General features: G+C 38.9%; 1 protein-coding gene and 1 non-coding gene across 2 annotated transcripts; both read right to left on the bottom strand.

Moving 5' to 3' along the window:
- Positions 1–1,855: 1,855 nt before the first annotated feature.
- Positions 1,856–2,656, bottom strand: LOC130949586 (uncharacterized). The gene has a single exon (XM_057878262.1). It carries the CDS (start codon positions 2,654–2,656, stop codon positions 1,856–1,858), a length of 801 nt encoding a protein of 266 aa, XP_057734245.1.
- Positions 2,657–40,949: 38,293 nt separating this feature from the next.
- LOC130952873 (small nucleolar RNA R71) lies at positions 40,950–41,053 on the bottom strand. The gene has a single exon (XR_009075049.1). It is a non-coding gene; the product is annotated as a small nucleolar RNA R71 (small nucleolar RNA).
- Positions 41,054–72,089: the final 31,036 nt, after the last annotated feature.

Here is a 72,089-nt window from a genome sequence, read left to right as displayed (position 1 = left end):
CTGTTCTTTTTATCTTATTTGATCTTCAGTTGCTTGGGGACAAGCAACAATTTAAGTTTGGTGTTGTGATGAGCGGATAATTTGTACACTTTTTGGCATTGTTTTTAGTATGTTTTTAGTATGATCTAGTTAGTTTTTAGTATATTTTTATTAGTTTTTAGTTAAAATTCACTTTTCTGGACTTTACTATGAGTTTGTGTGTTTTTCTGTGATTTCAGGTATTTTCTGGCTGAAATTGAGGGATCTGAGGAAAAATCTGATCCAGAGACTCAAAAGGACTGCAGATGCTGTTGGATTCTGACCTCCCTGCACTCGAAGTAGATTTTCTGGAGCTACAGATGCCCAATTGGCGCGCTCTTAACGGCGTTGGAAAGTAGACATCCTGGGCTTTCCAACAATATATGATAGTCCATACTTTGCCCAAGATTTAATGGCCCAAACCGGCGTTCAAAGTCACCCTCAGGAATTCCAGCGTTAAACGCCGGAACTGGCACTTAAATGGGAGTTAAACGCCCAAACTTGCATAAAAGCTGGCGTTTAACTCCAAGGAGAGTCTCTACACGAAAATACTTCATTTGCTCAGCCCAAGCACACACCAAGTGGGCCCGGAAGTGGATTTTTATGTCATTTACCCATCTTTGTACACCTTAGGCTACTAGTTTTCTATAAGTAGGACCTTTTACTATTGTATTTTGAGAGATCTTTCAATCGGAGATCTTTTGATCATGTTTTTATGATTGAACCCTCTTTGGGAGGCTGGCCATTCGGCCATGCCTAGACTTTGTTCTTATGTATTTTCAACGGTGGAGTTTCTACACACCATAGATTAAGGTGTGGAGCTCTGCTGTACCTCGAGTATTAATGCAATTACTATTGTTCTTCTATTCAATTCCACTTGTTCTTTGTCCAAGATATCACTTGTTCTTCAACTTGATGAAGGTGATGATCCGTGACGCTCATCATCATTCTCACTCATGAACAAAGTGACTGACAACCACTCTTGTTCTACAAGCAATCAAAGCTCTAGTGAATATCTCTTGGATTCTTTAACCGGAGTCTTCGTGGTATAGGCAAGAACTGATGGCGACATTCAAGAGAATCCGGAAGGTTTAACCTTGTCTGTGGTATTCTGAGTAGGATTCAATGATTGAATGACTGTGACGTGCTTCAAACTCCTAGCAGGCGGGGCGTTAGTGACAGACGCAAAAGGATCAATAGATTTTATTCCGGCCTGACCGAGAACCGACAGCTGAATTCCGCTATGCTGTGACAGAGCATATGCAATCGTTTTCATTGAGAGTATGGGAGGTAGCCATTGACAACGGTGAAACCCTACACGAGCTTGCCATGGAAAGGAGTAAGAAGGATTGGATGAAGACTGTAGGAAAGCAGAGAGACGGAAGGGAAGGCATCTTCATGCGCTTATCTGAAGCTCTCACCAATGATATACATAAGTATCTCTATCTTTATCTTTATGCTTTATTCGTTTATCACTATACCCATTTGAGTCTGCCTGACTGAGATTTACAAGGTGACCATAGCTTGCTTCATAGCAACAATCTCCGTGGGATCGACCCTTACTCACGTAAGGTATTACTTGGACGACCCAGTGCACTTGCTGGTTAGTTGTGCGAAGTTGTGTAATGCCATGGTATTGAGCACCAAGTCTTTGGAGCCATTACCGGGGATTATTTGAATATGGACAAAGTAGTGATCACAATTTCGTGCACCAACTACCTCTTTCATGGCTGGATTTAATCTCCTTTTGGGGTTGAATGGAAGGTTTAGAATCATCTTCCAGTAGTATCTTGTGCATGCATATGGCTGAACTAATCCCCTTCAAGTCAGCCAGAGTTCACCCAATGGCATCCTTATGCTTTTGCAACACTTGGAGTAATTCCTTCTCTTGTTCTTGGCTGAGAGTTGAGTTTATGATTACTGGAAAGCTTCTGTTTTCTCCCAGGTATGCATATTTGAGGGTCGGTGGCAATTCCTTCAGTTCAAGTTTGGGTGCTTCTTTCTCTTCATTCTTTCCTTCTAGTGTCCCCTGGTCATGAACCTCGGCTGTTGCTACCTCTTTGCTCAATGTTGATTCATCTTCTTCTGTTAGCTCCTCAATTTTTTCCTCCTCCAGAGTTTCTTGTAATATAGCTTCCATTGAATCCAACCTCACACACTCTCCTAATGAGTCTTGCGGGTAACTCATGGCCTTGAACACATTGAATATCATATTCTTATCATGCAATCTAAGAGTAAGTTCACCCTTCTGGACATCAATAATGGCTCTGGCAGTGGCTAAGAATGGCCTTCCCAAAATGATGGATGCCTTAGCTTCCTCCTCCATGTCTAGCACTACAAAGTCTGCTGGAAAAATAAAGCCTCCCACCTTTACCAACAAATCCTCCACTATTCCCTGAGGAAATTTGAATGATCGGTCTGCCAATTGTAGAGCCATCCTTGTCGGTTTGGTTTCCTCAATCTTCATTCTTTTTATCATTACTGAAGACATCAGATTTATGCTGGCTCCTAGATCGCACAAGGCCTTCTCCACTGTGATCTCCCCTATGATACAAGGGATTTGAAAGCTCCCTGGATCCTTCAATTTTTGGGGTAACTTATGCTGAATGGTGGCACTACATTCTTCGGTTAACACCATGGTCTCGTTGTTTCTCCAGCTTCTTTTTTTAGTCATCAACTCCTTCAAGAACTTAGCATAAAGCGACATTTGCTCTATTGCTTCTGCAAAGGGTATGTTGATTTGTTACCTTTAGAAGATTTCCAGGAATCTTGAAAATTGGCTATCATCTCCCTTCTTCTTCAATTGCTAAGGATATGGGGCTTTTGGAGGATATGACCTCAGCACCTCTTCTTCTCGATGTGTATTAGGAGGGATGACTTGATCTTCTTTTTGTTCTATTTCCCTTTTGTCTGAATTCTCCGCTGATGGTATCTTGGAAGTCTCCTTCAATTCCTTCCCACTTCTGAGGGTGATAGCTTGGCATTCCTCCCTTGGGTTTGGATTAATGTTACGGCAATTGGTTTGGCTAGGGATTTGCTTGAACAGGTAGCCGATTTGTGCCTCGAGTTTCTTGATGGCCGCATCTTGATTTTGCATATTAGATCTCACTTCTCCTTGGAATGCCTTGCTATTTTTGACTTCCTTGCATAGAGCTTCAAGTAAGGTTTCAATTCTAGAAAGTCTATCTTTAGGGTATGATGGTGGGTTTGGGTTATAAGATTGAGGGTGATCATGCTGGTTTTGGTATGGGTGTTGAGGAGTGTGGTTAGGTGGTTGTTGATATGATCTTTGTGATGAGTATTGGTGGCTAGCATGGTTGTTGGGATTGTGATTTTGACGTCTCTGATCTTGGCCTTGGTCTTGTTGGTTTCCCCACCCAAAGTTGGGGTGGTTCTTCCATCATGGTGGTGGACGAAATTGTGATTTATACTTTCACACAACTCGAATAATATTCCTCGGTAATGGCTCCAAAAAATTGGTACACAATACTATGGTCTAAAATTAACTTCACAGTCTCGCTCAACTAACCAGCAAGTGCACTGGGTCGTTCAAGTAATACCTTACGTGAGTAAGGGTCGATCCCACGGAGATTGTTGGTATGAAGCAAGCTATGGTCATCTTGTAGATCTCAGTTTGTGAGTGGAATCATAGGGTCAAATGGAATTAAATTGGATAAATAAAATAAATAAAACGGATAGAAGTACTTATGTAATTCAATGGTGGGAATTTCAGATAGGTGTATGGAGATGCTGTGCTCCTCTTGAATCTCTACTTTCCTCATTGCTTTCATCCGATCCTTCTTACTCCTTTCCATGGCAAGCTGTTTGTAGGGCATCACCGTTGTCAATGGCTACATCCCATCCTCTCAGTGAAAATGGTCCTCTGCGGCTGTCACTCGCATGGCTAATCATCTGTCGGTTCTCAATCAGGTTGGAATAGAATCCCTTGATTCTTTTGCGCTTGTCATCACGCCCAGCCTTCAGGAGTTTGAAGCTCGTCACAGTCATTCAATCCCAGAATCCTACTCGGAATACCATAGACAAGGTTTAGACTTTCCGGATCCTCATGAATGCCGCCATCTATCTAACTTATACCACGAAGATTCTGTTAGAGAATCTAAGAGATATGCGCCCGGCCTAGAGTAGAATGGAAGTGGTTGTCAATCACGCGCGTTCATATTTGAGAATAATGATGAGTGTCACGGATCATCACATTCATCAAAGTTAAGTGTAGCGTATATCTTGGAATAAGAATAAAAGAGAATTGAATAAAAAGTAATAGTAATTGTATTGAAACTTGAGGTACAGCAGAGCTCCACACCCTTAATCTATGGTGTGCAGAAACTCCACCGTTAAAAATACATAAGTGAAAGGTTCAGGCATGGCCGAGAGGCCAGCCCCCAAGGTCTAAGGACTAGGCGTCCAGAGATGTCAAATACATTAGTTAAATGTTCTATTTATAATAAACTAGCTCCTAGGGTTTACATGAGTAAGTAATTGATGCATAAATCCACTTCCGGGGCCCACTTGGTGTATGTTTGGGCTGAGCTTGATCAATCCACGAGCTGAGGCTTCTCTTGGAGTTGAACTCCGAGTTATGACGTGTTTTGGGCGTTCAACTCCGGATCATGACGTTTTTCTGGCGTTTAACTCCAGACAGCAGCATGAACTTGGCGTTCAACGCCAAGTTACGTCGTCAATTTCCGAATGAAGTATGGACTATTATATATTGCTTGAAAGCTCTGGATGTCTACTTTCCAACGCCATTGATAGCGCGCCAATTGGAGTTCGGCAGCTTCAGAAAATCCATTTCGAGTGCAGGGAGGTCAGATTCCAACAGTATCAGCAGTCCTTTTGTCAGCCTTTTTCAGAGTTTTGCTCAAGTCCCTTAATTTCAGCCAGAAATTACCTGAAATCACAGAAAAACACACAAACTCATAGTAAAGTCCAGAAATGTGAATTTAACATAAAAACTAATGAAAACATCCCTAAAAGTAGCTTGATCATACTAAAAACTACCTAAAAACAATGCCAAAAAGCGTATAAATTATCCGCTCATCACAACACCAAACTTAAATTGTTACTTGTCCCCAAGCAACTGAAAATCAAATAGGATAAAAGAAGAGAATATACTATAAATTCCAGAATATCAATGAATATTAATTATAATTAGATGAGCGGGACTTGTAGCTTTTTGCTTCTGAACAGTTTTGGCATCTCACTTTTTCCTTTGAAGTTTAGAATGATTGGCTTCTCTAGGAACTTTAGAATTTCGGATAGTGTTATTGACTTTCCTAGTTAAGCATGTTGATTCTTGAACACAGCTACTAATGAGTCTTGGCCGTGGCCCTAAGCACTTTGTTTTCCAGTATTACCACTGGATACATAAATGCCACAGACACATAACTGGGTGAACCTTTTCAGATTGTGACTTAGCTTTGCTAAAGTCCCCAGTTAGAGGTGTCCAGAGCTCTTAAGCACACTCTTTTTGCCTTGGATCACGACTTTAACCACTCATTCTCAAGCTTTTCACTTGGACCTTCATGACACAAGCACATGGTTAGGGACAGCTTGATTTAGCCGCTTAGGCCTGAATTTTATTTCCTTGGGCCCTCCTATCCATTGATGCTCAAAGCCTTGGATCCTTTTTACCCTTGCCTTTTGGTTTTAAGGGCTATTGGCTTTTTCTACTGCTCCTTTTTTTTCTATATACTCTTTTTTTTTTTTCGAATGCTTCTTCTTTTTCACTGCTTTTTCTTGCTTCAAGAATCAATTTCATGATTTTTCAGATCCTCAATAACATTTCTCTTTGTTCATCATTCTTTCAAGAGCCAACAATTTTAACATTCATAAACAACAAGATCAAAAGACATATGCACTGTTCAAGCAATCATTCAGAAAACAAAAAGTATTGTCACCACATCAATATAATTAAACTAAATTCAGGAGCTATTTTCGAAATTTATGTACTTCTTGTTCTTTTGAATTAAAACATTTTTCTTTTAAGAGAAGTGAAGGATTAATGGAATTTATTCATAGCTTTAAGGCATGGTTACATACTAATGATCATGAAATAAAGACACAAAACATAGATAAACACAGCATTAAAAACCGAAAAGCAGAAAGAAATAAGAACAAGGAATGAATCCACCTGAGTGAGGGTGGCGCCTTCTTGAAGAACCAATGGTGCTCTTTGAGCTCCTCTATGTCTCTTCCTTGCTTCTTTTGAATGATTCCTAGTAATTTTGGTGTTCCTCCCCTTAGTTGTTTCCAATATTTGTGTGGAGGACAACTTATTCCCGGAGGTATCTCAGGAATCTCTTGATTTGCAGCCACATGTTCTACCACTGAGCTATGACGGCTTATATTAGTCTTTCCATCTCCCATGACTTGGAGGTGGAAGCTTTTTGTCTTTCTTTTTCTCTTCTTTTTTTTTTTTTGAGGTTTCTCTGAATTGTTGATTTTTAGTTTCTCTTGACTTCCTCTTCAGAGTCCTTTCAGGTTCAGGATCTGTTCCAATAAGAATGTTCTTGTCCTTGCTCCTGTTTATATAGGGAAGAAGAGAACAAGAAAAGAAAGAGGAATCCTCTATGTCACAGTAAAGAGGTTCCTTATTGTTAGTAGAAGAAGAAAGGAATAAAAGTGGAGAATCCAATCACAATGGTGAGGATAGAGGCAGTGATTGGAGATGAAGAGAGGTGAAGAGAAGTGTTAGTAAATAAATAAAATAAATAGAAAGAGATGAGGGGGAGAGAAATTCGAAAATAATTTTGAAAAATGGGTTAATAATTTTCGAAAATTAAAACTAAAATTTGAAACAATTAATTAATTAAAAAGAATTTTTGAAAAAGAGGGAGGTATTTTCGAAAATTAGAGAGGGAAAAGTAGTTAGGTGGTTTTGAAAAAGATAAGAAACAAACAAAAAATTAATTAGTTAGTTGAAAAAGATATTAAAATCAAATTTGAAAAGATAAGAGGATAAGAAGTTAGAAAAGATATTTTAAAATTTTTTTGAAAAAGATAAAATTTAAAAAAAATATGATATAAAAGATATGATTTAAAAAGATATGGTTTTGAAAAGATAAGATTGAAATTAGTTTTGAAAAAGATTTGAATTTTAAAATCACAATTAATGACTTGACTCACAAGAAATCACAAGATATGATTCTAGAACTTAAAATTTGAATCTTTCTTAACAAGAAAGTAACAAACTTGAAATTTTTGAATCAAAACATTAATTTTTGATGCAATTTTCGAAAATATGATGTAAAGATAAGAAAAAGATTTTGAAAATATTTTGAAAAAGATTTTTGAAATTTTCGAAAATGATGAAAAAATGGAAAAGATATGATTTTTGAAAAAGATTTTAAAAAGATAAGATATATTTTTTTGATTTTTGAAATTTTTTTTTTTGATGAGAGAGAAAAACACTAAAAATACTCAATGCATGAAAATTTTGTATCAAAACACATGATGCATGCAAGAACACTATGAATGTCAAGATGAACACCAAGAACACTTTGAAGATCATGATGAACATCAAGAACATATTTTTGAAAAATTTTCGAGAAAAGAAAACATGCAAGACACCAAACTTAGAAATTTTTCATGTTTAAACTCTATGAATGCAAGAATGCATATGAAAAACACCATACAACACAAAACAAGAAAATATGAAGATCAAACAAGAAAGTTCATCAAGAACAACTTGAAGATCATGATGAACACTATGAATGCATGAATTTTTCGAAAATTTTATGCAAGAAAAAGATGAGCATGCAATTGACACCAAACTTATGACTTGACACAAGACTCAAACAAGAAACACAAAATATTTTTGATTTTTATGATTTTTCTAATTTTTTTTTGTATTTTATTTGATTTTTTCGAAAAACATATAAGAAAAGGAAAATAAGAAATTCAAAATTTTTTTAATATGAATTCCAGGAATCATGCAATGTTAGTCTAAAGCTCCGGTCCAGGAATTAGACATGGCTTAATAGCCAGCCAAGCTTTCAATGAAAGCTCCAGTCCAAAACACTAGACATGGCCAATGGCCAGCCAAGCTTTAGCATACAGCTAATAATCATATTAACTTGCCTCTATAAAGATGGTTTTGAAGCCTCAGTCCAAAAGAATTTAGACATGGCTTTACAGCCAGCCAGGCTTCAACATGCTTCATGAAACTCTAGAATGCATATTAAAAAATTTTTGAATAATTTTCGAAAATAGGGAGAAGATTTTGAAAAGATTTTCGAAATTTTTTTTTTAATAAAATAAAAATTACCTAATCTGAGCAACAAGATGAACCGTCAGTTGTCTATACTCGAACAATCCCCGGCAACGGCGCCAAAAACTTGGTGCACGAAATTGTGATTTATACTTTCACACAACTCGAATAATATTCCTCGGTAATGGCTCCAAAAACTTGGTACACAATACCATGGTCTAAAATTAACTTCACAGTCTCGCTCAACTAACCAGCAAGTGCACTGGGTCGTCCAAGTAATACCTTACGTGAGTAAAGATCGATCCCACGGAGATTGTTGGTGCAAGCTATGGTCATCTTGTAGATCTCAGTTAGTGAGTGGAATCATAGGGTCAAATGGAATTAAATTGGATAAATAAAATAAATAAAACGGATAGAAGTACTTATGTAATTCAATGGTGGGAATTTCAGATAGGTGTATGGAGATGCTGTGCTCCTCTTGAATCTCTACTTTCCTCATTGCTTTCATCCGATCCTTCTTACTCCTTTCCATGGCAAGCTGTTTGTAGGGCATCACCGTTGTCAATGGCTACATCCCATCCTCTCAGTGAAAATGGTCCTCTGCGGCTGTCACTCGCATGGCTAATCATCTGTCGGTTCTCAATCAGGTTGGAATAGAATCCCTTCATTCTTTTGCGCTTGTCATCACGCCCAGCCTTCAGGAGTTTGAAGCTCGTCACAGTCATTCAATCCCAGAATCCTACTCAGAATACCATAGACAAGGTTTAGACTTTCTGGATCCTCATGAATGCCGCCATCTATCTAACTTATACCACGAAGATTCTGTTGGAGAATCTAAGAGATATGCGCCCGGCCTAGAGTAGAACGGAAGTGGTTGTCAATCACGCGCGTTCATAGGTGAGAATGATGATGAGTGTCACGGATCATCACATTCATCAAAGTTAAGTGTAGCGTATATCTTGGAATAAGAATAAAAGAGAATTGAATAAAAAGTAATAGTAATTGTATTGAAACTTGAGGTACAGCAGAGCTCCACACCCTTAATCTATGGTGTGCAGAAACTCCACCGTTGAAAATACATAAGTGAAAGGTTCAGGCATGGCCGAGAGGCCAGCCCCCAAGGTCTAAGGACTAGGCGTCCAGAGATGTCAAATACATTAGTTAAATGTTCTATTTATAATAAACTAGCTCCTAGGGTTTACATGAGTAAGTAATTGATGCATAAATCCACTTCCGGGGCCCACTTGGTGTATATTTGGGCTGAGCTTGATCAATCCACGAGCTGAGGCTTCTCTTGGAGTTGAACTCCGAGTTATGACGTGTTTTGGGCGTTCAACTCCGGATCATGACGTTTTTCTGGCGTTTAACTCCAGACAGCAGCATGAACTTGGCGTTCAACGCCAAGTTACGTCGTCAATTTCCGAATGAAGTATGGACTATTATATATTGATGGAAAGCTCTGGATGTCTACTTTCCAACGCCGTTAAGAGCGCGCCAATTGGAGTTCTGTAGCTCCAGAAAATCCATTTCGAGTGCAGGGAGGTCAGATTCCAACAGCATCAGCAGTCCTTTTGTCAGCCTTTTTCAGAGTTTTGCTCAAGTCCCTTAATTTCAGCCAAAAATTACCTGAAATCACAGAAAAACACACAAACTCATAGTAAAGTCCAGAAATGTGAATTTAACATAAAAACTAATGAAAACATCCCTAAAAGTAGCTTGATCATACTAAAAACTACCTAAAAACAATGCCAAAAAGCGTATAAATTATCCGCTCATCACCTGGATTGTAAGTTTTGGAGTATGGATCATGATTTTGCCTTGGTGAATTACCGACATAGTTGGCTTGCTCCCATTCACCTCCTTCCTCTGTGTTTACTCCTTCTTGGGTTCATGATTGTGTGGTGACTGCTGCAACTTGGTTCTTCTCCATTTTCTTTGTAAGGTCAGCTAGTTTCTTGGCAATCATCTTGTTATGAGCTAGTAGTACATCAACATGGTTCAGTTCCATTACACCTCGAGTGTTGCTCCTCTCAGAAGCATAGAAGTAGTCATTCTGAGCTACAGTCTCAATGACATATATGGCTTCTTCAATGGTCTTCTTCTTGTTCAAAGATGCTCCGGATGAGTAGTCCACTGCCTTCTTTGATTCATACGAGAGGCCCTCATAGAAAATATATAGCTGTACCCATTCATTGAACATGTCTGGTGGGCACCTTCTTGTCAAATCCTTAAACCTCTCCCACGTTTCGTAGAGGGTCTCACCATCTTGTTGCCTGAAAATTTGTACCTCAGCTCTCAGCTTGTTGATCCTTTGAGGAGGATAGAACCTTGCCAAGAATTTATTCACTACATCTTCCCATGCTGTTAAACTCTCCTTTGGGAAAGACTCCAACCATTTAGATGCCTTGTCCCTGAGTGAAAAGGGGAACAAGAGCAATCTGTAAACATCTGGGTGGACGCCATTAGACTTCACAGTGTCACATATTCTTAGGAAGGTGGTTAAATTTTGATTTGGGTATTCTTGGGCTCTTCCTCTGAATGAGCAGTTGTTCTGAACAAGGGTGATGAGCTGAGGTTTTAGCTCAAAGTAGTTAGCATGTATGGTTGGTTTTTGGATGCTGCTTCCACAGTTGCCTGGGTCTGGATTGATGTAGGATCCCAAAACCCTTCTTCCTGGCTCAGCATGATTCACATGGCCATCTCTGGCATGGTTATGAGCTTCTCCTTCATGGTTATCCTCCATGATTATTTCAAAGAATTCATCCTCTTCCTCTGCTCTAACAACTCTTTTGCCTCTTGCTTCCCTCCTTTTTCTAAGGAGGGTATTCTTAGGTTCAGAATCAAAGGGTGTTGAAGCTCCACTTCTTCTACCTGTCATACAACCAGCATAGCTCACAGCAAGAAAGAAATTGCAGAAATTATAATGGTTAAAGTGGTTGTTAGTGTGAGTGGTGCAAATTGTCAAACAGTTAGTGGGTTAGTGAACATAATTGTAATAGTGCGGGAAAATAAAAGGGGAGATAAGAAAAGGGAAGAAGTAATTGTAACTGAAAGTAAACAGCTAAACAAAATGAACAAAAGAAAAAAAATGCTCAATCTAGTGATCTTCCAAATTAATCATTGTTGATTCAAAATCAATCCCCGGCAACGGCGCCATAAACTTGATACATGGGAATTTTACTCTAAACAAATTTCCTTCGGTAAGTATACCGAATTGTCATCAAGTAAAAACTCACAATAGAGTGAGGTCGAATCCCACAGGGATTGATTGGTCAAGCAATTTTAATTGGAAGAATACTCTAGTTGAGCTAAGCAGAAAGCGGATATAGAATTGCAGAAAATTAAATGGCGGGAAAGTAAATAACAGAAAATAAAGTGCAGAATCTTAAATGGGGAATTGGGAAGGCATGGTCATGCTATCACAAGGCTAGAAAAAAAAACCCGAAAAAGTTAAGTTAACTATTTTAACTTAGCGCTCTCTTCAAATTGGGCATTGGTGCCTTGTTTGAGTGCTACTTTGTCATGGGACACGCTTTTAAAAGCATGGCCCAAGGCATCAAAATGTGTTCTAACTTCAAAGTGTGCCCCAAAACTCTTCTTTTCTCCTTTTTAGCTTATTTTGTGCTTTTTTGCTTCTTTTTCTTCTTATTTCCTACAAGGTTTATCAAATCAAAAGATCAAAGAAATATACCATTTAAGCACACAAGAATGCAATATTTAAGCACTAATTATCAATTTCTTGTATGAAAAAGCATAGAAAAACTTGACATGATGACATGTCATCAATAAATAAAACAATAACAAAAGCAGTAAAGAAGTGATGTGGAAACAATTGTAAGAAATAAGTTAAGGACTGATGAGCGGTTATTTTATACACTTTTTGGCACAATTTTCTCAGTATTCTTAGTATATTTTGTGGTTTTTCTATGATTTTAGGTGATTTTTGTGAATTTGGCAAGTTGTGGTAAAGTCTGATTCAGAGGCACATAAAGCATAACAGATGTTGTTAAATCCTGATCTCTGTGCATTCCAACGAGCATTTCTTAAGCTACAGAGGTCCAATTGACATGCTTCTAACGGCGTTTTTATTATAAGTAAAGGACTTCCTTCCTTCTGAGGACTATGCCTCCCAGGAGGGGAGAAGCACAGACACATTACTTTGTTTTCGTTATTCATCCTTATGAATCTGGGGTGGAACTGACATATGACTCCTTATTTTACATGAGTTCTTGCGAGTCCCTGACATGATAGTATTGAGCTACAGCTTTAGAGTGCATCATAGATTCCAGCATGTCTCTGGGCTAATTGGGATATGTGACATAAAATATCATTAGTCATGGGTCACTGAGGTTTCTGTGGCACTAAGGCTAGAACCATAGAGCTTCATTCACCGATTTGGAAGATCCAACCTTGTCTGTGGCATTTTGATAAACCCCATTTGTACGGTTTATCTTGTATTGATTTTAGGAGATTTTAATACTTTTTACCCACATTTATTCAATAAATTAGCATGATTTTGTGATTGTCTCCTTATTTGTGCTTAGATGTGAAAATATGCTTTTTAGGCCTTTAACTTGATGATTTTAATCTCTCTTTGATTCCACTAGATGCCTTGATGTGTTTGTTAGTGATTTCAGATTGAAAAGGCTAGGAATGGATCAAACAAGTGAAGAGGAAAGCATGCAAAGTGGAGAAATCATGGAAAGCCAAAGAGTTGAACTCGCCCATGGACGCGCGCGCGCACCAGGCGTTTACGCGCACCTTGCGAAATGGCCCATGGATGTGTACGCGTGCTGTGCGCGTACGCGTCGATACCGATACTTGATTTTTTAAGTGAATTCGCGCCCAGCGAATTCTCAGGAGTTGTGGGGCCCAATCCCAACCAACTTTGGCGCCAAATATGCTATTTAAAGCCAAGGATTGAAGAGCAAATGGACTTTTGATCATTTTTACACATTAGGATTAGTTAGAAGTAGTTTTAGAGAGAGAAGCTCTCACTTCTCTCTAGAAATTAGGATTAGGATTAGGTTTAGTTCTTAGATCTAGGTTTTGATTCATGCTCTCTTCTACTCTTCTTCTCAATTCTTTGTTGTTGTATTTATGATTCCTCTATTCTTTTATTGTAATCCCTTCTACTTTGTTTCTATGCCTTGTTGTAGGTCTACTTTTGTTACTTCTATTCTATTTCAATTCAATTAAAGGTAATTCATAATAATTGTGTTCCTTTTAATTGTTGTTGTTAATTCATTGCAATAATTATTGTTAGATTTCATATGCTTTCCTTTTATGCCTCTTATGTGTTTGACAAAATGCCTCTATTAATTTTAGTATAGATTTTGTTCCTCTTGGCCTAGGTAGAGTAATTAGTGACGCTTGAGTTGTCTAATTCCCTTGTTGATTGATAATTAGAAGTTGCTAATTGATTTGGATACCACTACAGCTAGTCTTTCTCTTGGGAGTTGACTAGGACTTGTGGAATCAAGTTAATTCATCCACTTGACTTTCCTCTATTGTAGAGGTTAACTAAGTGGTAGCAATGAACAATTTGTGGTCACAAGTGAGGAGGATGACTAGGATAGGACTTCTAGTTCTCATATCTTGCCAAGAGCCTTGTTAGTTGTTAGTTTATTTTCTTTGCCATTTATATTTATTGTCTAAAATCTCAAAAACCCCAAAATATCTCATAACCAATAACGAGACACTTTATTGTAATTCCTAGGGAGAACGACCCGAGGTTTGAATACTTCGGTTTATAAATTTTAGGGGTTTGTTACTTGTGACAAATAATCTTTTGTATGAAAAGATTATTGCTTGGTTTAGAAACTATACTTTACAACGAGATTTCATTAGTGAAATTCTAAACCGTCAAAAATCCAATCAACAAAATGGCACCGTTACCGGGGAATTACGATGGTGTTGTGTTATTGGTTATTGTGTATATGTAGATATTGTGAATAGCTTGATTTTTGAATTGTTTGTTAGTTTTTTGCTAGCTTTAGGATTTTGTTTCATTATTTCTTATTAGCTTTTATTTCTTATTTTCTCTTTTCACTATGAATTCTCACTTTGGCTATGAGTTTGATTCTAACTATGTTATAGAAAATGAGAGCTTCAATGAGGATGTGTATCAAGGATGGGATAATCAAAGGTGGGAGGAGCCATATGCATATGATCAATCTTCATGGCAACAACCTCCACCAATGCACTATGAACAAGAGCCATTCTATGATGCATATCAATCCAATGGCTATGGTGAATCCACTTGTGACTTTCAAGAACCACCACCATATGCCTATGAGCCATATCTTTAACATAACCCTCAACCATACTCACAAGCCCCTTCTTACCAACCACCTCCATATGACCCTATTCCTTATCAACCATACCAACCACCTTTTGAGCCATATGAACCACATATAAAACCACCACTATTCCAATATCAACCTTTCCAAGAGCCACCTTTTCCATATTATGACCAAGATGAACCACCTCTAATGTGTGAAAACTTTCAACCACATGATGAATTCTACCTTCCATCACAACCCTCTATGGAAGAATATCCATGTCCATCTTTTAAGGAAGCAATGGATCGATTTCAAGCAACCGTCCATGAAAAGTTAGAGGCATCGGACTCATACCATATGTCCAAGGATGATTGTGGAGGAGCAACCAAAGAGGGAAGCATGAAGGGGATTGTAGAATCTCAACTTGAGAATAATAGATTGGAGTGTGTTAAGCAACAAATGGAACAAATAGAGTACATAGAATCACCACGTCATTACTATGATGAACCACCTTCCTATTATAAACCCTTCTCCCAAAATGATGAACCCTTCCATCCACCCCAATCTTTAATGGATGAAACCCTTGGTGTTCTTGTTCAAGGGCAAGAAGAGATGAAAAGGGATGTGTAAAATTTCATGGCCGCCTTGGATGCGATAACAAATCAATTAGCCTCCCAATGCTTGAACACTCAAGGAACCTCCATGGCTACATGTGGAGAATCGAATGAAGAACATAGCATGAAAGAGAGATTGGAAACTCCGGTGGAAAATGAGGGAAGTTGCTTTGTATTGGAACAATTGAAGGAAGCTAGGATTATCGAAGAAAAGGAAGAAATGGTTGAAGACTTAGGAGATGCGGAACCTCCATGGGAACCTAGAGTTAAAGAAGACCCCTCCAAGAAGATTGAAATTGATGTTGAGGAGGGATGCGTACAACCTCCAAGGCATATTCCATATGAAGACTTGGATGGGATAGAACAAGAATTGAGTTCCCATGGCCATGAAGAGCAAGCATCAAATTCTAGTGGTGGTAGATCCTTTGAACTTGAAGAACCTTCTCCCGATGAGATGGTGATGAGCAAATAATTTATACGCTTTTTGGCATTGTTTTCAGTGTATTTTTAGTATGTTTTAGTTAGTTTTTATTATATTTTTATTAGTTTTTAGTTAAAATTCACTTTTCTAGACTTTACTATGAGTTTGTGTGTTTTTTCTGTGATTTCAGGTATTTTCTGGCTGAAATTGAGGGACCTGAGCAAAAATCTGATTCAGAGGCTGAAAAGGACTGCAGATGCTGTTGGATTCTGACCTCCCTGCACTCGAAGTGGATTTTCTGGAGCTACAGAAGCCCAATTGGCGCGCTCTCAACGGAGTTGGAAAGTAGACATCTTGGGCTTTCCAGAAATGTATAATAGTCCATACTTTGCCCGAGATTTGATGGCCCAAACCGGCGTTCCAAATCAGCTCAAGAATGCCCGGCGTTTAACGCCGGAACTGGCACAAGAATGGGAGTTAAACGCCCAAACTGGCACAAAAGCTGGCGTTTAACTCCAAGAAGAGTCTCTACACGAAAATGCTTCAATGCTCAGCCCAAGCACGCACCAAGTGGGCCCGGAAGTGGATTTTTATGTCATTTACTCATTTCTGTAAACCTTAGGCTACTAGTTCTCTACAAATAGGACCTTTTGCTATTGTAAAAAAAGATCTTTTGATCACTTTAGATCTCTAGATCATCTTTTGATCATGTTTTTATGATTGAACCCTCTTTGGGAGGCTGGCCATTCGGCCATGCCTAGACCTTGTTCTTATGTATTTTCAACGGTGGAGTTTCTACACACCATAGATTAAGGTGTAGAGCTCTGCTGTACCTCGAGTATTAATGCAATTACTATTGTTTTTCTGTTCAATTCAGCTTATTCTTGTTCTAAGATATCACTTGTTCCTCAACTTGATGAATGTGATGATCCGTGACACTCATCATCATTCTCACCTATGAACGTGTGCCTGACAACCACCTCCGTTCTACCTTAGATTGAGTGGATATCTCTTAGATCCCTTAATCGGAATCTTCGTGGTATAAGCTAGAATTGATGGCGGCATTCAAGACAATCCGGAAGGTCTAAACCTTGTCTGTGGTATTCTGAGTAGGATTCAAGGATTGAATGACTGTGACGAGCTTCAAACTCCTGAAGGCTGGACGTTAGTGACAGACGCAAAAGAATCAATGGATTCTATTCCAACCTGATTGAGAACCGACAGATGATTAGCCGTGCTGTGACAGAGCATTTGGATCATTTTCACTGAGAGGACGTGACTGTAGCCACTGACAATGGTGATGCCCAACATACAGCTTGCCATGGAAAGGAGTAAGAAGGATTAGATGAAGACAGTAGGAAAGCAGAGAGACGGAAGGGACAAAGCATCTCCATACGCTTATCTGAAATTCTCACCAATGAATTACATAAGTATCTCTATCCTTGTTTTATGTTTTATTCATAATCATCCATAACCATTTGAATCTTCCTGACTGAGATTTACAAGGTGACCATAGCTTGCTTCATACCAACAATCTCCGTGGGATCGACCCTTACTCGTGTAAGGTTTATTACTTGGACGACCCAGTGCACTTGCTGGTTAGTTGTGCGAAGTTGTGATAAAGAGTTGAGATTGCAATTGAGCGTACCATGTTGATGGCGCCATTGATGATCACAATTTCGTGCACCAAGTTTTTGACGCCGTTGCCGGGGATTGTTTGAGTTTGGACAACTGACAGTTCATCTTGTTGCTTAGATTAGGTAATTTTCAGAATTCTTACGAATGAATTCTAGTGTTTCAAGGTGATGTTCTTATCATCACCAAAGCTGATTGATTCTCATCAATTTAGCTCTTGAATGCAATGTCCTGCTGAAGCTTGGCTAGCCATGTCTAATTTCTTTAGACTGAAGCTTTAGACTAACATTGCATGATTCCTGGAATTCTCATTAAGAATTTTTATACCTTTATTTTCTTTTCCACTTAATTTTTGAAAAAGCACAAAAAAATTTCAAAATCATAAAAACCAAAAAAATATTTTATGTTTCTTGTTGAGTCTAGTGTCTCATTTGAAGTTTGTTGTCAATTGCATGTTTCTTTTCTTCCTGCATTTTTTCGAATTCATTCATGTGTCTTAAGTGATCTTCAAGATGTTCTTGATGATTTCATTGCTTTGATCTTTAAAATTCTCTTGTCTTGAGTGTTTTGTGTTTCTCATGTGCATTCTCAATTTGTTAGTGTCAATAGTATACAAACATCTATGTTTGGTGTCTTGCATGCATTGTTATTTGATTTTAGTTGCATTTTTTATTATTCCTCATCATTAAAAATCCAAAAAATTTTTTATTTATGTCTTTTCAAGCCAATAATACAGAGAATTGAAGATTCAGAACATACAGCAGAGGAATTATACAGAAAAAGCAGAGGAATTGAGGATACCATTCTGGGCGTTTAACGCCAGGATGGCACAAGAGGGAAGATTTTGTTTTTAATGTAAAATTTTTTTTCAAGTCTTCAAAATTTTTTTCAAAATCAAATCTTTTTCAAATCATATCTTTTCAATCATATGTTTTCAAAATCAATCTCTTTCCTTTTTCAAAAATACTTGCTAACAATTAATGATTTGATTCAACATTTCAAGTATGTTGCTTTTTCTGTGGAGAAAGGTTTAATGTCTGAATCATATCTTTTCTTGTTAGTTAAGTCGTTGATTTTCAAAATCAAATCTTTTTAAATTGTTTTTCAAATCATATCTTCTCAATCACATCTTTTTAAAACCATAACTTTTCAATCATATCTTTTTAATCACATATTTTTCAAAATAGTTTTCAATCATATCTTTTTAATTTCTAATTTCAAAATCTTTTTCAAAAAATCACTTGATTTCTTTTCCACTCTTAGTTTTCGAAAATCAATTAGTAATTTTCAAAATGATTTTAAAATCTTTTACTGAATTTTCGAAAATTTCTTCCCCTCTTCTCACATCCTTCTATTTATGGACTAACACTCCTCCTTAATGCACAATTCGAACTCCATCATACTTGATAAGTTCGAATTCTTCTACCTCTTCCTTCTAATTTTCTTTTCCTCTGACACCTCAAGGAATCTCTATACTGTGACATAGAGGATTCCATATTTTCTTGTTCTCTTCTCTTTCATATGAGCAGGAGCAAAGACAAAAGAATTCTTGTTGAGGCTGACCCTGAACCTGAAAGACCTTAAAGCAAAAGCTAAGAGAAGCTAAGGCACAACTCTCTATAGAGGATCTAACAGAAATCTTCAAAGAAGAAGACATGGTTGCCGAAAACAACAACAATGCCAACAATGCAAGGAAGGTGCTTGGTGACTTTACTGCACCTACTCCCGACTTCTATGGGAGAAGCATCTCTATCCCTGCCATTGGAGCAAACAACTTTGAGCTTAAGCCTCAATTAGTTTCTCTAATGCAACAGAATTGCAAGTTCCATGGACTTCCATTGGAAGATCCTCATCAGTTTTTAGCTGAATTCTTGCAAATCTGTGACACTTTCAAGACTAATGGGGTTGACCCTGAGGTTTACAGACTTTTGCTATTCCCTTTTGCTGTAAGAGACAGAGCTAGGATATGGTTGGACTCACAACCTAAAGAAAGCCTGAACTCTTGGGAAAAGCTAGTCAATGCCTTCTTGGCAAAGTTCTTTCCACCTCAAAAATTGAGTAAGCTTAGAGTGGAAGTCCAAACCTTCAGACAGAAGGAAGGAGAATCCCTCTATGAAGCTTGGGAAAGATACAAACAATTGATCAGAAAGTGTCCTTCTGACATGCTTTCTGAATGGAGCATCATAGGTATCTTCTATGATTGTCTATCTGAACTGTCCAAGATGTCATTGGACAGCTCTGCTGGAGGATCTCTTCATCTGAAGAAGACGCCTACAGAAGCTCAAGAGCTCATTGAAATGGTTACAAATAACCAATTCATATACACTTCTGAAAGGAGTTCTTGAGATTGATACTCTGAATGCCATACTGGCTCAGAACAAAATATTGACTCAGCAAGTCAATTTGATTTCTCAAAGTCTGTCTGGAATGCAAGCTGCACCAGGCAGTACTAAAGACGCTTCATCTGAAAAAGAAGCTTATGATCCTGAGAACCCTTCAATGGAAGAGGTGAATTACATGGGAGAACCCTATGGAAACACCTATAATTCTTCATGGAGAAATCATCCAAATCTCTCATGGAAGGATCAACAGAGACCTCAACAAGGTTTTAACAACAATAATGGTGGAAGAAACAGATTTAGCAATGGCAAGCCTTTTTCATCATCTTCTCAGCAACAGACAGAGAATTCTAAGCAGAGCCACTCTGACTTAGCAACCATGGTCTCTGATCTAATCAAAATCACTCAAAGTTTCATGACTGAAACAAGGTCCTCCATTAGGAACTTGGAGGCACAAGTGGGTCAGCTGAGTAAGAAAGTTACTGAACTCCCTCCTAGTACTCTTCCAAGCAATACAGAAGAGAATCCAAAAGGAGAGTGCAAGGTCATCAACATGGCCGAACTAGGAGAGGAGGAAGAGGTAGTGAACGCCACTGAGGAAGACCTCAATGGACGTCCACTGGCCTCCAATGAGTTCCATAATGAGGAACCATGGGAATCTGAGGCTCACACTGAGACCATAGAGATTCCATTGGATTTACTTCTGCCATTCATGAGCTCTGATGAGTATTCTTCCTCTGAAGAGGATGAGTATGTCACTGAAGAGCAAGTTGCCAAGTACCTTGGAGCAATCATGAAGCTAAATGACAGGTTATTTGGTAATGAGACTTGGGAGAACGAACCTCCTTTGCTCACCAAAGAACTGGATGACTTGTCTGGGCAAAAATTACCTCAAAAGAGACAAGATCCTGGGAAGTTTTCAATAGCTTGTACCATAGGCACCATGACCTTTAAGAAGGCTCTGTGTGACCTAGGGTCAAGTATAAACCTCATGCCTCTCTCTGTAATGGAGAAGCTAGGGATCTTTGAGGTGCAAGCTGCAAGAGTCTCACTAGAGATGGCAGACAATTCAAGAAAACAAGCTTATGGACTTGTAGAGGATGTTTTGGTAAAGGTTGAAGACCAGTACATCCCTGCTGATTTCATAGTCCTAGAGACTGGGAAGTGCATGGATGAATCCATCATCCTTGGCAGACCCTTCCTAGCCATAGCAAAGGCTGTGATTGATGTTGACAGAGGAAAATTGATCATTCAAGTGAATGAAGAATCCTTTGTGTTTAAGGCTCAAGGATATCCCTCTGTCACCATAGAGAGGAAGCATGAAGAGCTTCTCTCAAAACAGAGCCAAACAGAGCCCCCACAGCCAAACTCTAAGTTTGGTGTTGGGAGGCCACAACCAACTTCTAAGTTTGGTTTTGGGAGGTTCCAACATTGCTCTGAGTATCTGTGAGTCTCCATGAGAGCCCACTGTCAAGCTACTGACATTAAAGAAGCGCTTGTTGGGAGGCAACCCAATGTTATAATTATCTATTTTCCTTTATTATTTTATGTTTTCTGTAGGTTGATGATCATGAGAAGTCACAAAATCAGTTGAAAAAGCAAAAACAGAATGAAAAAACAGAAAGAAAAATAGCACACCCTGGAGGAAGATCTTGCTGGCGTTTAAACGCCAGTAAGGGCAGCAAATGGGCGTTTAACGCCCAATCTGGCACCATTCTGGCCATTTAACGCCAGAAAGGGGCACCAGACTGGCGTTAAACGCCAAAAAAGGGCAAGAAGCTGGTGTTAAACGCCAGAAATGGGCACCAGCCCGGCGTTTAACGCCAGAATTGGCATAAAGAGCATTTTTGCTCACCACTTGGTGCAGGGATGAATTTTCCTTGACACCTCAGGATCTGTGGACCCCACAGGATCCCCACCTACCCCACCACCCTCTCTCTTCTTCTTCACCCATCACCAATCACCTCAACCACTCTTCCCCAAAAAACCCCTCACCTATCAAATCCCACTATTCTCTTCACCACTCACATCCATCCTTCATAAAACCTCACCTACCTCACCATTCAAATTCAAACCACTTTCCCTCCCAAACCCACCCATTCATAACCGAACCATACCCCTCTCTCCACCCCTATATAAACCCATCTTCACTCCTTCATTTTCACACAACCTAAACACTACTTCTCCCCCTTTGGTCGAACCACAAAGCCATCTCCATCTCCTCTATTTCTTCTTCTTCTACTCTCTTCTTTCTTCTTTGCTCGAGGACGAGCAAACCTTCTATGTTTGGTGTGGTAAAAGCATTGCTTTTTGTTTTTCCATAACCATTTATGGCATCCAAGGCCGGAGAAACCTCTAGAAAGAGGAAAGGGAAGGCAAAAGCTTCCACCTTCGAGTCATGGAAGATGGAGAGATTCATCTCAAAGGTGCATCAAGACCACTTCTATGAAGTTGTGGCCATGAAGAAGGTGATCCCCGAGGTCCCCTTCAAACTCAAAAAGAGTGAATATCCGGAGATCCGACATGAGATTCGAAGAAGAGGTTGGGAAGTTCTTACCAACCCCATTCAACAAGTCAGAATCTTAATGGTTCAAGAGTTCTATGCCAATGCATGGATCACCAAGAGCCATGATCAAAGTGTGAACCCGAACCCAAAGAATTGGCTTACAATGGTTCGGGGGAAATGCTTGGATTTCAGTCCGGAAAATGTAAGGTTGGCATTCAACTTGCCCATGATGCAAGGAGATGAACACCCTTACACTAGAAGGGTCAACTTTGATCAAAGGTTGGACCAAGTCCTCATAGACATTTGTGAAGAGGGCGCTCAATGGAAGAGAGATTCAAGAGGGAAGCCGGTTTAACTAAGAAGGCATGACCTCAAGCCCGTGGCTAGGGGATGGTTGGAGTTTATCCAACGCTCAATCATTCCCACTAGCAACCGGTCCGAAGTCACTATAGACCGGGCCATCATGATTCATAGCATCATGATTGGAGAGGAAGTAGAAGTTCATGAGGTTATAGCCCAAGAACTTTATAAGGTGGCGGACAAGTCCTCTACCTTGGCAAGGTTAGCCTTTCCTTATCTCATTTGTCACCTCTGTTATTCAGTTGGAATTGACATAGAGGGAAACACCCTCATTGATGAGGACAAGCCCATCACTAAGAAAAGGATGGAGCAAACAAGAGATCCCACTCATCATGAAATCCCTGAGATGCTTCAAGGGATGCACTTTCCTCCACAAAACTATTGGGAGCAAATCAACACTTTCCTAGGAGAATTAAGTTCCAACATGGGACAACTAAGGGTGGAGCACCAAGAACATTCCATCATCCTCCATGAAATTAGAGAAGATCAAAGAATCATGAGAGAGGAACAACAAAGGCAAGGAAGAGACATTGAGGAGCTCAAGCACTCCATAAGATCTTCAAGAGAAAGAACAAGCCGCCATCACTAAGGTGGACCCGTTCTTTAATTTCCTTGTTCTTTATTTTCCTGTTTTTCGAATTTTCATGCTTATGTTTATCTATGTTTGTGTCTTGTGATCATTAGTGTCTTAGTGTCTATGCCTTAAAGTTATGAATGTCCTATGAATCCATCACCTTTCTTGAATGAAAAATGTTCTTAATTGAAAAAGAGAAGAATTGCATGAATATTGAATTTTATAACAGATTAATTATTTTGATGTGGTGGCAATACTTTTGTTTTCTGAATGTATGCTTAAACAGTGCATATATCTTTTGAATCTGTTGTTCATGAATGGTTGGCTCTTGAAAGAATGATGAAAAAGGAGACATGTTACCGAGGATCTGAAAAATCATAAAAAAATGATTCTTGAAGCAAGAAAAAGCAGTGAATTCAAAAAAAAATGAAAAAAACGAAAAGAAAGAAATAAAGTTGTGATCCAAGGCAAAAAGAGTGTGCTTAAGAACCCTGGACACCTCTAATTAGGGACTTTAGCAAAGCTGAGTCACAATCTGAAAAGGTTCACCCAATTATGTGTCTGTGGCATATATGTATCCAGTGGTAATACTGGAAGACAGAGTGCTTTGGGCCACGGCCAAGACTCATAAATTAGCTGTGTTCAAGAATCATCATACTTAACTAGGAGAATCAATAACACTATCTGGATTCTGAGTTCCTATAGAAGCCAATCATTCTGAATTTCAAAGGATAAAGTGAGATGCCATAACTGTTCAGAGGCAAAAAGCTAAAAGCCCCGCTCATCTAATTAATACTGATCTTCATGGATGTTTTTGGAATTCATTGTATATTATCTTCTTTTTATCTTATTTGATTTTTAGTTGCTTGGGGACAAGCAACAATTTAAGTTTGGTGTTGTGATGAGCGGATAATTTATACGCTTTTTGGCATTATTTTTAGTGTATTTTTAGTATGTTTTAGTTAGTTTTTATTATATTTTTATTAGTTTTTAGTTAAAATTCACTTTTCTGGACTTTACTATGAGTTTGTGTGTTTTTCTGTGATTTCAGGTATTTTCTGGCTGAAATTGAGGGACCTGAGCAAAAATCTGATTCAGAGGCTGAAAAGGACTGCAGATGCTGTTGGATTCTGACCTCCCTGCACTCGAAGTGGATTTTCTGGTGCTGCAGAAGCTCAATTGGCGCGCTCTTAACGGCGTTGGAAAGTAGACATCCTGGGCTTTCCAGCAATGTATAATAGTCCATACTTTGCTCGATATTTGATGGCCCAAACCGGCGTTCCAAATTTGCTCAAGAATGCCCGGCGTTTAACGCCGGAACTGGCACAAGAATGGGAGTTAAACGCCCAAACTGGCACAAAAGCTGGCGTTTAACTCCAAGAAGAGTCTCTACACGAAAATGCTTCAATGCTCAGCCCAAGCACACACCAAGTGGGCCCGGAAGTGGATTTTTATGTCATTTACTCATTTCTGTAAACCCTAGGCTACTAGTTCTCTACAAATAGGACCTTTTGCTATTGTAAAAAAAGATCTTTTGATCACTTTAGATCTCTAGATCATCTTTTGATCATGTTTTTATGATTGAACTCTCTTTGGGAGGCTGGCTGATGAGCGGATAATTTATACACTTTTTGGCATTGTTTTTAGGTAGTTTTTAGTAAGTTCAAGCTACTTTTAGGGATGTTTTCATTAGTTTTTATGTTAAATTCACATTTCTGGACTTTACTATGAGTTTGTGTGTTTTTCTGTGATTTCAGGTAATTTCTGGCTGAAATTGAGGGACTTGAGCAAAACTCTGAAAAAGGCTGACAAAAGGACTGCTGATGTTGTTGGAATCTGACATCCCTGCACTCAAAATGGATTTTCTGGAGCTACCGATTTCCAAATGGCGCGCTCTCAAAAGCGTTGGAAAGTAGACATCTAGAGCTTTCCAGCAATATATAATAATTCATACTTTATTCGGAAATTGATGACGTAACATGGCGTTGAACGCCAAGTACATGCTGCTGTCTGGAGTTAAACGCCAGAAACACGTCATGATCCAGAGTTGAATGCCCAAAACACGTTATAACTTGGAGTTCAACTCCAAGAAAAGCCTCAGCTCGTGGATAGATCAAGCTCAGCCCAAGCATACACCAAGTGGGCCCCGGAAGTGGATTTATGCATCAATTACTTACTCATGTAAACCCTAGTAGCTAGTCTAGTATATATAGGACATTTAACTATTGTATTAGAAGTCTTTTGACCACGTTTCATCTTTGGTCTCAGTTTTGTTTTATTACTCATCTTAGGAGGCCATTGAGCACGTTTTAGGGGGCTGGCCATTCGGCCATGCCTAAACCTTTCACTTATGTATTTTCAACGGTGGAGTTTCTGCACAACATAGATTAAGGGTGTGGAGCTCTGCTGTACCTCAAGTTTCAATACAATTACTATTACTTTCTATTCAATTCTCTTTTATTCTTATTCCAAGATATACGTTGCACAACACTTTGATGAATGTGATGATCCGTGACACTCATCATCATTCTCACCTATGAACGCGCGTGACTGACAACCACTTCCGTTCTACCTTAGGCCGGGCGCATATCTCTTAGATTCCTGATGAGCGGATAATTTATACGCTTTTTGGCATTGTTTTTAGGAAGTTTTTAGTAAGTTCAAGCTACTTTTAGGGATGTTTTCATTAGTTTTTATGTTAAATTCACATTTCTGGACTTTACTATGAGTTTGTGTGTTTTTCTGTGATTTCAGGTAATTTCTGGCTGAAATTGAGGGACTTGAGCAAAACTCTGAAAAAGGCTGACAAAAGGACTGCTGATGCTGTTGGAATCTGACCTCCCTGCACTCAAAATGGATTTTCTGGAGCTACAGAACTCCAAATGGCACGCTCTCAACGGCGTTGGAAAGTAGACATCCAGAGCTTTCCAGCAATATATAATAGTCCATACTTTATTCGGGAATTGACGACGTAACTTGGCGTTGAACGCCAAGTACATGCTGCTGTCTGGAGTTAAACGCCAGAAACACGTCATGATCCGGAGTTGAACGCCCAAAACACGTCATAACTTGGAGTTCAACTCCAAGAAAAGCCTCAGCTCGTGGATTGATCAAGCTCAGCCCAAGCATACAGCAAGTGGGCCCCGGAAGTGGATTTATGCATCAATTACTTACTCATGTAAACCCTGGGAGCTAGTTTATTATAAATAGAACATTTAACTATTGTATTAGAAGTTTTTTGATTGTTAGTCTTGGATCACTCAGTCTTGTGACCACATGGGGGCTGGCCATTCGGCCATGCCTGAACCTTTCACTTATGTATTTTCAACGGTGGAGTTTCTGCACACCATAGATTAAGGGTGTGGAGCTCTGCTGTACCTCAAGTTTCAATACAATTACTATTACTTTTTATTCAATTCTCTTTTATTCTTATTCCAAGATATACGTTGCACAACACTTTGATGAATATGATGATCCGTGACACTCATCATCATTCTCACCTATGAACGCGCGTGATTGACAACCACTTCCGTTCTACCTTAGGCCGGACGCATATCTCTTAGATTCCCCAACAGAATCTTCGTGGTATAAGCTAGATAAATGGCGGCATTCATGAGGATCCAGAAAGTCTAACCTTGTCTGTGGTATTCCAAGTAGGATCCTGGGAATCCGGAAAGTCTAACCTTGTCTGTGGTATTTCGAGTAGGATTCCGGTATTGAATGACTGTGACGAGCTTCAAACTCCTGAAGGCTGGGCGTTAGTGACAGACGCAAAAGAATCAATGGATTCTATTCCAACCTGATTGAGAACCGACAGATGATTAGCCGTGCTGTGACAGAGCATTTGGACCATTTTCACTGAGAGGATGGGATGTAGCTATCAACCAAGGGTGATGCCTCCAGACGATTAGCCGTGCAGTGACAGTGCATAGGACCATTTTCCCGAGAGGATTGAAAGTAGCCATTGATGATGGTGATGCCCTACATACAGCTTGCCATGGAAAGGAGTAAGAAGAACTGCATTAAAGCAATAAGAAAGTAGAGATTCAAGAGGAGCACAGCACCTCCATGCACTTATCTGAAACTCCCACTATTGATTTACTTGAGTATTTCTATCTCTTTTATTTTCTTTTTATTTTTAATTTTCGAAACCATAAACCTATTTAATCTGCCTAACTGAGATTTACAAGGTGACCATAGCTTGCTTCATACCAACAATCTCTGTGGGATCGACCTTTACTCACGTAAGGTTTATTACTTGGACGACCCAGTACACTTGCTGGTTAGTTGAACGGAGTTGTGAATTCAAATAGAGCCAATTATTAAATTTTATACAAGTACAAAGAGCATGGATCACAATTTCATCCACCAAGTTTTTGGCGCCGTTGCCGGGGATTGTTCGAGTATGGACAACTGACGGTTCATCTAGTTGCTCAGATTAGGTAATTTTCTTTTCAAAAATCTTTTTCAAATTTTTTTTTATTTTTCATTTTTCTAAACTTTATTTTTGAAAAAAATTAATAAAAATCCAAAAAAATTAGAAAATCATGAAAATCAAAAATATTTTGTGTTTCTTGTTTGAGTCTTGAGTCAATTTTTAAGTTTGGTGTCAATTGCATGCTTTAAAAATTTTTCTTGCATTTTTTCGAAAATTCCATGCATTCATAGTGTTCTTCATGATCTTCAAGTTGTTCTTGACAGGTCTTCTTGTTTGATCTTGATAATTTCTTGTTTTGTGTTGTTTGTTGTTTTTCATGTGCATCTTTGCATTCATATTTTCAATGCATTAAAGATTTCTAAGTTTGGTGTCTTGCATGTTTTCTTTGCATCAAAAATTTTTCAAAATTATGTTCTTGATGTTCATCATGATCTTCAAAGTGTTCTTGGTGTTCATCTTGACATTCATAGCATTCTTGCATGCATTCATTGTTTTGATCTAAAAATTTCATGCATTGAGTATTTTTGTCGTTTTTCTCTCTCATAATTAAAAATTCAAAAATAAAAAAAAATATCTTTTCCTTATTTCCCTCCAAATTTTCGAAAAATTTTTAAATTTAGTTGTTTCTTACAAGTCAAATCAAAATTTCAATTTTAAAAATCTTATCTTTTTAAAATCTTTTTCAAAAATCATATCTTTTTCATTTTTTTATTATTTTCGAAAATTTCAAAAATATTTTTCAAATTATTTTCAAAATCTTTTTCTTATCTTTATATCAAATTTTCGAAAATTAGCTAACAATTAATGTGATTGGTTCAAAAATTTGAAGTTTGTTACTTTCTTGTTAAGAAAGGTTCAATCTTTAAGTTCTAGAATCTTATCTTGTAGTTTCTTGTTAGTCAAGTCATTTTAAAAATTAGATCTTTTTATCTTTTATCTTATCTTTTTCAAAAATTTTATCTTTTTTTTCAAAATTTGATTTCAAAATATCTTATCTAACTTCTTATCTTCTTATCTTTTTCAATTTTGATTTCAAATCTTTTTCAATCAACTAACTAACTTTTTGTTTGTTTCTTATCTTTTTCAAAACTACCTAACTACTTTTCCCTCTTCAATTTTCGAAAATACCTCTCTCTTTTTTTAAAAATTCTTTTTAATTAATTAATTGTTTTAAATTTTAATTTCAATTATATTTTATCTTTAATTTTCAAAAATTACTAACCCCTTTTTCAAAATTTTTTTTCGAAATCTCCCTTCTCTTTTCTTCTTCTATTTAATCATTTAATTACTAACACTTCTCTTCACCTCTCTCCATCTAATTATCTGAATCCCCTCTTCTACATTCTTCACCCCTTTCTTCTTCTACTAACATAAAGGAATCTCTATACTGTGACATAGAGGATTCCTCTTTCTTTTCTTGTTTTCTTCTCTTTCATATGAGCAGGAACAGGGAAAAAGGCACTCTTGTTGAAATTGATCCAGAACCTGAAAGGACTCTGAAGAGGAAATTAAGAGAAGCTAAATTAAATTATTCTAAAGGTAACCTTTCAAAAATTTTCGAACAAGAGAAGGAGATGGCAGCCGAAAATAATAATAATGCGAGGAGAATGCTTGGTGACTTCACAAAGCCAACGTCCAAATTTGATGGAAGAAGTATCTCCATTCCTGCCATTGGAGCCAACAACTTTGAGCTGAAACCTCAGCTAGTTGCTTTAATGCAACAAAACTGCAAGTTTTATGGACTTCCATCTGAAGATCCTTATCAGTTTTTAACTGAGTTCTTGCAGATCTGTGAGACTGTGAAGACGAATGGAGTTGATCCTGAAGTCTACAGACTCATGCTTTTCCCTTTTGCTGTAAGAGACAGAGCTAGAATATGGTTGGATTCACAACCCAAGGATAGCCTAGACTCCTGGGATAAGCTGGTCACAGCCTTCTTGGATAAATTCTTTCCTCCTCAAAAGCTGAGCAAGCTGAGAGTGGATGTTCAAACCTTCAAACAAAAAGATGGTGAATCCCTCTATGAAGCTTGGGAAAGATACAAGCAGCTGACCAAAAGATGTCCATCTGACATGTTTTCAGAATGGACCATATTAGATATATTCTATTATGGTCTCTCTGAATTTTCGAAAATGTCATTGGACCATTCTGCAGGTGGATCTATTCACCTAAAGAAAATGCCTGAAGAGGCTCAAGAACTCATTGATATGGTTGCAAACAACCAATTCTTGTACACTTCTGAGAGGAATTCCGTGAATAATGGGATACCTCAGAAGAAAGGAGTTCTTGAAATTGATGCTCTGAATGCCATATTGGCTCAGAACAAAGTGTTGACTCAACAGGTCAACATGATCTCTCAAAATCTGAATGGATGGCAACATGCATCCAACAGTACTAGAGAGGCAGCTTCTGAAGAAGCTTATGATCCTGAGAACCCTGCCATGGCAGAGGTTAATTACATGGGTGAACCTTATGGAAACAACTATAACTCATCATGGAGAAATCATCCAAATTTTTCATGGAAGGATCAACAAAAGCCTCAACAGGGCTTTAACAATGGTGGACGCAACAGGCTAAACAATAGCAAGCCATATCCATCATCTTCTCAGCAACAGACAGAGAATTCTGAACAAAATACCTCTAATTTAGCCAATCTAGTCTCTGATCTGTCAAAAGCCACTTTTAGTTTCATGAGTGAAACAAGATCCTCCATTAGAAATTTGGAGGCACAAGTGGGCCAGCTGAGTAAGAAAGCCATTGAAACTCCTCCCAGTATTCTCCCAAGTAATACAGAAGAGAATCCAAAAGGAGAGTGCAAGGCCATTGACATAGTCAATATGGCCGAATGCACAAGGGAGGAGGAGGACGAAAATCCTAGTGAGGAAGACCTCCTGGGACGTCCCTCAAGCAAGAAGGAGTTTCCTATTAAGGATCCAAAGGAATCTGAGGCTCATATAGAGACCATAGAGATTCCATTAAATCTCCTTCTGCCATTCATGAGCTCTGAAGACTATTCTACCTCTGAAGAGGATGAAGATGTGACTGGAGAGCAAGTTGCTCATTATTTAGGAGCTATCATGAAGCTGAATGCTAAGTTATTTGGTAATGAGACTTGGGAGAGTGAACCTCCCTTGCTCATTAATGAACTAGATACTTGGATTCAAAAAATTCTACCTCAAAAGAAATAGGATCCTGGCAAGTTCTTAATACCTTGCACCATAGGCACCATGAGCTTTGAAAAAGCTCTATGTGATATGGGGTCAGGGATAAATCTTGTGCCACTCTCTGTAATGGAGAAGCTGGGGATCATTGAGGTAAAACCTGCCTTGTTCTTATTACAATTGGCAGACAAGTCATTGAGACAAGCTTATGGAATAGTAGAGGACGTGTTAGTAAAGGTTGAAGGCCTTTACATCCCTGCTGATTTCATAATCCTAGACACTAGGAAGGAAGAGGATGATTGCATCATCCTTGGAAGACCTTTCCTAGCCACAGCAGGAGCTGTGATAGATGTCAACAGAGGAGAATTAGTCCTTCAATTGAATGGGGACTTCCTTGTGTTTAAGGCACATGGCCGTCCCTCTGTGATAAAAGAGAGTAAGCATGAATAGCTTCTCTCAGTTCAGAGTCAAGAAGAGCCCACACAGTCAAACTCTAAGTTTGGTGTTGTGAGGCCACAACCAAACTCTAAGTTTGGTGTTAAGACCCCATATCCAAACTCTAAGTTTGGTGTTGGGACTATACAACATTGACCTGATCACCTTGTGGCTCCATGAGAGCCACTGTCAAGCTATTGACATTAAAGAAGTGCTTGTTGGGAGGCAACCCAATTTTATTTATCTAATTTTTATTTTATTGTTATTTTGTGTTTTATTAGGTACATGATCATGAGGAGTCACGAAAAAGTCATAAAAATTAAAAACAGAATAAAAAACAGCAGAAGAAAAAAATTTTCACCCTGGAGGACGCACAGGCTGGCGTTCAACGCCAGTAAGATGCATCAGGCCGGCGTTCAACGCCAGAACAGAGCATCATTCTGGCGCTGAACGCCAGAAATAAGCAACATTCTAGCGCTGAACGCCAGGAATGTGCCCAGAGAAGAAAAGCGCTGAACGCCAGTAACAAGCATGAAACTGGCGTTCAACGCCAAAAACATGCTTTACATGGGCGTTGAACGCCCAGCATGTGCACCACTCGGCGTTTAAACGCCAGAATGGTGTGCAAAGACATTTTACATGCCTATTTGGTGCAGGGATGGAATTCCTTGACACCACAGGACCTGTGGACCCCACAGGATCATCTCAGGATCTGTGGATCCCACAGGATCCCCACCTACCATATTCCCACCTTACCTCCTAATCCTAGTTTTTGTGATTACTCTTCCCCATGTCACACTTCCCAACACTCTTCACCAATCACCTCAATTCCTCTTCCCAATCACCCCCTTCACCTCTCACATCCATCCACTCTTCCCCATAAACCCCACCTACCTTAAAAAATTCAAAACCATTTTCCCACCCATTCCCACCCAAATTGGCCGAACATACACCCTCCCTCTCCCTATAAATACCCTTCCATTCTCCTTCATTTTCACACAACACAGACCCCTCTTCTCCCACTTAGCCGAACCTCCATCTCTCCCTCTCTGCCATATTCTCTTCTTCTTCTTCTTCTCTTCTTTCTTCTATTGCTCGAGGGCGAGCAATCTTTTAAGTTTGGTGTGGTAAAAGCATAAGCTTTTTGTTTTTCCATTACCATCAATGGCACCTAAGGCCGGAGTATCCTCTAGAAAAGGAAAAGGGAAGACAAAAGCTTCCACCTCCGAGTCATGGGAGATGGAAAGATTCATCTCCAAGAGCCATCAAGACCACTTCTATGATGTTGTGGCAAAGAAGAAGGTGATCCCTGAGGTCCCTTTCAAGCTCAAGAAAAATGAGTATCCGGAGATCCGACATGAAATCCGAAGAAGAGGTTGGGAAGTCTTAACCAACTCCATGCAACAAGTCGGAATCTTAATGGTTCAAGAGTTCTATGCCAATGCATGGATCACTAGGAACCATGATCAAAGTATGAACCCGAGTCCAAAGAATTATCTCACAATGGTTCGGGGGAAATACTTAGATTTTAGTCCAGAAAATGTGAGGTTGGCATTCCACTTGCCTATGATGCAAGGAGATGAATGCCCCTACACTAGAAGGGTCAACTTTGATCAAAGGTTGGACCAAGTCCTTATGGACATATGTGTGGAAGGAGCTCAATGGAAGAGAGACTCCAAAGGCAAGCCAGTCCAACTAAGAAGACTGGATCTCAAGCCTGTGGCTAGAGGATGGTTGGAGTTCATTCAACGCTCCATCATTCCTACTAGCAACCGATCTGAAGTTACTGTGGATCGGGCCATCATGATTCATGGCATCATGATTGGAGAGGAAGTAGAAGTTCATGAGGTCATCTCCAATGAAATCTACAAAATAGCCGACAAGCCTTCACCTATGGCACGGCTAGCTTTTCCTCACCTTATTTGCCATCTATGTTACTCAGCTAGAGTTATCATAGAAGGAGACATCTCCATTGAAGAGGATAAGCCCATTGATGTGCGGAAAACGATCCGACACAAAACTCACCGGCAAGTGTACCGGGTCGCATCAAGTAATAATAACTCACATGAGTGAGGTCGATCCCACAGGGATTGAAGGATTGAGCAATTTTAGTTTAGTGGTTGATTTAGTCAAGCGAATTAAGTTTTGGTTGAGTGGTTTGTATTTAACAGAAGCTAAATTGCTTGGAATGTAAAGGGAGAGAGGAGAATTGCAGTAAATTAAAGAGCAGGAAAGTAAACTTGCTGAATCTTAAAGAACAAGAAAGTAAATGACTGAAACTTAAAGTGCAAGAAATGTAAATTGCAGTAACTTAAAGTGCAAGAAATATAAATTGCTTGAATGTAAAAGGGATTTGAGGAATGGGATATCAGAATCTAAGCAAGGAGAAATTGAATTGCAACAATTAATAGAACAGAAATTGAATTAGAAGCAATTAGAACTCAAACAGTAAGGAAATTAAGTGCAGCAAAGGTTCACAGAAGAACCAAAAGGAAATTGGGATCTCAGGACTCAAGAGACTAGGTAGCAAAGCCTAGATCTCAATTGCCTTCCCAGATCCAAGTTCACAAAGCAATTGACAAGAAATTGAAGAAGAAGCAGTAAAGGGAATGTAAATGAATTCAATTATGCAGTAGAGAAATTAAAGAGCTCTTGAGTGGAGATTGAGACAGAATTTCCTCAATTCTTAACACCCAAGACTCAAACAAGAAAAGTAGAAAATGCCCAAGCAAGAACGAGGAAGAAGAGAGATCAATTCTCCTCCCTAATTCTCTGAAATCTCGGTCAAGTCTCTCAAGAAAAGTTGCAAAATTCAAAGCTCCAAAGAAAGTGCAAAATTCAAAAGTCAAATCAAAAGTTTTGTAAAAAGTCCTAATTACATCAAACTAGCTCCTATTTATACACTTTCTATTCTTGGGTCTTGGGATTTGGATGGGCTTTTGATTTGGTGAAGAAATAAATTAAATTGGATTTTTAATCCAATTTTCAGCCCAAGAACAATTGCTTCCAGGAGGCTGCCCTGCCCTTGTGGAGGGCAGGGTAGAAAATTGATGCGTGCGGCCTTGGTGCGAGCGTGGTGTGCGAGTTTGGTGCGCAGGATGCTGCCTTGCCCTCGCGGAGGGCAGGGCAGAAATTCCAAATTGAAGTCCCGTGTTCGAGACTTGGCCGATGCACACGCTACTATTTTTCCTTGGCTTTCTTGGCACCATAATGAGGCCTAGTTCCTTGCTTCCTCATTGTGCCGTGTTCGATTCTTGTGGCAAGCATTGGTAGGCTTTTTCCTTTGATTTATTTTCCATGAAGGCCCGATACTGCCCTTGTGGAGGGCAGGGCAAGGTTTTTCTCCTCTTTGATCCAAGGCACAATTTTGTGCTCTGCCCTTGTCGTGGGCAGGGCAGAGTTGCCTCTTCAAACCTTGTTTCCTTATGTTGCCCTCCTAAAGGGCAGTCTGCCCTTGTGAAGGGCAATGCTTGCTCCCTTCTTTATGCGCCACGCCTTTTTCTCCTTGGGCCACGCTTTCTTAAGCCACGCTTTCTCCTTTCTTCTTTTCTTCACATACAATCAACCAAAACAACTACTCAAAGTATCACTAAATTCACAAGGCTTATAAATCAATTAAAAATCAATTAAAATTAGCTTAAACCTCATGAGTTAACATCAATTTAATGGTAGTTGCTTGATCTAAAGAAGTTATGTATTTTCATTCCAAGTCACTTACTTAGGATGCAAGAAAGTGCATAAAGACTAATAAAACAAGTGAAATTAGCTTGAAAAATGGGTATATGATGACTTGTCATCACCCATCACCAAGAAGAGGATGGAGCAAGCAAGAGAGACCCCTCACGGTTCTCAAGAGATGCATGAGGAAGCTCATCATCAAGAAATCCCTGAGATGCCTCAAGGGATGCACTTTCCTCCCAACAACTATTGGGAACAACTCAACACTTCCTTAGAAGATTTGAGCCACAATGTTGAACAACTAAGGGTGGAACATCATGAGCACTCCATCATTCTCCAAGAAATAAGAGAAGATCAAAGAGCAATGAGGGAGGAGCAACAAAGGCAAGGAAGGGACATAGAAGAGCTTAAGAACATCATTGGTCCTTCAAGAAGAAGACGCCACTAAAGGTGGATTCGTTCCTTGTTTTTTTTTATTTTTTTATTTTCTGTTTTCGGTTTTTAATATTGTGTTTATCTATGTTTTGTGTCTTTATTTCATGATCATTAGTATGTAGTAACTATGTCTTAAAGCTATGAATAAATTCCATCAATCCGTCACCTCTCTTAAAAGAAAAATATTTTAATTCAAAAGAACAAGAAGTACATGAATTTCAAATTTATCCTTGAATTTAATTTAATTATATTGATGTGGTGATAATACTTTTTGTTTTCTGAATGAATGCCTGAATAGTGCATAATTTTGATCTTGTTGTTTATGAATGTTAAAACTGTTGGCTCTTGAAAGAATGATGAACAAGGAGAAATGTTATTGACAATCTGAAAAATCATGAAATTGATTCTTGAAGCAAGAAAAAGCAGTGAAAAAGCAAAAGCTTGTGAAAAAAAAAAAGAAGTGGCGAAAAAAAAAGAAAAAAGCAAGCAGAAAAAGCCAATAGCCCTTAAAACCAAAAGGCAAGGGTAGAAAGGATCCAAGGCTTTGAGCATCAATGGATAGGAGGGCCCAAGGAAATAAAATCCAGGCCTAAGCGGCTAAACCAAGCTGTCCCTAACCATGGGCTTGTGTCAAGAAGGTCCAAGTGAAAAGCTTGAGACTGAGTGGTTAAAGTCGTGATCCAAAGCAAAAAGAGTGTGCTTAAGAGCTCTGGACACCTCTAACTGGGGACTCTAGCAAAGCTAAGTCACAATCTGAAAAGGTTCACCCAGTTATGTGTCTGTGGCATTTATGTATCCGGTGGTAATACTGGAAAACAAAGTGCTTAGGGACATGGCCAAGACTCATAAGTAGCTGTGTTCAAGAATCAACATGCTTAGCTAGGAAAGTCAATAACACTATCCGAAATTCTAAGTTCCTAGAGAAGCCAATCATTCAGAACTTTAAAGGAAACAGTGAGATGCCAAAACTGTTCAGAAGCAAAAAGCTACAAGTCCCGCTCATCTAATTATAATTAATATTCATTGATATTCTGGAATTTATAGTATATTCTCTTCTTTTTATCCTATTTGATTTTCAGTTGCTTGGGGACAAGCAACAATTTAAGTTTGGTGTTGTGATGAGCGGATAATTTATACGCTTTTTGGCATTGTTTTTAGGAAGTTTTTAGTAAGTTTAAGATACTTTTAGGGATGTTTTCATTAGTTTTTATGTTAAATTCATATTTCTGGACTTTACTATGAGTTTGTGTGTTTTTCTGTGACTTCAGGTAATTTCTGGCTGAAATTGAGAGACTTGAGCAAAACTCTGAAAAAGGCTGACAAAAGGACTGCTGATGCTGTTGGAATCTGACCTCCCTGCACTCAAAATGAATTCTCTGGAGCTACAGAACTCCAAATGGCGCGCTCTCAACGGCGTTGGAAAGTAGACATCCAGAGCTTTCCAGCAATATATAATAGTTCATACTTTATTCGGGAATTAACGACGTAAGTTGGCGTTGAACGCCAAGTACATGCTGCTGTCTGGAGTTAAACGCCAGAAAAGCGTCATGATCCGGAGTTGAACGCCCAAAACACGTCATAACTTGGAGTTCAACTCCAAGAACAGCCTCAGCTCGTGGATTGATCAAGTTCAGCCCAAGCATACACCAAGTGGGCCCCGGAAGTGGATTTATGCATCAATTACTTACTCATGTAAACCCTAGGAGCTAGTTTATTATAAATAGAACATTTAACTATTGTATTAGAAGTTTTTTGACTGTTAGTCTTGGATCACTCGGTCTTGTGACCACATGGGGGCTGGCCATTCAGCCATGCCTGAACCTTTCACTTATGTATTTTCAACGGTGGAGTTTCTGCACACCATAGATTAAGGGTGTGGAGCTCTGCTGTACCTCAAGTTTCAATACAATTACTATTACTTTTTATTCAATTCTCTTTTATTCTTATTCCAAGATATACGTTGCACAACACTTTGATGAATGTGATGATCCGTGACACTCATCATCATTCTCACCTATGAACGCGCGTGATTGACAACCACTTCCGTTCTACCTTAGGCCGGACGCATATCTCTTAGATTCCCCAACAGAATCTTCGTGGTATAAGCTAGATAGATGGCAGCATTCATGAGGATCCGGAAACTCTAACCTTGTCTGTGGTATTCCAAGTAGGATCCTGGGAATCCGGAAAGTCTAACCTTGCCTGTGGTATTCCGAGTAGGATTCCGGTATTGAATGACTGTGACGAGCTTCAAACTCCTGAAGGCTGGGCATTAGTGACAAACGCAAAAGAATCAATGGATTATATTCCAACCTGATTGAGAACCGACAGATGATTAGCCGTGCTGTGACAGAGCATTTGGACCATTTTCACTGAGAGGATGGGATGTAGCTATCAACGAAGGGTGATGCCTCCAGACGATTAGCCGTGCAGTGACAGCGCATAGGACCATTTTCCTGAGAGGATTGAAAGTAGCCATTGATGATGGTGATGCCCTACATACAGCTTGCCATGGAAAGGAGTAAGAAGAACCGGATGAAAGCAATAAGAAAGTAGAGATTCAAGAGGAGCACAGCACCTCCATGCACTTATCTGAAACTCCCACTATTGATTTACTTGAGTATTTCTATCTCTTTTATTTTCTTTTTATTATTAATTTTCGAAACCATAAACCTATTTAATCTGCCTAACTGAGATTTATAAGGTGACCATAGCTTGCTTCATACCAACAATCTCTGTGGGATCGACCCTTACTCACGTAAGGTTTATTACTTGGACGACCCAGTACACTTGCTGGTTAGTTGAACAGAGTTGTGAATTCAAATAGAGCCAATTATTAAATTTTATACAAGTACAAAGAGCATGGATCACAATTTCGTCCACCAATTCCCCAAAAGAATCTTCGTGGTATAAGCTAGATAGATGGCAGCATTCATGGGGATCCGGAAAGTCTAACCTTGTCTGTGGTATTTCGAGTAGGATCCTGGGAATCCGGAAAGTCTAACCTTGTCTGTGGTATTCCGAGTAGGATTCCGGTATTGAATGACTGTGACAAGCTTCAAACTTCTAAAGGCTGGGCATGATGACAAACGCAAAAGAATCAATGGATTCTATTCCAACCTGATTGAGAACCGACAGATGATTAGCCGTGCTGTGACAGAGCATTTGGACCATTTTCACTGAGAGGATGGGATGTAGCTATCAACAAGGGTGATGCCTCCAGACGATTAGCCGTGCAGTGACAGCGCATAGGACCATTTTCCCGAGAGGATTAAAAGTAGCCGTTGATGATGGTGATGCCCTACATACAGCTTGCCATGGAAAGGAGTAAGAAGGATTGGATGAAAGCAATAAGAAAGTTGACATTCGAAAGGATTCTAGTATCTCCACACGCCTATCTGAAATTCCCACTATTGATTTACATAAGTATTTCTATTCCTTTTTATTTTCTATTTATTATTAATTATTCGAAAACCCATAAACCAATTTAATCTGCCTAACTGAGATTTACAAGGTGACCATAGCTTGCTTCATACCAACAATCTCTGTGGGATCGACCCTTACTCACGTAAGGTTTATTACTTGGACGACCCAGTGCACTTGCTGGTTAGTTGAACGGAGTTGTGATCACACGTGCCATTACCCGGGATTATTAAGATCCCAATTCATCATACCATGATCTCTTTGGTGTATTTTTGATAGAGCCAATATTTAAATTTCATACAAGTACAAAGAGACCAACTTTAAGGTGATCACAATTTCGTCAACCAAGTTTTTGGCGCCGTTGCCGGGGATTGTTCGAGTATGGACAACTGACGGTTCATCTTGTCGCTCAGATTAGGTAATTTTCTTTTCAAAAATCTTTTTCAAAATTTTTCTTTCATATTTCGTTTTACTAAACTTTATTTTCGAAAAAATTAATAAAAATCCAAAAAATTAGAAAATCATAAAAATAAAAAATATTTTGTGTTTCTTGTTTGAGTCTTGAGTTTGGTGTCAATTGCATGCTTTAAAAATTTTTCTTGCATTTTTCGAAAATTCCATGCATTCATAGTGTTCTTCATGATCTTCAAGTTGTTCTTGATAAGTCCTCTTGTTTGATCTTGATGTTTTCTTGTTTTGTGTTGTTTGTGTTTTTCATATGCATTTTTTCGTTTGTTAGAGTTCATGCATTAGAGATTTCTAAGTTTGGTGTCTTGCATGTTTTCTTTGCATCAAAAATTTTTCAAAATTATGTTCTTGATGTTCATCATGATCTTCAAAGTGTTCTTGGTGTTCATCTTGACATTCATAGCATTCTTGCATGCATTCATTGTTTTGATCTAAAACTTTCATGCATTGAGTATTTTTGTTGTTTTTCTCTCTCGTAATTAAAAATTCAAAAATCAAAAAAATATCTTTTCCTTGTTTCCCTCCAAATTTTCGAAATTTTGGGTTGACTTGGTCAAAAATTTTTAAAATTAGTTGTTTCTTTAAAAGCAAAGTCAAATTTTCAAAAATTTAAAAATCTTATCTTTTCAAAATCTTTTTCAAAAATCATATCTTTTCCAATTTTTCCTCTTTTTCGAAAATTTCAAAAATCTTTTTCAAAATATTTTCAAAATCTTTTTCTTATCTTTATATCAAATTTTCAAAAATTAGCTAACAATTAATGTGATTGATTCAAAAATTTAAAGTTTGTTACTTTCTTGTTAAGAAAGGTTCAATCTTTAAGTTCTAGAATCTTATCTTGTAGTTTCTTGTTAGTAATTAATTTCAATTTAAAAATTAAATCTTTTTCAAACATATCTTATCTTATTTTTTTATCTTATCTTTTTCAAAATTTTATCTTTTTCAAAATTTGATTTTAAAATATCTTATCTAACTTCTTATCTTCTTATCTTTTTAAAATTTGATTTTAATATCTTTTTCAACTAACTATTTGACTTTTTGTTTGTTTCTTATGTTTTTCAAAACCACCTAACTACTTTTCCCTCTCTAATTTTCGAAAATATATCACCTCTTTTTCAAAAATTCTTTTTGTTCTAAATTTTAATTTTAATCTTATCTTATCTTTAATTTTCGAAAATTACAAACCCCTTTTTAAAATTATTTTCAAAATTCTCCCCCACTTTTCTTATTCTATTTAATTATTTAATTACTAACACTTCTCTTCATCTCTCTCCATCTAAATATCCGAATCCCTTCTTCTACATTCTTCTCCCCTTTCTTCTTCTACTAACATAAAGGAATCTCTATACTGTGACATAGAGGATTCCTCTTCTTTTCTTGTTTTCTTCTCTTTCATATGAGTAGGAATAAGGAAAAAGGCACTCTTGTTGAAATTGATCCAGAACCTGAAAGGACTCTGAAGAGAAAATTAAGAGAAGCTAAGTTACAACAATCTAAAGGTAACCTTTCAGAAACATTAAAACAAGAGAAGGAGATGGCAGCCAAAAATAATAATAATGCAAGGAGAATGCTTGGTGACTTCACAAAGCCAACGTCCGAATTTGATGGAAGAAGCATCTCCATTCCTGCCATTGGAGCCAATAATTTTGAGCTTAAGCCTCAACTAGTTGCCTTAATGCAATAAAACTGCAAGTTTTATGGACTTCCATCTGAAGATCCTTATCAGTTTTTAACTGAGTTCTTGCAGATCTGTGAGACTGTAAAGACAAATGGAGTTGATCCTGAAGTCTACAGACTCATGCTTTTCCCTTTTGCTGTAAGAGACAAAGCTAGAATATGGTTAGATTCACAACCTAAGGATAGCCTGGACTCCTGGGATAAGCTGGTCACAGCCTTCTTGGATAAATTCTTTCCTCCTCAAAAGCTGAGCAAGCTGAGAGTGGATGTTCAAACCTTCAAACAAAAAGATGGTGAATCCCTCTATGAAGCTTGGGAAAGATACAAGCAGCTGACCAAAAGATGTCCATCTTACTTGTTTTCAGAATGGATCATATTAGATATATTATATTATGGCCTATCTGAATTTTCGAAAATATCATTGGACCATTCTGCAGGTGGATCTATTCACCTAAAGAAAACACCTACAGAAGCTCAAGAACTCATTGACATGGTTGCAAATAACTAATTCATGTACACTTCTGAGAGGAATTCCGTGAATAATGGGATACCTCAGAAGAAAGGAGTTCTTGAAATTGATGCTCTGAATGCCATATTGGCTCAGAACAAAGTGTTGACTCAACAGGTCAACATGATCTCTCAAAATCTGAATGGATGGCAACATGCATCCAACAGTACTAAAGAGGCAGCTTCTGAAGAAGCTTATGATCCTGAGAACCCTGCCATGGCAGAGGTTAATTACATGGGTGAACCTTATGGAAACACCTATAATTCATCAGGGAGAAATCATCCAAATTTCTCATGGAAGGATCAACAAAAGCCTCAACAAGGCTTTAACAATGGTGGACGCAATAGGCTGAGCAATAGCAAGCCTTTTCCATCATCTTCTCAGCAACAGACAGAGAATTCTGAACAAAACACCTCGAATTTAGCCAATCTAGTCTCTGATCTGTCAAAGGCCACTTTTAGTTTCATGAGTGAAACAAGATCCTCCATCAGAAATCTGGAGGCACAAGTGGGCCAGCTGAGTAAGAAAATCATTAAAACTCCTCCCAGTATTCTCCCAAGAAATACAGAAGAGAATCCAAAAGAAGAGTGCAAGGCCATTGATATATTCAACATGGCTGAATGCACAAGGGAGGAGGAGGACGAAAATCCTAGTGAGGAAGACCTCCTGGGACGTCCCTCAAGCAAGAAGGAGTTTCCTATTAAGGATCCAAGGGAATCTGAAGTTCATATAGAGACCATAGAGATTCCATTAAATCTCCTTCTGCCATTCATGAGCTCTAAAGACTATTCTTCCTCTGAAGAGGATGAAGATGTGACTGGAGAGCAAGTTGCTCAATATTTAGGAGCTATCATGAAGCTGAATGCCAAGTTATTTGGTAATGATACTTGGGAAAGTGAACCTCCCTTACTCATTAGTGAACTGGATACCTGGATTCAGCAAATTTTACCTCAAAAGAGACAAGATCCTGGCAAGTTCTTAATACCTTGTACCATAGGCACCATGACCTTTGAAAAAGCTCTATGTGATCTGGGGTCAGGGATAAATCTTATGCTACTCTCTGTAATGGAGAAGCTGGGGAGCATTGAGGTACAACCTGCCTTGTTCTCATTACAATTGGCAGACAAGTCATTGAGACAAGCTTATGGAATAGTAGAGGATGTGTTAGTAAAGGTTGAAGGCCTTTACATCCCTGCTGATTTCATAATCTTAGACACTAGGAAGGAAGAGGATGAATGCATCATCCTTGGAAGACCTTTCCTAGCCACAGCAGGAGCTGTGATAGATGTCAACAGAGGTGAACTAGTCCTTCAATTGAATGGGGACTACCTTGTGTTTAAGGCACATGGCCATCCCTCTGTGACAAAAGAGAGTAAGCATGAAGAGCTTCTCTCAGTTCAGAGTCAAGAAGAGCCCCCACAGTCAAACTCTAAGTTTGGTGTTGGGAGGCCACAACCAAACTCTAAGTTTGGTGTTAAGACCCCATATCCAAACTCTAAGTTTGGTGTTGGGACTATACAACATTGACCTGATCACCTTGTGGCTCCATAAGAGCCCACTGTCAAGCTATTGACATTAAAGAAGCGCTTGTTGGGAGGCAACCCAATTTTATTTATCTAATTTTTATTTTATTTTATTCTATTGTTATTTTGTGTTTTATTAGGTACATGATCATGAGGAGTCACGAAAAAAATATAAAAATTAAAAACCGAATCAAAAACAGCAGAAGAAAAATCACACCCTGGAGGAAGCATAGGCTGGCGTTCAACGCCAGTAAGGAGTATCTGGCTGGCGTTCAACGCCAGAACAGAGCATGAATCTGGTGCTGAATGCCAGAAACAAGCAACATTCTGGCGCTGAATGCCAGGAATGTGCCTAGAGGAAAAGCTGGCGCTGAACGCCAGTAACAAGCATGAAACTGGCGTTCAACGCCAGAAACATGTTTTACATGGGCGTTGAACGCCTAGAACGTGCACTACTCGGCGTTTAAACGCCAGAATGGTGTGCATAGGCATTTTACATGCCTATTTGGTGCAGGGATGGAATTCCTTGACACCTCAGGATCTGTGGACCCCACAGGATCACCTCAAGATCTGTGGACCCCACAGGATCCCCACCTAACATATTCCCACTTTACCTCCTAATCCTAGTTTTACTCTTCCCCATATCACACTTCCCAAAAACCCTTCACTAATCACCTCAATCTCTCTTCCCAATCACCTATTCACCACTCACATCCATCCACTCTTCCCCATAAACCCCACCTACCTTCAAAATTCAAAACATTTTCCCACCTAATCCCACCCTAAATGGCCGAACCTACCCTCTCCCCTCTCCCTATATATACCCTTCCATTCTACTTCATTTTCACACAACACTACCCCCTCTACTATACCTTGGCCGAATCCATCTCCCCTCACTCTCCTCCATTTTCTTCTTCTTCTTCTTCTTCTCTTCTTTCTTCTCTTGCTCGAGGGCGAGCAATATTTTAAGTTTGGTGTGGTAAAAGCATAAGCTTTTTGTTTTCCATTACCATCAATGGCACCTAAGACCGGAGAATCCTCTAGAAAAGGAAAAGGGAAGACAAAAGCTTCCACCTCCGAGTCATGGGAGATGGAAAGATTCATCTCCAAGAGCCATCAAGACCACTTCTATGATGTTGTGGCAAAGAAGAAGGTGATCCCTGAGGTCCCTTTCAAGCTCAAGAAAAATGAGTATCCGGAGATCCGACATGAAATCCGAAGAAGAGGTTGGGAAGTCCTAACCAACCCCATGCAACAAGTCAGAATCCTAATGGTTCAAGAGTTCTATGCCAATGCATGGATCACTAGGAACCATGATCAAAGTATGAACCCGAGTCCAAAGAATTATCTCACAATGGTTTGGGAGAAATACTTAGATTTTAGTCCGGAGAATGTGAGGTTGGCATTCCACTTGGCCATGATGCAAGGAGATGAACGCCCCTACACTAGAAGGGTCAACTTTAATCAAAGGTTGGACCAAGTCCTTACAGACATATGTGTGGAAGGAGCTCAATGCAAGAGAGACTCCAAAGGCAAGCCAGTCCAACTAAGAAGACTGGACCTCAAGCCTGTGGCTAGAGGATGGTTGGAGTTCATTCAACACTCCATCATTCCCACTAGCAACCGATCTAAAGTTACTGTGGATCGGGCCATCATGATTGGTGCACAAAATTGCAATCACACTTTTGCAATCCGGCACAACTAACCAGCAAGTGCACTGGGTCGTCCAAGTAATACCTTACGTGAGTAAGGGTCGATCCCACGGAGATTGTCGGTTTGAAGCAAGCTATGGATATCTTGTAAATCTTAATCAGGATATCAAAGATTATCAGGGTTGATTGTGAAAAGTAAAAGAACATGAAATAAGTACTTGTTTTGCAGTAATGGGGAACAGGCTGAGGTTTTGGAGATGCTCCATCTTCTGAATCTCTGCTTTCCTACTGTCTTCTTCATCAAACACGCAAGGCCCCTTACATGGCAAGCTGTATGTAGGGTTTCACCGTTGTCAATGGCTACCTCCCATCCTCTCAGTGGAAATGTTCAACGCACCCTGTCACGGCACGGCTATCCATCTGTCGGTTCTCAATCAGGCCGGAATAGAATCCAATAATTCTTTTGCGTCTGTCACTAACGCCCCGCCCTCAGGAGTTTGAAGCTCGTCACAGTCATTCAATCATTGAATCCTACTCAGAATACCACAGACAAGGTTTAGACCTTCCGGATTCTCTTGAATGCCGCCATCAATTCTAGCTTATACCACGAAGATTCTGATTAAAGAATCCAAGAGATATCTACTCAATCTAAAGTAGAACGGAGGTGGTTGTCAGGCACGCGTTCATAGTTGAGAATATGATGAGTGTCACGGGTCATCATATTCATCCGGGTTAAGAACAAGTGATATCTTAGAACGGAAGCAAGCATGATTGAATAAGAAACAGTAGTAATTGCATTAATCCATCAAGACACAGCAGAGCTCCTCACCCCCAACCATGGGGTTTAGAGACTCATGCTATAAGAAGTACACAAGGAAACGTGTAAAGTGTCATGAGGTACAGATACAATGTCAAAAGATCCTATTAATAGTGAACTAGTAACCTAGGGTATACAGAAATGAGTAAATGACGTAAAAATCCACTTCTGGGTCCACTTAGTGTGTGCTTGGGCTGAGCATTGGAGCTTTCATGTGTAGAGACCTTTTCTGGAGTTAAACGCCAGCTTTCATGCCAGTTTGGGCGTTTAACTCCAATTTTTATGCCAGTTCCAGCGTTAAACGCTGGAAATTCTGAGGCTGATTTGCAACGCCGGTTTGGGCCAACAAATCTCGGGCAAAGTATGGACTTCTGTAGCTCCAGAAAATCCACTTCGAGTGCAGGGAGGTCAGAATCCAACAGCATCTGCAGTCCTTTTAGCCTCTGAATTAGATTTTTGCTCAGATCCCTCAATTTCAGCCAGAAAATACCTGAAATCACAGAAAAACACACAAACTCATAGTAAAGTCCAGAAAAGTGAATTTTAGCTAAAAACTAATAAAAATATACTAAAAACTAACTAGATTATACTAAAAACATACTAAAAACAATGCCAAAAAGCGTATAAATTATCCGCTCATCAATGATTCATAGCATCATGATTGGAGAGGAAGTAGAAGTTCATGAAGTCATCTCCAATGAATTCTACAAAATTGCTGAAAAGCCCTCCACCATGGCAAGGCTAGCTTTTCCTCACCTTATTTGCCATCTATGTTACTCAGCTGGAGTTATCATAGAAGGAGACATCTCCATTGAAGAGGATAAGCCCATCACCAAGAAGAGGATGGAGCAAGCAAGAGAGACCCTCCACGGTTCTCAAGAGATGCATGAGGAAGCTCATCATCAAGAAATCCCTGAGATACCTCAAGAGATGCACTTTCCTCCCAACAACTATTGGGAACAACTCAACACTTCCTTAGAAGATTTGAGCCACAATGTTGAACAATTAAGGGTGGAACATCATGAGCACTCCATCATTCTCCAAGAAATAAGAGAAAATCAAAGAGCAATGAGGGAGGAGCAACAAAAGCAAGGAAGGGACATAGAAGAGCTTAAGGACATTGTTGGTCCTTCAAGAAGAAGACGCCACTAAGGTGGACTCATTCCTTATTCTTATTTTTCTGTTTTTCGTTTTTAGTTATGTTATATGTTCATCTATGTTTTGTGTCTCTACTTCATGATCATTAGTGTTTAGTAACTATGTCTTAAAGTTATGAATAATTCCATTAATCCTTCACCTCTCTTAAATGAAATATGTTTTAATTCAAAAGAACAAAAAGTACATGAATTTCTAATTTATCCTTGAATTTAATTTAATTATATTGATGTGGTGACAATACTTTTTGTTTTCTGAATGAATGCTTGAACAGTGCATAATTTTGATCTTGTTGTTTATGAATGTTAAAATTGTTGGCTCTTGAAAGAATGATGAACAAAGAGAAATGTTATTGATGATCTGAAAAATCATGAAATTGATTATTGAAGCAAGAAAAAGCAGTGAAAAAGTAAAAGCTTGTGAAAAAAAAAATTTTGGCGAAAAAAATATTTAGAAAGAAAAAGAAAAAGCAAGTAGAAAAAGCCAATAGCCCTTAAAACCAAAAGGCAAGGGTGAAAAGGATCCAAGGCTTTGAGAATCAATGGATAGGAGGGCCCAAGGAAGTAAAATCCAGGCCTAAGCGGCTAAATCAAGCTGTCCCTAACCATGTGCTTGTGTCATGAAGGTCCAAGTGAAAAGCTTGAGACTGAGTGGTTAAAGTCGTGATCCAAACAAAAAGATTATGCTTAAGAGCTCTGGACACCACTAACTGGGGACTCTAGAAAAGCTGAGTCACAATCTGAAAAGGTTCACCCAGTCATGTGTCTGTGGCATTTATGTATCCGGTGGTAATACTGGAAAACAAAGTGCTTAGGGCCACAGCCAAGACTCATAAGTAGCTGTGTTCAAGAATCAGCATGCTTAACTAGGAAAGTCAATAACACTATCCAAAATTCTAAGTTCCTAGAGAAGTCAATCATTCTGAACTTCAAAGGAAAAAGTGAGATGCCAAAACTGTTCAGAAGCAAAAAACTACGAGTCCCGCTCATCTAATTATAATTAATATTCATTGATATTCTGGAATTTATAGTATATTCTCTTCTTTTTATCCTAATTGATTTTCAGTTGCGTGGGGACAAGAACAAATTTAAGTTTGGTGTTGTGATGAGCGGATAATTTATACGCTTTTTGGCATTGTTTTTAGGTAGTTTTTAGTAAGTTCAAGCTACTTTTAGGGATATTTTCATTAGTTTTTATGTTAAATTTACATTTCTGGACTTTACTATGAGTTTGTGTATTTTTCTGTGATTTCAGGTAATTTCTGGCTGAAATTGAGGGACTTGAGCAAAACTCTGAAAAAGGCTGACAAAAGGACTGCTGATGCTGTTGGAATCTGACCTCCCTGCACTCAAAATGGATTTTCTAGAGCTACAGAACTCCAAATGGCGCGCTCTCAACGGCGTTAAAAAGTAGACTTCCAGAGCTTTCCAGAAATATATAATAGTTCATACTTTATTCGGAAATTGATGATGTAACTTGGCGTTGAACGCCAAGTACATGCTGCTGTCTGGAGTTAAACGCCAGAAACACGTCATGATCCGGAGTTGAACGCCCAAAACACGTTATAACTTGGAGTTCAATTCCAAGAAAAGCCTCAGCTCGTGGATAGATCAAGCTCAGCCCAAGCATACACCAAGTGGGCCCTGAAAGTGGATTTATGCATCAATTACTTACTCATGTAAACCCTAGTAGCTAGTCTAGTATATATAGCACATTTAACTATTGTATTAGAAGTCTTTTGACCACGTTTCATCTTTGGTCTCAGTTTTGTTTTATTCTTCATCTTAGGAGGCCATTGAGCACGTTTTAGGGGGCTGGCCATTCGGCCATGCCTGAACCTTTCACTTATGTATTTTCAACGGTGGAGTTTTCGCACACCATAGATTAAGGGTGTGGAGCTCTGCTGTACCTCAAGTTTCAATACAATTACTATTACTTTCTATTCAATTCTCTTTTATTCTTATTCCAAGATATACGTTGCACAACACTTTGATGAATGTGATGATCCGTGACACTCATCATCATTCTCACCTATGAACGCGCGTGACTGACAACCACTTCCGTTCTACCTTAGTCCGGGCGCATATCTCTTAGATTCCCCAACGGAATCTTTGTGGTATAAGCTAGATAGATGGCGACATTCATGGGGATCCGGAAAGTCTAACCTTGTCTTTGGTATTCCGAGTAGGATTCCGGTATTGAATGACTGTTACAAGCTTCAAACTCCTGAAGGCTGGGCATGATGACAAACGCAAAAGAATCAATGGATTCTATTCCAACCTGATTGAGAACCGACAGATGATTAGCCATGCTGTGACAGAGCATTTGGACCATTTTTCCTGAGAGGATGGGATGTAGCTATCAACAAGGGTGATGCCTCCAGACGATTAGCCGTGCAGTGACAGCGCATAGGACCATTTTCCCGAGAGGATTAAAAGTAGCCGTTGATGATGGTGATGCCCTACATACAGCTTGCCATGGAAAGGAGTAAGAAGGATTGGATGAAAGCAATAAGAAAGTAGAGATTCGAAAGGAATCTAGCATCTCCACACGCCTATCTGAAATTCCCACTATTGATTTACATAAGTATTTCTATCCCTTTTTACTTTCTATTTATTATTAATTATTCGAAAACCCATAAACCAATTTAATCTGCCTAACTGAGATTTACAAGGTGACCATAGCTTGCTTCAAACCAACAATCTCTGTGGGATCGACCCTTACTCACGTAAGGTTTATTACTTGGACGACCCAGTGCACTTGCTGGTTAGTTGAACGGAGTTGTGATCACACGTGCCATTACCCGGGATTATTAAGATCCCAATTCATCATACCATGATCTCTTTGGTGTATTTTTGATAGAGCCAATATTTAAATTTCATACAAGTACAAAGAGACCAACTTTAAGGTGATCACAATTTCGTCAACCACTGTCCATTCGGCCATGCCTAGACCTTGTTCTTATGTATTTTGAACGGTGGAGTTTCTACACACCATAGATTAAGGTGTGGAGCTCTGCTGTACCTCGAGTATTAATGCAATTACTATTGTTCTTCTATTCAATTCAGCTTATTCTTGTTCTAAGATATTACTTGTTCCTCAACTTGATGAATGTGATGATCCATGACACTCATCATCATTCTCACCTATGAACGTGTGCCTGACAACCACCTCCGTTCTACCTTAGATTGAGTGGATATCTCTTAGATTCCTTAATCAGAATCTTCGTGGTATAAGCTAGAATTGATGGCGGCATTCAAGAGAATCCGGAAGGTCTAAGCCTTGTATGTGGTATTCTGAGTAGGATTCAAGGATTGAATGACTGTGACGAGCTTCAAACTCCTGAAGGTTGGGCATTAGTAACAGACGCAAAAAAATTAATGGATTCTATTCCAACCTGATTGAGAACCGACAGATGATTAGCTGTGCTGTGACAGAGCATTTGGATCATTTTCACTGAGAGGACGGGACTGTAGCCACTGACAACGGTGATGCCCAACATACAGCTTGCCATGGAAAGGAGTAAGAAGGATTGGATGAAGATAGTAGGAAAGCAGAGAGACGGAAGGGACAAAGCATCTCCATACGCTTATCTGAAATTCTCACCAATGAATTACATAAGTATCTCTATCCTTGTTTTATGTTTTATTCATAAATCATCCATAACCATTTGAATCTGCCTGACTGAGATTTACAAGGTGACCATAGCTTGCTTCATACCAACAATCTCCGTGGGATCGACCCTTACTTGCGTAAGGTTTATTACTTGGACGACCCAGTGCACTTGCTGGTTAGTTGTGCGAAGTTGTGATAAAGAGTTGAGATTGCAATTGTGCGTACCATGTTGATGGCGCCATTGATGATCACAATTTCGTGCACCAGATAGAAAGTAATGTTGAGGTAAATTTCTCTCACCCTCCCATTTATGAATTGAGTAAGGAAAAAGAGTTAGATAAAATTGTTGAACAAAGGATTGAGATTAAGAGATCTTGTGAGGAGGTGGAGGTCCTTAGAAATAGAAGGATGGGAGTGGAATACGCTTTGTCAAAAACCTTAGAATCATCTTTGCCTAGGTTGCCATCTACTCCTTCACTTGAGTAAGTAAAACTCATTTCTATTAGCTTTATTGTCCCACTTGAGTATGGCTTACTTGGAACGGATGGTCAACTTAGGGAGCTTTGTGGGATGAAGCGTAAAAGAAAAATATTTTGTGGTTGGCGTTGCAAATCCAGGCTCATTATGGTTGATGCTTCAAACATGAGATATAAAGGTTGGAGTAGTGCTCAACTAGAGGGGTTGGTGCACGAAATGCAATCTCACTCTTTGACAATTCGCACAACTAACCAGCAAGTGCACTGGGTCGTCCAAGTAATACCTTACGTGAGTAAGGGTCGATCCCACGGAGATTATTGGTTTGAAGCAAGCTATGTTTATTTTATTATTCTTAGTCAGGATATCAATTAAAATTATCAGTTGGAATTATTAGAAAAATAAAAGAGCGTGAATTAATTACTTGTAATGCAGTAATGGAGAATATGTTGGAGTTTTGGAGATGCTTTGTCTTCTGAATTTCTGTAATGTAATATTCCATCCAAGGAAAAGTGCAAAGTTCCTTCTATGGCAAGCTGTATGTAGGGTGTCACCATTGTCAGTGGGTACCTCCCATCCTCTCAGTGAAAACGGTCCAGATGCTCTGTCAGAGCACAGCTAATCAGCTGTTGGTTCTCGATCATGTTGGAATAGGATCCATTGATCCTTTTGCGTTTGTCATCACGCCCAGCAATCGCGAGTTTGAAGCTCGTCACAGCCATTCAATCCTTGAATCCTACTCGAAATACCACAGACAAGGTTTAGACTTTCCGGATCCTCAAGAGTGGCCGCCATCAGTTCTAGCTTATACCACGAAGATTCTGATTAAGGAAGCTAAGAGATGATCATTCAATCTGATGTAGAACGGAGGTGTTTGTCAGACACATGTTCATGGATTGAGGAAGGTGATGAGTGTCATGGATCATCACCTCCTTCACAATTAAGCGCGAATAAACATCTTAGATTGGAACACACACATGTTTGAATGGATAAATAGAAACAATTGCATTAATTCATTGAGACGCTGCAGAGCTCCTCACCCCCAACAATGCAGTTTAGAGACTCATGCCGTCAAAGTGTATAAAATTCAGATCTGAAAATGTCATGAGATACAAAGTAAATCTCTAAAAGTTGTTTAAATAGTAAACTAGTAACCTAGGTGATGGGAATTATTTTGGTTGAGACAAGAATCTCTCCCAAAACAACACCAATCTAACCGGCAAGTGCACCGGGTCGCATCAAGTAATAAAAACTCACGGGAGTGAGGTCGATCCCACAGGGATTGAAGGATTGAGCAATTTTAGTTTAGTGGTTGATTTAGTCAAGCGAATCAAGATTTGGTTGATTGAGTTGCAGAATTTAAATTGCATTGAAAGTAAAGAGGACAAGAATTAAAGTGCTGAATCTTAAAGAACAAGAAATTAAATGGCAGAAACTTAGATTGCAAGAAATGTAAATTGCAAAATCTTAAATTGCAAGAATTGTAAATGGCTTGAAATGTAAAGGGGATTGGGACTTGGAATTGCAGGAATTAAACAAAGAGAAATTAAATTGCATCAAACAGAAGAGTAAATGGGAATTGGGATTGAATCAGATTCAAAACAGAAAGGTAAATGAACAAGTAAAGCATGAGCAGAAAATTGGAAATGGGAAAATTGGATCTCAGGACCCAGAGACTAGAAAACCAAGTCTAGATCTCAATGCCTTCCTAGATCCAACAAGAACAATAGCAATGGAATTGTAAATTGCAAAGAAATTAGATGAAGAAGCAATGAACCGAATTGGAAGTTAAATTGCAGTGAAAATCAACAGAGAGATCTAAGGTGAGATTGAAACAGAATTCCTTCAATTCTCTAACCCAAGATCCAAGACAAGAGTAATTGAAATTGAAAGCAATTAAACTCAGAAAATAAAGATCACTCAAGCTCCCAAAAACAGAAAAGTAAACTCTCTAAAAACTCTCAAAATGGAAGCTCCCCGACTAACTTGAATCTTAGCCTATTTATACACTTTCTTCAATTGATCTTCAAGCCTTGAGTTGGGCCTTTTCTCTTGGTGGAATTGGGTTGAAAGAGGCCTTGGTTGATTGCTCTTGAAGTTTGGAGAGAGACCCAAGTGAATCAATTGAACCGGATTTGAGTTTTTGCAAAGTTGGATTTAAAGTTAGCCTCAAAGTTAGGGGGCTAACTTTGAGGCCAACTTTTTCTAGCAGCAAACCCAATCTGCTGCACTTCACGTTGGTGCCAACGTTAGGGGGCTAACTTTGCCCCTAACGTTGGCCTTGCTTTGTGTTGGATTGGCGCCAACGTTAGCCTCCAAGTTAGGGGGCTAACGTTGGCGCAAACGTTGGCAGCCCTGGGAGCAAATCTTCATGCCAACGTTAGCCTCCAAGTTAGGGGGCTAACGTTGGCGCAAACGTTGGCACACCCTGGGGAGAATTTGTCATGCCAACGTTAGCCTCCAAGTTAGGGGGCTAACGTTGGCGCAAACTTGGTGCACCCTGGGAGGAATTTTAAATCTCCAACGTTAGCCTCCAAGTTAGGGGGCTAACGTTGGGGCTAACTTTTCGTCCAAAAGTTTGTGCCAACGTTTGGGGGCTAACTTCAAGTCCAACTTCATTTATTCCTGGCTCAATTTCACTTGTTTCATTGTTCTCTCTTAGCTTCTAGCATTTCCTTCTTACTTCAACTCTTTTCCAAGCTTTCTTCACCTATCATAAATCAACCAAACACATCAAAGCTATGCTTGAAATCATGAGATGATCATTCTATCCTAATATGCACCAATTATGGCATCAAACTTCATGAAATTGCATGAATTTATCTATGGTTGATTCAATCAAAGGAAGCATGAAAATCTACCTCAAGTAGCTTGCTTAAGCCTCAAGAAAGTGCATAATTCAAGTGAAAACAAAAGAAAAAGACTAGTGAAACTAGGTTAGGATGACTTATCATCACTAGGTTTACAGAAAATGAGTAAACTATGATACATAGTGCAGAAATCCACTTCTGGGGCCCACTTGGTGTGTGCTGGGGCTGAGACTTAAGCTTCTCACATGCCTGGGGCTGTTTTGGGCGTTCAACGCCAGGTTGTAACCTGTTTCTGGCGTTGAACTCTAGCTTGTAACCTGTTTCTGGCGCTGGACGCCAGACAGCAGCATGATACTGGCGTTGAACGCCAGTTTACGTCGTCTATCTTCATGAAAAGTATGAACTATTATATATTTCTGGAAAGCCCTAGATGTCTACTTTCCAACACCATTGGGAGCGTGCCAATTGGACTCTTGTAGCTCCAGAAAATCCATTTCAAGTGAATGGAGGTCAGAATCCAGCAGCATCAGCAGTCCTTTTTCAGCCTAACTCAGATTTTTGCTCAGCTCCCTCAATTTCAGCCAGAAAATACCTGAAATCACAGAAAAATACACAAACTCATAGTAAAGTCCAGAAATATGATTTTTGCCTAAAAACTAATAATATTCTACTAAAAACTAATTAAAACATGCTAAAATCTACATGAAATTACCCCCAAAAAGCGTATAAAATATCCGCTCATCACAACACCAAACTTAAACTGTTGCTTGTCCTCAAGCAACTAGATAAATAAAATAGGATGAAAAGAAATTAAGAAGTAATAATATTTCAGAGTTTTTGATTGGAGCTCAGATTCTTATTAGATGAGCGGGGCTTGTAGCTTTTTGTTTCTGAACAGTTTTGGCATCTCCCTTTATCCTTTGAAATTCAGAATGATTGGCATCCATAGGAACTCAGAATTCAGATAGTATTATTGATTCTCCTAGTGTAGTATGTTGATTCTTGAACACAGTTACTTTATGAGTCTTGGCCGTGGCCCTAAGCACTTTATTTTCCAGTATTACTACCGGATACATAAATGCCACAGACACATGACTGGGTGAACCTTTCTTTAGATTGTGACTCAGCTTTGCTAAAGTCCCCAGTTAGAGGTGTCCAGAGCTCTTAAGCACACTCTTTTTGCTTTGGATCACGACTTTAACCACTTAGTCTCAAGTTATTCACTTGGACCTGCATGCCACAAGCATATGGTTAGGGACAGCTTGATTTAGCCGCTTAGGCCTGGAACTATTTCCTTGGGCCCTCCTATCCACTGATGCTCAATGCCTTGGATCCTTTTCACCCTTGTCTTCTGGTTTTAAGGGCTGTTGGCTCTTATTCCTTTTCTTGATCTAATGATTCCTTGTAATTTTTTTTTTCACTGCTTTTTCTTGCTTCAAGAATCAAATTCATCATTTTTCAGATCATCAATAATATTTTTCGTGTTCCTCATTCTTTCAGGAGCCAATATTCATAAAATTCAAGATAAAAATTATGCACTGTTCAAGCATTCATTCAGAGAACAAAAAGTATTGCCACCACATATAGTTAATTATAATTTTTATTATTAAGAACTCGAAAAAATAAATTACTTCTTTATTCTAATTATCTACTATTTTATTGATGTCTGATGATGATGAGAAAAATAAATTATAACTTAATTGGGAATAAAACCATAATAGATATACTAATTACTACTACTACTACTATATATATCTCCTAAGGTAAATTTCTATAATAACACTATCACAGAGTTAAAGCTAAAATTAGAACTCAACAACCTGTGTTTTGAGAAGTAGATGTTCCTCTGATCTGTGGGGTGCTTGGTCCTTCAAGGATTAATTTCTGGCGCTTCAGCTCCCTTAAATCACGCCCTTGCTCTTCTTGTTCCTTAAGCAGTTTGCAAAGCATGCTACTTTGATTGTTCTGTTCTTCCTTGATTTGGTTCATAGCTTCTTGCAATTTGGAAATAGATGCCTCAAGATGTTCCCAATATTCGAATTGAGGAAGTTCTGGGAGGACTTCCTGTGCTCTCCTCTTGATTGGATCATCCTGCAGCTGTTGTCTGTCCATTGATATTCTAGTGATTGGCCTCTCAACTGAGATATACTCTGTTATTCCCATCTTCACTTCGGCATCTCTGCAGAGCATAGAAATTAAGCTTGGATAGGCCAATCTGGCATCTTTGGAATTCCTGTTTGCTATTTTGTATAGTTCACACGAGATCAGATGATGGACTTCTACTTCTTTTGCCAACATGATGCAGTGAATCATTACTGCTCTTTTAATAGTAACTTCAGAACGGTTGCTGGTGGGCAATATAGAACGCCCAATGAAATCCAGCCAGCCTCTGGCTGCTGGTTTGAGATCATCTCTTTTGAGTTGATTTGGGATGCCAGTCGTGCTGGTGGTCCACTTGGCTTCAGGGATGCATATATCCTCAAGAATCTTGTCCAAGCCTTTATTTACCCTAATCATTCTCCTATTAAAGGAGTCTGGGTCATCTTTCAGTTGAGGAAGCTTAAAGATCTCCCTGATTTTGTCAGGATGGGTATGAACAATCTTTCCTCTGACTAAGGTCCGATGGTCATAGAGGGCAGCTCCAATTATTCTTTGCCTGTCTGTCTGCCATAGATTAGCATAGAACTCCTGAACCATGTTCCTTCCCACTTTCGTTTCAGGATTAGCTAGGATTTCCCAGTTCCTATTTCGAATTTGTTCTTGGATCTCTGGATATTCATCTTCTTTCAGATCGAACTTGACTTCCGGGATCACTGATCTTAGACTCATTATTTTGTAGTAATGGTCTAAATGTTCTTTAGTTAAGAACTTCCCTTGATTCCAAAGTGGCTTTGGAATATTCTCTTTCTTGCCTCTTGGGTTGGGTTGTTTTCCTTTAGGGGCCATGATTAAAGTGAGTATGTTTTTGTGATCACGGATAAGCACACCAAACTTAGAGGTTTGGTTGTCCTCAAGCAAAAGAAGAGAGAGAAGAGGGATAGGAGGAGAGCAAGTGTGGAATGGTGGATGATGAGAGGGGCACCGAAAGTGAATATAAAGGGAGGGGGTGGGTATTCGAAAATAAGAAAAAGATATAAGGTAAGATATATGATTTATAAAAGGTAAATATGATAAGAAAATGATATAATTTAAAAAGATATGAAATAAATCTGAATTTTTTAATTTGAAAAAGATTTTAAAAGATAATTAAATTTTGAAAAACTTAAAAAAAAGATTTGGATTGGATTGGAAATCATCTGTCTTTATGGATGAAAATGCATGTAAAATCTTTGAAAAAGGGATTTCAGAAATTAGGGATTTTAGAAATTAGGATTAAAATTTTTGGAATTGAAGGATGATATTTGGAAACATGTTTATGCAAGAAATCATGAATTAAAACATAAAAATTAGAAATTTTTTGAAGAAAAACGAATTTTACCTCCTCCCCACCATCCTGGCGTTAAACGCCCAACTGCTGCATGTTTTGGGCGTTTATCTCCCAATTGTTGCTTCTCCTGGGCGTTCAACGCCCAGCTGTTGCTTCTTTCTGGAGTTGAACGCCAGGAAGTCCTTTGTCACTGGGCGTTTTTCTGAACGCCTAGGACGCTATCAATCTGGCGTTAAACGCCCAGAAGGTGCTTCTTTCTGGCGTTCAACGCCCAGAAGATCTCCTTTCTGGCGTTTAACGCCCAGATGGCTACCCTTACTGGCGTTGAACGCCCAGTGGGTGCTTCTTTTGGGCGTTCAATGCCCAAAACGTTTCTTACTGGCTTTTTCATGCCAGTGAGCTTCCAAATTTCCCCGTAACTCTGTGAATTCAATCGATTGCTATTTTACCTTTTGAAGATACTCTGACATATACCTGTAAAAATCAATTAATTAGCAAAAACAAATAAAATTAAATTTTGTGAATGGCTGGGTTGCCTCCCAGCAAGCACTTCTTTAATGTCGTTAGCCGGACTATTACTGAGCTTTTAATCAGTCTCAGTTTTGAGCATTCTTGCTCAAAATTACTTTCAAGATAATGTTTAACTCTCTGTCCATTAACAATGAACTTTTTGTTAGATTCATTATCCTGAAGCTCTACGTATCCATATGGTGATACACTTGTAATCACATATGGACCTCTCCACCGGGATTTTAATTTCCCGGGGAATAATTTGAGCCTAGAATTAAATAGCAGAACTTTCTGTCCTGGCTCAAAGACTCTGGATGACAATTTCTTATCATGCCATCTTTTCGGTTTCTCTTTGTAAATTTTGGCATTCTCAAAAGCATTGAGTCTAAATTCCTCTGGCTCATTTAATTGGAGCAATCGTTTTTCTCCAGCTAACTTGGCATCAAGGTTTAGGAATCTGGTTGCCCAGTAGGCCTTGTGTTCCAGTTCCACTGGCAAGTGACATGCCTTTCCATACACAAGCTGGTATGGAGAGGTCCCTATAGGGGTCTTGAATGCTGTTCTGTATGCCCACAGAGCATCATCCAAGCTTCTTGCCCAATCACTTCTACGGTTAATTACAGTCCGTTCCAGGATTCTTTTGAGTTCTCTATTTGAGACTTCAGCTTGCCCATTAGTCTGTGGGTGATATGGAGTAGCTACCCTGTGGCTAACTCCATAGCGAACCAAAGCAGAGTAAAGCTGTTTATTGCAGAAATGAGTACCCCCATCACTGATTAATACTCTAGGGGTACCAAATCTGCTGAAGATGTGTTTCTGGAGGAATTTTAACACTGTTTTAGTGTCATTAGTGGGTGTTGCAATAGCCTCCACCCATTTGGATACGTAATCCATTGCCACCAGAATATAAGTGTTTGAGTATGATGGTGGGAAAGGTCCCATGAAGTCAATACCCCATACGTCAAACAACTCAATCTCCAAGATCCCTTGTTGAGACATGGCATAACTGTGAGGCTGATTGCCAGATCTTTGGCAACTATCACAATTAAGTACAAACACTCGGAAATCTTTATAGAGAGTAGGCCAATAGAAGCCACATTGGAGAACTCTTGTGGCTGTTCGCTGATACGTAAAAATTAAGATTTCACGTATAACCGGCAAGTATACCGGGTCGTATCAAGTAATAAAACTCACAAAGAGTGAGGTCGATCCCACGGAGATTGGTAGATTAAGCAACTTTGGTTAAATGGTAGATTTAGTCAAGCAAACATAATTTTGATTTCATGAGCATTTTGATTTTTGAACATAATTGCAAGAATTTAAAGAACTAGAGGATAGAAATATAGTGAAAGTAAATAACGGAAACTTAAATTGCAAGAAACTTAAATGACATCCAAGGTAAATGGCAAGGAATTAAAGAGTGCAGAAATTTAAAGAACATAAGAGTAAATAACAAGAATTAAAGGAACAAAATGTAAATGACAAGAATAGTAAATTGACAGAATATAGAAGGGAATTGGGTTGTGGGAAATTAAACAACTAGAAGCAAAAGAAATAAGAGTTGATGATAGAGAGGATCATTAGGGATCAGAGATGCTAGTGTTCATGAATTGATGTTAGTCAAATCCTTCTCAATCATGGGCATAGATCCATGGCAAGTGGGTAATTTAATCCCAATCTCTTGGTGATTCAATTTCTCTTCACATAACCAAATGCCACTCTCGTGATCTATTTGTTCATGAGAAGAAATGAAGCTCAAATCTAATCCAGCCACACAATTCCCATAATCTCAACCAAGGAGAGTTACATCTCACATACTAACCAAGGTGTATTGATTAAGGAAATTATGAAAGGATGAACTCTAAACTGAATTATGTGGCTCATTCCTAAAATTCACCACATAATTCATATAGATTAACCCCTCTCTCGATGGTGGTTGAATCTTTGAAGAACAAGAGTTTCCTCTTTAGATCAACCACTAAAATTGAGGAGGACAAGATGAATTCACCAATTCATTCCAACAAGCAGAGCTCTTCCCCCTAATGAAAGTGGGGTTTAGTGAGTCATTGCTCCAATTTCAACAACAATTTCCATCAACAAAAATTAAACTAAGTGTATAAGAAAGATGAAGAAGAATAAAGAAATGCTTAAAGCTTAAGAAAATGAAGAAGAGAAGTTCCAAGGAGAACCCCCAAAATGCTCTCGGGTATACTCCCGGAAGTACCAAAAGAGTTCTCAAAATAAAAGTGCTAAAAAGTGTAAAAAGTCTAAGTGTCAAAAAGTCCTCTACAAGTACACCAATCTCTTCTATTTATACTACTCCCAAAACTTCTTCAGAGATCTTCAATTTGGGCTAGAAATGTGGGCTATCTCATTGTTGAATTCTTGGTTCAATTGAAGAAGTTGCTGGCCTTTGTGAGGAATAGGGGAAGCAGAGCAAGTTGGCAACCATTCTGGCCCATTGAGGGGCGTTATTGGCAACAACTCTAGACTTAATGCACGTTGGCAACGTGCATGGTATTTTCCTGGAAGTGAGTTTTGAGACTTGGGCGTTGTTGGCCCAAGTTGTTGCTAACAACTTGCTTTTCTCTACTTTCATGCTAAATGTAGCCCACAATTTGAGTATCTATCCTTTGTTTCAATATGGACTATCATATATCATTGGAAAGCTCTTGATGTCTACTTTCCAATGCCACTGGAATCACCTCATTTGGACCTTCCTAGCTCAAGTTATGCTTCCTCAAAGAAGGTAAGGTCAAGCTGCCAAGTTGTTGCTGAAAACGCCCATTTCCTCCCAAGTTGGCAACTTGCCCGTGCCTAGCCTCCCAAGGCAGAGATATGAGGCTGGCGTTGTTGCCAAACACGCCTCCTTGCTAGCACGTTGGCAACGTGCCCGTGCTCCTCATGGGCTGCCTTCTAGCTTTCTTGAATTTCAACTTCATGTTCTTGTTTTTGGGGCCTAAAGATGACTCTGATTTGGCTTCAATTTTGTGCTCCACCTTAGACTATTATATATGGTTGGAAAGGTCTAAATGTCAGCTTTCCAACGCAACTGGGATCACTCAATTTGGATCTCTGTAGCTCAAGTTATGCTCCATTGAAGGGGACATGGTCAGGCTGCTAAAATCGCAGGCGTTTTTGGCAAAAACGCCTTTGTATTTCCAAGTTGCCAACGCCTTCAGATTCTGAAGCTCTAAATGAAGCCCGCTTTTGAAGCTTTAAACGAATGTCAACCCCATACTATGATATATGGTTGGAAAGCTCTGGATGTCTACTTTTCAATGCCATTGAGAGTGCATCATTTGAAGGTCTACAACGCAAGATATACTCCATGGAAGAGGGCAAGGTCAGGCTGCCAGGTTTGTTGGAGTTGTTGATGAACACGCCCATGCTTCCTGGCGTTGGCAACGTGGTTGGCACCCAAGATTGGCGTTGGCAACGTGGTTGGTGCCCAAGATTGGCGTTGGCAACGTGGTTGGTGCCCAAGATTGGCGTTGGCAACGTGGTTGGCACCCAAGATCTTGTCCCTGGCGTTATTGAAGAACACGCCAGTTCATTTCCAAGTTAGCAACGCCCTCGTGTGCCCATATTCCTAGCTTGCATGCGTTGCCAAGGAACACGCCCATGGTTCCTAGCTCAACAACGTGCTCGAGCTCCCCATTTGATGCCAAAGTTGCTTGCTACGTTGCCAAGGAACACGCCTTCATAACTTGGTGTTGGCAACGTGCTTCACACCCTTCCTACCCAAGCCTTCTTGCTGCTGGAGTTGTCACCAAACACGCCTTTGTTGGTGGCATTGGCAACGTCCAAATGAGCTTTCCAAGTTGCTTGGCGTTGCCTTCAAACACTCACCCTTTCTCCAAGTTGGCAACGCCAACAACTCCTCTTCTTCTTGCCCAATTTGCTTCATTCTTGCTTCAATGCTTTCTTGTTTCATCACCTAACATAAACCAAAGAGACTTCCTTAATGTATTGCTATTCTATGCACCTAATTTCAAGAGATTCATTCATACTAATGCATTTATAAGCTTCTTGAATTATTTGCATGAATTTGGCCAAATTTCACTTAGTTCTTGGTTCATGGATGCATGGAGAAAAACTCACAAAATTGCTTGTTTATTTTAGTAATAATGAACGAAATTGAACTAAAGCTAACTAAATTAACTAGTTAAAATAGCAAATATGCGAATGCATCACAACACCAAACTTACACCTTGCTTGTCCTCAAGCAAGAAAAGAATCATGCAATAGAGATTGACAATCCAAGGTAAGAAGAATAGCAACTCAATGTTCATGGTAAGCTAGTTTTCTAAGCATGCTACAATCACAAAAGAAATGTAAATGATTTGATGCTTCTATCTAGCTCAATTTATGAAATCTTTTTCTTATATTTCTTCCTTGAAACAAGCTTTTGATTTTTCTTATTAGCTTCTCTTTTGGGTGCTTTGCCCCATGAGTTGATAACAAAACTACGACTCTAAATGCTTTGTTTTCAAGTATTACCACTTGATACATAAGCACCACAAGCATTTAATTAGAGGACTTCATTAAGCACATTTATTTCTTTTCTTGACTCTCTAATCATTGATGCTCAGAGCCTTGAGCTTTGAGGGAGTGCTTTTGCACTTGAGCCTAGCCTTGACTTCTAAGTGTTTTGTTTTCAAGCATTTTACTTGATACATAAACACCACAAGTACTTAACAATGGAATTGTCATTGGTACTCAGAGCCTTCAACTTTCTCATTCTTTCCCTTTTTCTTTTCTTTGCCTCTTTTTTTTTTTCAAGGTTTTCATGATTTCAAAAGATTTCACAAAATGTCCTAGATGAAAACTCCAATTAAATCAAATCTAATGCAATTGAGCAACAATCAAACATACTAGCCTTCCAATACTTGTATGCACATGCCAAGTTCTTCTTTAATTCCTTGTTTGTTTATGATCATGATGCTTTTTTTTGCTTTTGAATTCACAAAACTCAAGTTGGTAGTCATAATGCCACAGCAACATATTGCAAATCAAAATTCAAGCTATGCTTATTCATACCACACATGTATATAAAGAAGGTAATAAGACAATCATGCAATTTAAAGTGCTGGAAACAAATGAGAGGAAAAAGAACATTACAACCTTGTAATTTATCTTCTCTATTGTTGTCCTTTTCCTCCTTTTCTTTCCCTTCCCACACCAAACTTAGAATGATTGCTTGTCCTCAAGCAACAATTAGAACCGTGGCTATGGGGCTAAGATAGATCATGAATGTCTTACACAATGAAACATTAGTAGCACATGTGTTTCAAGTAAGCAAAATTAAGGATAACAATTAAGGCACAGGAGACATAGACATTTTGATTGCAAACTTAAGAAGGTGAGCATAATACATTGCATAAAAGATAAGTGGCACACCAAACTTAGTGTGACACTTTCACTTGGAATTAATGCAAGTAACCAGTAAAGATTGGAAACAAATTTTGTTGCATAGCAACACCAAACTTAGAATGCAATCATATGTCAATTTATTTGAATTAAAACTAAGCAAATGAAATTGTTGTATGTTAAATACAATCACCAAGCTAAAAATCTGTCATGAATACGGATCTCTTGGTAATGTATTAACAAAAACAGTTAATAAGCAAACTAAATGAAAGCATTTAAAGATAGAAAAATAGCTAAAGCAAGTAGAATGCAAAAGTGTCAAATCAAAAGAGAAAACTAAAACTGCAGAGGCATTATGATTATGCAAACAAGTAGTGTTGCTTGAATAAATTGCATAGAAAATGAATGGCACACCAAACTTAGAATCTTGGTGTGTCACTTTCATTTTTGATTTGATGCAATCATCCAAGAAGATTGAAAACAATTTGTTGCAAGGCAACACCAAACTTAAAATGTAACCATATGCCAATTTATTGAATTTAAATAAAACAAAGAACAAAAACAAAGCAAAGAAGAGAAATTATACCTATGGTTGACATGTTGTTCACTTTCTTCCTCTTCTTCCAGTTTGTTAATAGGAATGACCTTAAGGGGGAAGAAAATTCAGCTAGTGTCCCCTGTCTTGGCCTCTCCTCAGCAAGCTTTCTTTTGTTAATGGCTTGATTGAGCTTGCTTGCTGGATCAGGGGGAGGATTGCTTGTGGTTGACCCCTTTTTCTTCATGAATATTGTCCTTGGTAGCTTGGTCACAATCCTCTTCTTGGTGCTTTTGTTAATTGCCTTCACTTTCTTGAATCCAAGTCTTGGTGGTTGTGTGATTGTTGGAGTCTTCTTTTCATCAAGAGTTCCATGCAATACTGGTTCAATGAGCTCTTCCTCTGTGTACTTCTCTGCTTCACTTGAGTGTGATTTCTCTTGAGTGTCTTCCTCACGTTCTTGCTCTTCCACTTCTTCTTTTACACTCAACATTTGCTTTAATAGCTCTTTCATGGAAGAGGTTTGTTGTTCTTCCCAAGATTTTTTCATCTCCTCTTCATATCTTTCAATCATGGATTCAATTGTTGAGCCTTTTTGTTTCAAGGAAGTTTGAGAGAGTTGTGAGTTTTCATGTTCCATTGTTACTTCAACTACCCTCTGTGGACTTGGAGTTCTGTGCTCATATACCTCCACCAACTCATCCTTCATTGCAATTTCACTTGACAAATGGACCTTTTGTTCTTCTTTTTCCACTTCCTCACTCACAAATTGGTCTTCATTCTCAATGCTTGGCAATCCTAAATGTTTCTTTATTTGCTCTAAGTGTCCATCTATTTTCTCAAAAAGGCTCTCTCGTTCCTCCCAATATTGTTCTTGTCTTTCCAAGAGTTCTCTGGACGTTTGAAGGAGGTCCTCAGCTACTAGCTTAAGAGGTGAAGGTTGAGAGAAGTTTTGTGGATATGGATGTGTTGTGGTGAGGTTGTTTTGAGTGGTATGAAATGAATCTTGTGAATTGTGGAATAAGTTTTGTGGTTGGTGGAATGAATTTTGTGGATGATGAATTGAATTGTATGAATTTTGGAAGGAATTTTGTGTTGAGGCAAACTCAAGTGGTGAAGAATTTTGATATGAAAAATTTGGAGGTGAGGTTGGATAATTAAGAGGTGATGGCTCTTGATAAGTAGAATATGGGCTCTCAAATGCTTTCTGGTTTTGCTCCTCCCAGGCACAACTTGAAGAATTGTTGAAATCATCATAGTATGGACAATCTTGTAGTCCTTGGGAGGAATCTTGCATGAATCTGTTGCAAGCATAATCAAGAGATGATGTCTCTTGATGAATAGCATTTGGAGAATTAAAATTTCCTTCCCAGCCATAGTTTGTGTCAATGTCATAACAGCATGGTTCACTTTGTAGCTCTGGGAGGAAATTCATTTCTCTTAATTGTTCATACTTTTGTTGATATGCCCAAACACCATGAGGGTAATGACATAAATCATTTTGTGGTTCTGGACAACATCTCATGTGATTAGCTTGATCAATTTGTGGCTCTGGAGCAAATCTCCATGGATTGGAGTGCTCATAATTTGCAAGTTCTTGGCGATACTCCCAGCCACCATTAGAATAATGACTTGAATCATTTTGTGGTGGTGAGAAATATACCATATGATTCTCTTGCTCATCTTGTGGTTCTGAAGCATATCTCCATGGATTGGAGTGCTCAGAATTTGTATTTTCTTGGTGATATTCCCAGCCACCATTAAAGATTGGTGGTGGGTGATATTCCAAAAAGTTTGTTTGATCACAAGATGAGTTGAACTCCATTTGAATTTTGTAAAACACCACACCCAATAAAATTGAAATTCATGTCAGAGAGAAGAATGTCTTAGTGAGGCAATAACTCAAACACCTTAGTGTCAAAAAGAAAATAAAAAAATAAAAGAACTGTACAAAGCAAAAACAAAGTAAAAACTTAATCTAAACTACCATTCACTTAATCATTGTCAATCTTTTCCAATCCCCGGCAACGGCGCCAAAAACTTGATACGTAAAAATTAAGATTTCACGTATAACCGGCAAGTATACCGGGTCGTATCAAGTAATAAAACTCACAAAGAGTGAGGTCAATCCCACGGAGATTGGTAGATTAAGCAACTTTGGTTAAATGGTAGATTTAGTCAAGCAAACATAATTTTGATTTCATGAGCATTTTGATTTTTGAACATAATTGCAAGAATTTAAAGAACTAGAGGATAGAAATATAGTGAAAGTAAATAACGGAAACTTAAATTGCAAGAAACTTAAATGACATCCAAGGTAAATGGCAAGGAATTAAAGAGTGCAGAAATTTAAAGAACATAAGAGTAAATAATAAGAATTAAAGGAACAAAATGTAAATGACAATAATAGTAAATTGACAGAATATAGAAGGGAATTGGGTTGTGGGAAATTAAACAACTAGAAGCAAAAGAAATAAGAGTTGATGATAGAGAGGATCATTAGGGATCAGAGATGCTAGTGTTCATGAATTGATGTTAGTCAAATCCTTCTCAATCATGGGCATAGATCCATGGCAAGTGGGTAATTGAATCCCAATCTCTTGGTGATTCAATTTCTCTCCACATAACCAAATGCCACTCTCGTGATCTATTTGTTCATGAGAAGAAATGAAGCTCAAATCTAATCCAGCCACACAATTCCCATAATCTCAACCAAGGAGAGTTACATCTCACATACTAACCAAGGTGTATTGATTAAGGAAATTATGAAAGGATGAACTCTAAACTGAATTATGTGGCTCATTCCTAAAATCCACCACATAATTCATATAGATTAACCCCTCTCTCGATGGTGGTTGAATCTTTGAAGAACAAGAGTTTCCTCTTTAGATCAACCACTAAAATTGAGGAGGACAAGATGAATTCACCAATTCATTCCAACAAGCAGAGCTCTTCCCCCTAATGAAAGTGGGGTTTAGTGAGTCATTGCTCCAATTTCAACAACAATTTCCATCAACAAAAATTAAACTAAGTGTAAAAGAAAGATGAAGAAGAATAAAGAAATGCTTAAAGCTTAAGAAAATGAAGAAGAGAAGTTCCAAGGAGAACCCCCAAAATGCTCTCGGGTATACTCCCGGAAGTACCAAAAGAGTTCTCAAAATAAAAGTGCTAAAAAGTGTAAAAAGTCTAAGTGTCAAAAAGTCCTCTACAAGTACACCAATATCTTCTATTTATACTACTCCCAAAACTTCTTCAGAGATCTTCAATTTGGGCTAGAAATGTGGGCTATCTCATTGTTGAATTCTTGGTTCAATTGAAGAAGTTGCTGGCCTTTGTGAGGAATAGGGGAAGCAGAGCAAGTTGACAACCATTCTGGCCCATTGAGGGGCGTTATTGGCAACAACTCTAGGCTTAATGCACGTTGGCAACGTGCATGGTATTTTCCTGGAAGTGAGTTTTGAGACTTGGGCGTTGTTGGCCCAAGTTGTTGCTAACAACTTGCTTTTCTCTACTTTCATGCTAAATGTAGCCCACAATTTGAGTATCTATCCTTTGCTTCAATATGGACTATCATATATCATTGGAAAGCTCTTGATGTCTACTTTCCAATGCCACTGGAATCACCTCATTTGGACCTTCCTAGCTCAAGTTAGGCTTCCTCAAAGAAGGTAAGGTCAAGCTGCCAAGTTGTTGCTGAAAACGCCCATTTCCTCCCAAGTTGGCAACTTGCCCGTGCCTAGCCTCCCAAGGCAGAGATATGAGGCTGGCGTTGTTGCCAAACACGCTTCCTTGCTAGCACGTTGGCAACGTGCCCGTGCTCCTCATGGGCTGCCTTCTAGCTTTCTTGAATTTCAACTTCATGTTCTTGTTTTTGGGGCCTAAAGATGACTCTGATTTGGCTTCAATTTTGTGCTCCACCTTAGACTATTATATATGGTTGGAAAGGTCTAAATGTCAGCTTTCCAACGCAACTGGAATCACTCAATTTGGATCTCTGTAGCTCAAGTTATGCTCCATTGAAGGGGACATGGTCAGGCTGCTAAAATCGCAGGCGTTTTTGGCAAAAACGCCTTTGTATTTCCAAGTTGCCAACGCCTTCAGATTCTGAAGCTCTAAATGAAGCCCGCTTTTGAAGCTTTAAACGAATGTCAACCCCATACTATGATATATGGTTGGAAAGCTCTGGATGTCTACTTTTCAATGCCATTGAGAGTGCATCATTTGAAGGTCTACAACTCAAGATATACTCCATGGAAGAGGGCAAGGTCAGGCTGCCAGGTTTGTTGGAGTTGTTGATGAACACGCCCATGCTTCCTGGCGTTGGCAACGTGGTTGGCACCCAAGATTAGCGTTGGCAACGTGGTTGGTGCCCAAGATTGGCGTTGGCAACGTGGTTGGTGCCCAAGATTAGCGTTGGCAACGTGGTTGGCACCCAAGATCTTGTCCCTGGCGTTATTGAAGAACACGCCAGTTCATTTCCAAGTTAGCAACGCCCTCGTGTGCCCATATTCCTAGCTTGCATGCGTTGCCAAGGAACACGCCCATGGTTCCTAGCTCAACAACGTGCTTGAGCTCCCCATTTGATGCCAAAGTTGCTTGCTACGTTGCCAAGGAACACGCCTTCATAACTTGGCGTTGGAAACGTGCTTCACACCCTTCCTACCCAAGCCTTCTTGCTGCTGGAGTTGTCACCAAACACGCCTTTGTTGGTGGCATTGGTGGTGGACGAAATTGTGATCCTTTTTCCTTGTAATTGGATTTTAGAAATTGGCACTAGTGAACACAACTCCGTTCAACTAACCAGCAAGTGTACTGGGTCGTCCAAGTAATACCTTACGTGAGTAAGGGTCGAATCCACAGAGATTATTGGTTTGAAGCAATCAATATTTATTTTATTAATCTTAGTCAGGATGTCAATAGGATTATTTGGATTAAAAGTGAAATTACTAGATTTGATTAGAGGAGTAAAAGAGAACAATAGAGTTACTTGTTGTGCAGTAATGGAGAATATGTTGGAGTTTTGGAGATGCTTTGTCCTTTGAACTTCAACTCTTCCTTGAGATCCTCTTCTCACACGCAAGGTCTATCCATGGCAAGCTCTATGTAGGGTGTCACCGTTGTCAATGGCTACTTCCCATCCTCGCAGTGAAAGCTAATGCTCACGCACTCTGTCACAGTACGGCCAATCACCGGTTGGTTCCCGCTCCTACTGGAATAGAATCCCTCTTTTGCGTCTGTCACTAACGCCCAGCAGGTTAAAGTTTGAAGCACGTCACAGTCATTCAATCCCAGAATCCTACTCTGAATACCACAGACAAGGTTTAGACTTTCCGGATTCTCATGAATGCTGCCATCAATCCGGCTTATACCACGAAGATTCTGTTGGGGAATCTAAGAGATATTCATTCATTCTGATGTAGAACGGAGGTGGTTGTCAGGCACACGTTCATGGATTGAGGAAGGTGATGAGTGTCACGGATCATCACCTTCTTCACAATTAAGCGCGAATAAACATCTTGGATAAGAACAAGCGTGTTTGAATGGAAAACAAAGGAATTGTATTAAATCATCGAGACGCTACAGAGCTCCTCACCCCCAACAATGGAGTTTAGAGACTCATGCCGTCAAAAGTATGTAATTCAGATCTGAAAATGTCATGAGGTACAAGATAAGTCTGTAAAAGTTGTTTAAATAGTAAACTAGTAACCTAGGTTTACAGAAAAATGAATAAACTAAGATAATTGGTGCAGAAATCCACTTCTGGGGCCCACTTGGTGTGTGCTGGGGCTGAGACTAAAGCTTTCCACGTGTAAAGGCCTTTCTTGGCGTCAAACTCCAGGTTTTGACGTGTTTTGGGCGTTCAACTCCGGATCATGACGTTTTTCTGGCGTTTAACTCCAGACAGCAGCATGAACTTGGCGTTTAACGCCAAGTTACGTCGTCTATCCTTGCGCAAAGTATGGACTATTATATATTGCTGGAAAGCCCTGGATGTCTACTTTCCAACGCCGTTAAGAGCGCGCCAATTGGACTCTTATAGCTCCAGAAAATCCATTTCGAGTGCAGGGAGGTCAGGATCCAACAGCATCAGCAGTCCTTTTTCAGCCTAAGTCAGATTTTTGCTTAGCTCCCTCAATTTCAGCCAGAAAATACCTGAAATCACAGAAAAACACACAAACTCATAGTAAAGTCCAGAAATATGATTTTTGCCTAAAAACTAATATTATTTTACTAAAAACTAACTGAAACATGCTAAAATCTACATGAAATTACCCCCAAAAAGCGTACAAAATATCCGCTCATCACAACACCAAACTTAAACTGTTGCTTGTCCTCAAGCAACTAGATAAATAAAATAGGATTTAGCAGAAATTAAGAAGTAATAATATTTTAGAGTTTTAAATGAAGCTCATATTCTTATTAGATGAGCGGGGCTTGTAGCTTTTGTTTCTGAACAGTTTTGGCATCCCCCTGTATCTTTAAATTTTCAGGATAATTGGCATCCTTAGGAACTCAGAATTCAGATAGTATTATTGACTCTCCTAGTGTAGTATGTTGATTCTTGAACACAGTTATTTTATGAGTCTTGGCTGTGGCCCTAAGCACTTTGTTTTCCAGTATTACCACCAGATACATAAATGCCACAGACACATAACTGGGTGAACCTTTTCAGATTGTGACTTAGCTTTGCTAAAGTCCCCAGTTAGTGGTGTCCAGAGCTCTTAAGCACACTCTTTTGCTTTGGATCACGACTTTAACCACTCAGTCTCAAGCTTGTAACTTGGACCTGCATGCCACAAGCATATGGTTAGGGACAGCTTGGTTTAGCCGCTTAGGCCTGGATTTTATTTCCTTGGGCCCTCCTATCCATTGATGCTCAAAGCCTTGGATCCCTTTTTTATTCTTAGCTAGTGCTCATGGCTTGTTTTTTTTTTTTTTTTTGACTGCTTTTTCTTGCTTCAAGAATCAATTTCATGATTTTTCAGATCATCAATAATATTTTTCGTGTTCCTCATTCTTTCAGGAGCCAATATTCATCAAATTCAAAGTACAATTTATGCACTGTTCAAGCATTCATTCAGAGAACAAAAAGTATTGCCACCACATATAATTAATTATAGTCTTTATTACTAAGAACTCATAAATATAGATTACTTCTTTATTCTAAAAAAAAAATTCTACTACTTTATTCATGCCTGATGATGATGAGAAAAATAAATTATAGCTTAATTGGAAATAAAATCAAAATAGATATGCTAAGTACTACTACTCCTATATAACTTCTAAGGTAAAATCCTATAATAATACTATCACAGAGTTAAAGCTGGAATTAGAACTTAACAACCTGTATTTTGGGAAGTGGATGTTCCTTTAGTCTGTGGGATGCCTTCAAGAATTAATTTCTGATGCTTCAGCTTCCTTGAGTTCACATCCTTGCTCTTCCTGTTCTCTCAGGTGCCATGATCTTAATGAGTTTTAGCTCAGTGATCATGGCAAATCACACCAAACTTAGAGGTTTGCTTGTCCTCAAGCAAAAGAAAGGAAAGGAGAGGAGTAGAAGGAGAGGTATTTTCATAAAAAGATAAGATGAGTTGAAAAAAGATATGAGAAGAAATTAAAAATATTTGAAAAAGATTTGGATTGGAAAAAGATTAGTGTTTATGAATTAAGATACATTTGATATTTTTGAAAAAGGGATTTTGGAAATTTGAATTTTTAGAACACTAATTTGAATTTGAAGGATGATATTTTGAAACATGTTTATGTAAGAAATCATGAATTGAAACTTAAAAATTTAGAAAAATTGTAAAGAAAAACGAATTTTACCTCCTCCCCACCATCCTGGCGTTAAACGCCCAGGATGCTAGCAAACTGGCGTTAAACGCCCAGAAGGTGCATCTTTCTGGCGTTTAACGCCCAGAAGATGCTCCTTTCTGGCGTTTAACGCCCAGATGGCTACCCTTACTGGCGTTAAACGCCCAGTGGGAGCTTCTTTTGGGCGTTTAACGCCCAAAGTATTTCTTACTGGCTTTTTCATGCCAGTGAGCTTTCAAATTTCCCTGTAGCTCTGTGACTTCAACCAATTGCTATTTCACCTTTTGAAGATACTTGGACTCAAACCTGTAAAGAAATAATTAATTAATTAATACAAATAAAATTAAATTTTGTGATTGGCTGGGTTGCCTCCCAGCAAGCGCTTCTTTAATGTCATTAGCTGGACTGAGTTTTAATCAAGTCTCAGTTTTGAGCATTCTTGCTCAAAATTGCCTTCAAGATAATGTTTGACTCTTTGTCCATTAACAATGAACTTTTTGTTAGAGTCATTATCCTGAAGCTCTATGTATCCATATGGTGATACGTTTGTAATGACATATGGATCTCTCCACCGGGATTTTAATTCCCCAGGGAATAACTTGAGCCTAGAATTGAATAGCAGAACTTTTTGCCCCGGCTCAAAGACTCTGGATGACAATTTCTTATCATGCCATCTTTTCGCTTTCTCTTTGTAAATCTTTGCATTTTCGAAAGCATTGAGTCTAAATTCCTCTAGCTCTGATTCGAGGCTCTCAGCCATATTGACCTCTCTTACCAGAGAGTCAATTATATCAACACTCATGCAGTCATTTGGGGTGTCTGGATGTTGCATGGCTTTAACAACATTCAGCTTGAACTCTTCCTCATTGACTCTCAAGGTTACTTCCCCTTTTTGGACATCAATGAGGGTTCGGCCAGTTGCTAGGAAAGGTCTTCCTAGAATGAGAGTTGCACTCTTGTGCTCCTCCATTTCCAGCACCACAAAGTCAGTAGGAAAGGCAAATGGCCCAACCTTGACTATCATGTCCTCAATCACGCCTGATGGGTATTTAATGGAGCCATCAGCAAGTTAAAGACATATCTTGGTTGGTTTGATTTCTTCAGTTAAACCAAGCTTTCTGATAGTAGATGCAGGCATTAGGTTGATACTTGCTCCAAGATCACATAAAGCTTGCTTGG

The sequence above is a fragment of the Arachis stenosperma genome, chromosome 9, assembly GCF_014773155.1.
Source record: "Arachis stenosperma cultivar V10309 chromosome 9, arast.V10309.gnm1.PFL2, whole genome shotgun sequence".
In the NCBI taxonomy this organism is placed as follows: Eukaryota; Viridiplantae; Streptophyta; class Magnoliopsida; order Fabales; family Fabaceae; genus Arachis; species Arachis stenosperma.
This window is presented reverse-complemented; position numbering and strand designations above follow the sequence as displayed.

What these genes read in the sequence shown, in the direction of transcription:
- LOC130949586 (XM_057878262.1), bottom strand. Translation starts at nt 2,656, where the DNA reads ATGGTGTTAACCGAAGAATGTAGTGCCACCATTCAGCATAAGTTACCC.